The sequence below is a fragment of the Lampetra planeri genome, chromosome 43 (assembly GCF_965212315.1).
Source record: "Lampetra planeri chromosome 43, kcLamPlan1.2.h2, whole genome shotgun sequence".
Lineage (NCBI taxonomy): Eukaryota > Metazoa > Chordata > Hyperoartia > Petromyzontiformes > Petromyzontidae > Lampetra > Lampetra planeri.
The window spans coordinates 7967389-8036384 of NC_136149.1; the positions used below are offsets into that span (position 1 = coordinate 7967389).

General features: G+C 48.4%; 2 protein-coding genes across 2 annotated transcripts; both read right to left on the minus strand.

Annotated features, from left to right (window-relative positions):
* Window positions 1–34352: 34352 nt before the first annotated feature.
* On the minus strand, window positions 34353–38794 carry LOC144732719 (uncharacterized). Its single transcript, XM_078614306.1, has 3 exons — window positions 38678–38794; window positions 34891–35059; window positions 34353–34602 (listed from the first exon to the last, which is right to left on the minus strand). Exons 2-3 carry the CDS (start codon window positions 35047–35049, stop codon window positions 34408–34410), a joined length of 354 nt encoding a protein of 117 aa, XP_078470432.1. The 5' UTR covers window positions 35050–35059; window positions 38678–38794; the 3' UTR covers window positions 34353–34407.
* A 12485-nt stretch (window positions 38795–51279) lies between these two features.
* Window positions 51280–54058, minus strand: LOC144732694 (uncharacterized). Its single transcript, XM_078614267.1, has 3 exons — window positions 53928–54058; window positions 52033–52198; window positions 51280–51527 (listed from the first exon to the last, which is right to left on the minus strand). Exons 2-3 carry the CDS (start codon window positions 52186–52188, stop codon window positions 51333–51335), a joined length of 351 nt encoding a protein of 116 aa, XP_078470393.1. The 5' UTR covers window positions 52189–52198; window positions 53928–54058; the 3' UTR covers window positions 51280–51332.
* Between the last annotated feature and the right edge of the window lie 14938 nt (window positions 54059–68996).

Consider the following 68996-nt stretch of genomic DNA (forward strand, 5'->3'; position numbering starts at 1 on the left):
CGACCTCTTGCACCCCTGGGCCGTCACTCGTTCCCGCGTCGATTTCTCCCTCCATCGTTGGCAGCGCCACTGCCTGAGGAAGGTCGTCGTCGTCGGAAGATGTAGCAGACGGTGCGGGGATATTATTTCTTCTCAGCTGTTTTGACATGCCGTTTCACTTCTGACACCAGTGTAATAAAGGACTCTTGCACTGGGTCTGTCTCCGTTGTCCTTTATTGGTTCGTACAACTTTGCCCGCACGGCGTCTCGCTCAAAGTCTCCTCCGTCTCCCGCTCGGCAGCCCCACTGCTGCCGTCGCTCCTGCAGACTTGTTGCTGGCTCACTATGCAGCCCCGCTGCTGGCTCGTTACTCAGCCTCTCTGCCTCCGACCTGCAGCCCCACGGCTGCTCACTATGCAGCCCCGCTGCTGGCTCTCCGTCGCCTCCGTGCCCGGACACCGCTGGCCAATGGTGCCGAGTCCCAACCCTGTGGCGATCACGCCAATTTCCTTCTCCTGCCCTGCGTGGCCTCCTGTCTTTATTCTCACACTCTCCCCCAGCCCTTCCGGTTCCTGTCCTTAAAAGCTTTCTCTCTCCCCACGTGACCCTAACTCCTCCCACCTGTTATGTCACATCCCGCGAGCCCGTTTACGCTCGCATTACACGTATATATCTAGACCATTATTTGTTCATCGATTGTTGTTAATAAATAAGAGGACTCAACAGAACGTTGCAATTGTGTTTGTTGTGGCGAGTTGCTGCTGCCTGGGGTCTCAGTGGACTTGGGTCCAGATGTTGACTACCTCACCTGGTACGAAGGGGGTCGTGGATTTGATCCCGACCCTGATGAGATGTTAACTACCTCGCCTGGTCTCAGGAGGTCGTGGGTTTCATCCCGACTGCTGCTGTATATTTGGAGTCTGCCCAACCCAGGTCCGTGTCTCATCAGCAGAAGCAGACAGGCTCTGCTTGAACCAATGGTGGTGAACTGCCCAGATGTTTGTCGTCAGATGCACCTAGCCTGGCACAGCAGTCAACCCATGGTACCTGCTGGTTGTGTCCCTTGACCTCGTCCTGTACCTAGCTTGGCACAGCAGTCAACCCATGGCACCTGCTGAGTCTGTCTCGTGACCTCTTCCTGTACCTAGCCTGGCACAGCACTCAACCCATGGCACCTGCTGGGTCTGTAACGTAACCTCCTCCTGCACCTAGCCTGGCACAGCAGTCAGCCCATAGCACCTGCTGGGTCTGACCCGTGACCTCCTCATGCACCAAGCCTGTGGTGACGTCACAAGGGGGGTGAGGCATGTGTTTGAGTTACAATTAATGAGTTCTGCACGAGTCATCATGGACAGCATACCTAACCTATCCACACTACAAATTGCAATCACGTTCACTGGCTAATCCCATAGGATGCTATAGGCTTTACATCAAACCTTCCACCAAATTTCCTACATAACAAAATCACCTTACTTATCCACGCTACAAATTGCAATCACCTTCACCGGCTACTCCAATAGGATCCCACGTTACCCTTCACCACATTCCCCAGTTCGCTGAATAAACCACGCTTATCCGCACTACGCATTACAATCGCACTCGCCGGCCAATCCCATAGAGCTCCCATCGTATCCCATGTTATGCGCCCACCACATTTCCCAGTTCGCTTAAGAAACCACGCTTATCCATAGAGACACACAGAGACCCATCGTGATACATAAAGACCCATAGAGATACACAGAGACTCAGAGTGATACACAGAGACCCATAGAGATACACAGAGACCCATAGATACCCATAGAGAACCACAGAGATACAGAGGCCGAATGAGACACACAGAGATCCAGAGATACACAGAGACCCATAGTGATAAATAGAAACTCATAGAGACACACAGAGACCCATAGTGATACGTAGAGACCCATAGATATACATAGAAACCCATGGAGATACATAGAGATCCATAGAGTCCGACAGGGACACACAGAGATCCAGGGATACACAGAGACCCATAGAGATACAGAGAGACCCATAATGATACATAGAGACCAATTGAGATACATAGAGATACATAGAGACTGACAGGGACACATTGAGACCCATCGAGATACATGGAAACGGAGAGAGACACACAGAGATCCAGGGAAACACAGAGACCCATAGATACCCAGAGACACACAGAGACCCACATAGATACATAGAGACCCAAATACTAAACTAAAACATTTCAAATTTTACTAGGTAAGGAGCTATGTAGCTCAACCAAGTGGCTGATAACATCATCATCGTGTGGAAATGTATAGACACCCACGGAGACTCAGATGCACCACACAGAGACCCACAGACTCACTACACAGAGACCCTCAGACTCACCACACAGAGACCCACACACTCACCACGCAGAGACCCACACTCACCACACAGAGACCCACACACTCACCACACAAAGACCCACAGACTTACCACGCAAAGACCCACAGACTCACCACACAGAGACCCACACACTCACCATAAATAGACGCACACACTCACCACACAGAGACCCACACACTCACCACACAGAGACCCACACACTCACCACACAGAGACCCACGCACTCACCACACAGAGACCCGCAGACTCATCACACAGAGACCCACACACTCACCACACACACACACTCACAGACTCACCTCACACAGACACACACACTCAACACACACAGACACACACACACTAACCACACACAGACACCCACAGACACACCTCACACAGACACACATACTAACCACACACAGACACCCACAGACTCACCTCACATAGACACACACACTCACCACACACAGACACACACAGAGACCCACAGACTCACCTCACACAGAGACCCACAGACTCACCTCACACAGACACACACAGAGACCCGCAGAGACCCACAGACTCCCTACACAATGACCCACAGATTCCCTACACAATGACCCACACACTCACCACACAGAGACCCACACACTCACCACACAGAGACCCACACACTCCCTACACAGAGACCCACACACTAACCACACAGTGACCCACACACTCACCACACAGAGACTCAGACTCACCACACAGAGACCCACACACTCACCATACAGAGACGCACACACCACACAGAGACCCACACACTCAGCACACAGAGACCCACACACTCCCTACACAGAGACCCACACACTCCCTACACAGAGACCCACACACTAACCACACAGAGACCCACACACTCCCTACACAGAGACCCACACACTCACCATACAGAGACGCACACAACACACAGAGACCCACACACTCAGCACACAGAGACCCACACACTCCCTACACAGAGACCCACACACTAACCACACAGAGACCCACACACTCACCACACAGAGACTCAGATTCACCACACAGAGACCCGCAGAGTCATCACACAGAGACCCACGCACTCACCACACAGAGACCCGCAAACTCATCACACAGAGACCCACACACTCACCACACACAGACACCCACAGACTCACCTCACACAGACACCCACAGACACACCTCACACAGACACACATACTAACCACACACAGACACCCACAGACTCACCTCACATAGACACACACACTCACCACACACAGACACACACAGAGACCCACATACTCACCTCACACAGACACACACAGAGACTCACACACTCACCACACAGAGACCCACACACTCCCTACACAGAGACCCACACACTAACCACACAGAGACCCACACACTCCCTACACAGAGACCCACACACTCACCATACAGAGACGCACACAACACACAGAGACCCACACACTCAGCACACAGAGACCCACACACTCCCTACACAGAGACCCACACACTAACCACACAGAGACCCACACACTCACCACACAGAGACTCAGATTCACCACACAGAGACCCGCAGAGTCATCACACAGAGACCCACGCACTCACCACACAGAGACCCGCAAACTCATCACACAGAGACCCACACACTCACCACACACAGACACCCACAGACTCACCTCACACAGACACCCACAGACACACCTCACACAGACACACATACTAACCACACACAGACACCCACAGACTCACCTCACATAGACACACACACTCACCACACACAGACACACACAGAGACCCACAGACTCACCTCACACAGAAACCCACAGACTCACCTCACACAGACACACAAAGAGACACGCAGAGACCCACAGACTCCCTACACAATGACCCATACACTCACCACACAGAGACCCACACACTCACCACACAGAGACCCACACACTCACCACACAGAGACTCAGACTCACCACACAGACACCCACACACTCACCATACAGAGACGCACACACCACACAGAGACCCACACACTCAGCACACAGAGACCCACACACTCCCTACACAGAGACCCACACACTAACCACACAGAGACCCACGCACTCACCACACAGAGACTCAGATTCACCACAAAGAGACCCGCAGAGTCATCACACATAGACCCACGGACTCACCACACAGAGACCCGCAAACTCATCACACAGAGACCCACACACTCACCACACACAGACACCCACAGACTCACCTCACACAGACACACACACTCACCACACACAGACACCCACAGACTCACCTCACACAGACACCCACAGACTCACCTCACACAGACACACACAGACTCACCTCACAAAGACACACACACTCACCACACACAGACACACACAGAGACCCACAGAGACCCACAGACTCCCTACACATTGACCCACATATTCACCACACAGAGACCCACACACTCACCACACACAGACACCCACAGACACACCTCACACAGACACACATACTAACCACACACAGACACCCACAGACTCACCTCACATAGACACACACACTCACCACACACAGACACACACAGAGACCCACAGACCCACCTCACACAGAAACCCACAGACTCACCTCACACAGACACACACAGAGACCCACAGAGACCCACAGACTCCCTACACATTGACCCACATATTCACCACACAGAGACCCACACACTCACCACACAGAGACCCACATACTCACCACACAGAGACCCACACATTTACCACACAGAGACCCACACACTCACCACACAGAGACTCAGACTCACCACACAGACACCCACACACTCACCATACAGAGACGCACACACCACACAGAGACCCACACACTCAGCACACAGAGACCCACACACTCCCTACACAGAGACCCACACACTAACCACACAGAGACCCACACACTCACCACACAGAGACTCAGATTCACCACACAGAGACCCGCAGAGTCATCACACATAGACCCACGCACTCACCACACAGAGACCCGCAAACTCATCACACAGAGACCCACACACTCACCACACACAGACACCCACAGACTCACCTCACACAGACACACACACTCACCACACACAGACACCCACAGACTCACCTCACACAGACACCCACAGACTCACCTCACACAGACACACACAGACTCACCTCACAAAGACACACACACTCACCACACACAGACACACACAGAGACCCACAGACTCACCTCACACAGAGACCCACAGACTCACCTCACACAGACACACACAGAGACCCACAGAGACCCACAGACTCCCTACACATTGACCCACATATTCACCACACAGAGACCCACACACTCACCACACAGAGACCCACATGCTCACCACACAGAGACCCACACACTCACCATACAGAGACCCACACACTCACCATACAGAGACCCACACACTCACCACACAGAGACCCACAAGACTTATCACACAGACACCCACAGACTCACCTCACACAGACACACAATGACTCACCTCACAAAGACACACACACTAACCACACAAAGACACCCACAGACACACCTCACAAAGACACACACACTAACCACACACAGACACCCACAGACTCACCTCACACAGAGACCCACAGACTCACCTCACACAGATACACACAAAGACCCACAGAGACCCACACACTCACCACACAGAGACCCACACACTCACCACACAGAGACTCAGACTCACCACACAGACACCCACACACTCACCATACAGAGACGCACACACCACACAGAGACCCACACACTCAGCACACAGAGACCCACACACTCCCTACACAGAGACCCACACACTAACCACACAGAGACCCACGCACTCACCACACAGAGACTCAGATTCACCACACAGAGACCCGCAGAGTCATCACACATAGACCCACGGACTCACCACACAGAGACCCGCAAACTCATCACACAGAGACCCACACACTCACCACACACAGACACCCACAGACTCACCTCACACAGACACACACACTCACCACACACAGACACCCACAGACTCACCTCACACAGACACCCACAGACTCACCTCACACAGACACACACAGACTCACCTCACAAAGACACACACACTCACCACACACAGACACACACAGAGACCCACAGAGACCCACAGACTCCCTACACATTGACCCACATATTCACCACACAGAGACCCACACACTCACCACACACAGACACCCACAGACACACCTCACACAGACACACATACTAACCACACACAGACACCCACAGACTCACCTCACATAGACACACACACTCACCACACACAGACACACACAGAGACCCACAGACTCACCTCACACAGAAACCCACAGACTCACCTCACACAGACACACACAGAGACCCACAGAGACCCACAGACTCCCTACACATTGACCCACATATTCACCACACAGAGACCCACACACTCACCACACAGAGACCCACATACTCACCACACAGAGACCCACACATTTACCACACAGAGACCCACACACTCACCACACAGAGACTCAGACTCACCACACAGACACCCACACACTCACCATACAGAGACGCACACACCACACAGAGACCCACACACTCAGCACACAGAGACCCACACACTCCCTACACAGAGACCCACACACTAACCACACAGAGACCCACACACTCACCACACAGAGACTCAGATTCACCACACAGAGACCCGCAGAGTCATCACACATAGACCCACGCACTCACCACACAGAGACCCGCAAACTCATCACACAGAGACCCACACACTCACCACACACAGACACCCACAGACTCACTTCACACAGACACACACACTCACCACACACAGACACCCACAGACTCACCTCACACAGACACCCACAGACTCACCTCACACAGACACACACAGACTCACCTCACAAAGACACAAACACTCACCACACACAGACACACACAGAGACCCACAGACTCACCTCACACAGAGACCCACAGACTCACCTCACACAGACACACACAGAGACCGACAGAGACCCACAGACTCCCTACACATTGACTCACATATTCACCACACAGAGACCCACACACTCACCACACAGAGACCCACATGCTCACCACACAGAGACCCACACACTCACCATACAGAGACCCACACACTCACCATACAGAGACCCACACACTCACCACACAGAGACCCACAAGACTTATCACACAGACACCCACAGACTCACCTCACACAGACACACAATGACTCACCTCACAAAGACACACACACTAACCACACAAAGACACCCACAGACACACCTCACAAAGACACACACACTAACCACACACAGACACCCACAGACTCACCTCACACAGAGACCCACAGACTCACCTCACACAGATACACACAAAGACCCACAGAGACCCACACACTCACCACACAGAGACGCACACACTCACCACACAGAGACTCAAATTCACCACACAGACACCCACATACTCACCACACAGAGTAACACAGACCAACACACTTCCCACACAGAGACCCACACACTCACCACACAGAGACCCACACACTCACCACACAGAGACCCACACACTCACCACACAGAGACCCACACATTTACCACACAGAGACCCACACACTCACCACACCGAGACCCACAGATTTCCCACACAGAGACTTATCATTGTCCAGGTCGACGTAGTCCTTAAGGGTTTGGGACACATTCCTGCAGACGTGGCAAGATCGGAAATCGCTGCAATCCTCAAAAACGCTAAGACACCTATTGGCAACATCAGTAAGGATGAGCGCTTTGAGTTTGTCTCAACTAAAAAAGAGAGATGACATAGTCATCCTCTCAGCCAACAAGGGCAATGCTACTGTCATCCTGGACAAACCCACATACAACAACAAAATTCAGGACCTACTTAGTGATGGAAGCTATACCAAAATCAAGAGATCCCACCAACCGCCTGGTTACGAAAACCAACAATATCATCACTGATTCGACATCTTTAATCGAAACATCGAAGCGGCTAGCCTTAAAACCCTCTGCTGCTAGACCACCCAGATTTTATGGTTTATCAAAAATCCACGAAGAAGGGACACCCCTTCGGCCTATCGTCTCCACCATTGACTCACCCACCTACAAAGTAGCCCTCACTGGTAAGACCACCTCAGCTGTACTTAACTCGGCTCACTTGGTATCGTTAGATACGGACATCTCACTATCTCCAGGTGATTTGCTTGTCAGTTTCAATGTAAAATTTTGACTTAAAACTTTCGTGACTGCAGGCTTTCATATTCTATGGTTCTTTCGGTAAAGTCACGTAGATAGAAAAAAAAATAACAATAAAATAATAAAAATAAAATTAAGTTAATAAAAAATGATAAAAATATCACAACGTTTCGATCACAACACAAGCAATTGGCATCAGGGAAAAAAGAGGGGGAAAGCTGCTGAAGCAGGCTGTTTATAAAGGTTTAGAGATGGGCGGGGCAGCTAATGATAATGTAGGAGAGGTCTCCGACACTAGCAGTAGGTCTACACCAATCAAAGTGCTGTTAATAAAGGTTTAGAGATGGGCAGGGCAGCTAGTGTTAATGTACGAGAGGTCTCTGACACCGGCAGTAGGTCTACACCAATCAAATGCATTGCACATCGTTCCACACACCCACACTGCTGACGGTTGAGGTGGACAAGAAAACAAATCAAGTCATGACCAAAAGTGGTTGATGACATTTTTCCAATGATTGCTAAGTTTAAAACCCTCGTCTCGGTTGAAATTGTGTCTGTGTCTGTAGAAATGGATGGTTTCGTGAACGAATGTTTGTTGATAGCCAGCCGGCTTGCAAAGTACCAACGTCTAAGAAAAATCTATTTCACGTGAGCCAGCCGCATTAAAGTAATGATCAGCCACGGCAGAAGTATTGGTCCTGCCGTGTTTCAGATCTGCCTTATGTTCATGAACACGTTCCGAGATATGTCTTTTGGTTTCCCGAATGTCATTGCTGCCACAGATACAGCTTAGTTTGTAAACGCCAGGATATTGCATGTCAGGAATCTTGTCCTTCACAGATGGAATCAGGTCACGAATTTTATGCACTGCGTTAAATCGGACTTGGATCTTGTGTTTGTTCAAGATTTTGGAAATTTTTTGGCTATCTCTGCTATATAAGGGAAAGTGATGGTTTTGATTGATTCTTCAGATGGCTTCTTTCTCGCGGTTGGGGTGATGGCTTTGCGGATTGTGTAGTCAGAATATCCATTCGCCTTGAGAGCCTGGTGTACGTGTTAGAGTTTACTGGTCAGGTGTTCATGGTCGGAGATACATTGAGCTCTATATTGTAGCGTTTTGATGAATGAATTATTCTGGCATGGATGGTGGTGGGAATCAGGTTTTAGGTAGGCATCCATATGGGTGGCTTTCCTGTAGACAGAGCGTTCCATTGAGCCATCTGGTCTCTTTTCGATTAAAACATCCAAGAATGGTAACTTGCCATCCTTTCCACCTCCATGGTGAATTTGATGGCTGGGTGTATGGAATTGATGTGGTTGAATAATTGGTCCAGAGCAGGTAGGCCATGTGGCCAGATGATGAACGTGTCATCTACGTACCTCTTCCAAAAGAAAGGACGTAGGGTGGATGCCTGCATGGCATCTGTCTCAAAATGTTCCATTAAACATTGGCTACAACTGGAGATAAGGGAGAACCAATTGGGGTACCGTCAACTTGTTTGTAGAATGTTCCATTCCAGGTGAAGTAAGTGTTGGTGAGGCAGTGTCTAACCAGGGCCGGTACATGAGCATTCAGTGATTGTTGGACCAAATCTTCAATGATTGCAATGGTGTCAGGAACGGGAACTTTGGTGAACAAAAAAATTATATAGAAACTGATATTCTATGTTTTTTTCGGTAAAGTCACGTAAATAGAAACAATTATAACAATTAAATAATGAAAATAAAAATGAAAATAAAGTGAATAAAAATTGCTAAAATATCGCGACTGAGCAATCATTGGAAGGACGTTATTAACCAGGTTAAGTCATAATTGTCTGTGATATTTAGTATTTATTTTCGACTCTCTGGTGTTACATTAACAGATTAAATATATTTACGTTAACAGGTTTAAATATCTAACTAACACAACCATTATAATAGGGGTTTCCCCTTTTTTTGGCAACAAAACTGAAACCATTTTACAAGGAATCATGTCTGCATTAACCACAATACTTGCAGTCAAAATGCAAACAAAAACACACTCTGATAATATATGCATTGTCCTTGAAACTGATTGGTCCACACCAGAAACAGCTTTCTTTTGAGCCTCGTCTCAATTGGTGCTCGACCAGATGACGCCGAAAGGCGGACCTAATAAATAACACTCCGTCTTTGAGGCATCTGCTTTCATGGCTGGATCCTGGTTTGTTAAGCCAGGACATCTCGCGGTTCTCGAGTCCTCTCTCATGAACGCAATATGTGTATTTGCGTAGGGTTACTGCGCCAAGTTAACCCGTGTGGATTGTACACGCTTGTGGTGTGGATCTGAGCGGTTTGTGCGCTGCGATTTTTAACTCTGCGACCCGAGTTTGATTCTAAATTGGGGCCAACACCAGACGAGGCTTTTTCTTAACGAGTCCTGGACCTTCTTTAGGTCGACGTGGCCGCAAATGAGCACTTGGTGTGTACACCTCTCAACGTGGGAAGCAATTGTCGCGAGGTGCTGGCGATCTACCCCCTCGTGTGCTATACTTGTTGCTAACAGTCGAAAGGTTATATAGGTGATCGAGCTTCATCTTGTGTAAAATTAATGTACACTGTGTTCACTGATAATGTCGTGATGCCTTCATCTGCCGCCGCCATGGAGGATCTGAGCGCTGTGGTGGACATCTTCTTGCACAAGTTCTGAGCCAACTGTGAAGGAGTGCCCTCTCCCCTTTTTCATGAACGATGTATAGGCATATGTCGGAAAGAATCGGAAATTTAAAGCGGCCAAGTTCACACCTGAGCTTTCGGATTTGGAAAGTGTTCTACCAGCGTGCCCGTTCACACTATACAAAGTTACTCGAGCGATGCATAACTATAGACTAATCTAGTACAAAGCTCTGTGCTACGAGAAGGCCGTTGAATGTCTAAATGGAGGAGCTTCAACTTCGATGGGAACGGGGTGATGCCGAGGATATGCAGATGAAGACTTGCTATTCGAGGGGGTATCTCACTTTAACAAACGTTGGTCACCGGGTATTAGCATTTGTTTTCCAACGATGTTATTGGTGGAAACAAAGGCACGGGCAAATGAAGAGGGTATTGCCTCTGATTTTCTGATGAAACTCCAACGTGGGATATGAATGAATGTGAAACTGCAAGAGATAATCAACAAGCCCAAAAGTTGGGCTCTTAAATGAGCCGAACAAAGGTCGCGAGCAACCTGCTGGGAAACATCGCAGACTGTTTTGAAGGCCCGAGCGAGGTTTAAGTTGTATACAATTGTGAAAGGGGTGCTCCGGTGGCGAGACGTTAACGACCTTGCCTGATATACAGGAGGTCATGGGTTCGATCCCAACCCTGACGCCTGCTGTATGTGTAGAGTTTGCGTTTCTGTCTTCCCCATGATTTTTTCCGGGTTTTCGGTTTTCTCCTAGACATGTTGATACATGCGCTTGAGTATTTGGCAGCTATAAATTTCCGCTTGATAAGCCACTTCATTGAGCTACCATTTGTGCTTCTGAAAAAGAACACAATAGCTCAGTGGGCCTTACCTATTAAAATAAACTGTTTTATAATTTAAATAGAGGAAGTGAGGTCAACGTGGAGAAGTAAGGCAGATCTGGCACGTAAATTGCCGTGGGGTTCCCCGGTGTTTGACCTCGAGGACGCCTTCAGAAGTTTTTCTGCTGAAGGTGGAATGCGGAGAGGTTACGCTTGGGTTGTGATGTTTCCCGCAGCTCCGGTTACTCCAATACTCGGTGCCACTCCGTTTCCAATCAACGTGCAGCTGCAGGCAACGATAAACCCCGTGTGGTGTCCATGAGAGGGACTAGAAAGTGCGAAATCTGTGCTGGTATTGAAGGGGTATGACGCGACAACTGAAAAGGTCCTGCCTCCCCCCCTCGCACATCCCATTCACCACCGACTTACCACATTGGTGAAGTATGGTCAATCAACACGGCACATCCAGAGATTCGTTGAAAAAGCATTCGAGTCGAGTGTAATTTGTGTAACCAGGTGAGAAATCAAGAGACCATGGAGGGCCTGATTAGAAAACATAACCCAGGTAACGAAAATTTCAGCCACAAAACAATGAACAGCTATTAAGCAAAGGGCAATCAGTACAATAACAACACGAAACATCTAAAATATTTCACAACTCCCTGCAACAGAAGTCGGCTCGGGTAGATCAGTTTTAGACTGATCACATTAAACATATAAAAGATGGCTTTACATTAATCTGAAAACAGGTGAAGATATTCGAGCCAAGTGCAATTGCAAGTGAAGTTACCGTAGAGAATTGACAGCTCAGCATCAAGTTGCGATGTAGATGGGAGGGGATCCAAGGACTTTGCAAAGCGATAGAATTTTAGGCGTTTGGGGCATTCGCAGATACCACTGTGTAACACTTTTTTTTGTTTCTAGGTAGTAAGTGTTATTTCCTAATTGCTTATGCCTCAAAAGTAGAGAAAATGGCTATTATTCCCCACAAACTTTGCTTTTGTGACCAGGACAGTTATATTTTGAAATTTACCTATTTTCCAAAACATTCCAGATAAATTCAGTGCTGAGTAAACTTGGAGTAACTTCTAGAACATTCTAGAACTTTCCAGTAATATTAATAGTAGTATAAATACAGGGGCCTTAAGCCGATCAGTTCAGTTTAATTCCAGCTGGGTAAGTGGATACATATCTGCATTTTTCTGAGATGGCATCAAGATACTGCAAGCATCTGGTAGATGCATTTTGCTATGATAGACGTCTTTGTGCGCGAGTTCTGCGCCAACTGTGAAGGAGGCGCGGGGAGCGTCTCCATGAGGAAGCACGCGCTACAGAATCTGCTCGTGAAGCACATGCGGCCCTACCTGGCGGTGGGTTTCCTGTGCCCTCCACGGCGACAGCACTGCAAGCAAACGTTTCCCGAGCAATGTGGTGCCATGACGTGTCTCCGCTTGCACTGGGAGCCGCTGGGGCTCGAGGCAGTGCCATTTGCCTTGGCACTGGGTTTTGCAAGAACGACTGAGCGCGCATAGTCACTGTTAGAGGTTGATTAAGACTGGGCTCGTCATGGCCACATAGCATTTTGATTCCTATTTATGTTGCTGCAACACTGAGCAGTGATTGGTGCATTGCTGTAGCAGAAAGTGTTCCTGTTTCACGAATGCAGGGTGCGTGTGACCCGCATGAAGTGCGCAAGATCATGGGGGATCTTCACGAGAACCAAGGCGCCAGCGTGGACTTCCAAGCATCTTATTTGACAGACAACTCTTCTTTAGTTACTGTACAGTTTACTGATAGACGGCCAGTTTTGTTTCATGTTTAGCTTCTTTTTTCACACGCTGGTTTCCTGCTTTAATTTTTACCCACACATATTCTCGCGAATTTCTGCTCGCCATCGGCAGAACCACACTCATGGAGAGCTACGCGACTGCGGTCTGCTCCAGAGGCCTGCTCTACCACCGACCCCCACTACTGCAACCAGCCTACAGTGGAAGCGCCACAGGCGGTGTATGAGGAAGCAGAAGAGGGGAAAGCGCGGAGGTATCGAGGCTAGGCGAGCGGCTAGCCCTCACCGGCCGGCTATCCCTACCATCACACTGGCCAACGTACGCTCGCTGGAAAACAAACTGGACTATATCCGCCTTCTTCGTACAACTTCCAGGACTGTGAGTGAGTGCTGTGTCCTTGTGTTTGTGGAAACATGGCTTAACGATAACGTCCCGGACCATGCCATTCAGCTAGCCTGGCTAACATGTTACCGGGCAGACAGAGCGCTCGTCGAGGGGGGGAAGACTCGCGGCGGGGGACTCTGTGTTTACATCACCGATGCCTGGTGCCGCGACGCTGTTGTGGTCTGCCAACACTGCTCATCATTGGTGGAGTTTATGGTAATTAAATGCCGGCCATTCTACCTGCCGAGGGAATTTAGTGCCATATTGCTGGTGGCACTATACATCCCAGAGGTGGGACAAAGTCATTGTTATGCAAGTCCAAGTCGAGTCGCAAGTCATCAAATTCATGACTCGAGTCTGACTCGAGTCCAAGTCACATGACTCGAGTCCACACCTCTGATACATCCCCCCTGGCTCCGAAAACAACAGGAACGAGGCACTGTATGAACTCCATCAGCACATCGGTGACCAGCAGACAGCCCACCCAGATGCCTTCCTCATTCTGGCTTGGGATTTCAACCATGCCAACCCCAAGAGCGTGTTTCCACAACTCCAGGGACACATCAACTTTCCCACACGAGGAAACAATATCCTGGACAATGTCTACACTACACACAAAGGTGCCTACAAAGCCCGTCCCCTCCCCCACCTTGGGGCCTCAGATCACACCACTGTTCTGCTAACGTCAGCATACAGGCCGCTGGTTAAAGTCACAAAACCAGTTATAAAGCGGATCTGCGTGTGGCCTGAGGGGTCTTCAGAGGCACTCCAGGACTGCTTCTCCACCACCGACTGGAACATGTTCAGAAAGGCAGCCACCTACAACAACACCGTAGACCTCCAGGAGTACACGGAGACCGTCACTTCCTACATGAGGAAGTGCATGGAGGATGTCACGGTCACCAGAACCATCTCCATTCGGGCCAACCAGAAGCCATGGCTGACAGGGGAAGTCCATAGGCTCCTGAGGGCTCGGAACGCCGCCTTCAAAGCTGGCGAGGAGATGGGCCTGAAGACAGCCAGGGCCAACCTGTCGCGAGGCATCAGATTGGCCAAGAGGCAGTACTCCAGGAGGATCGCCGACCGCTTCAATGACAGCAGAGACACCCGGAACCTGTGGCGAGGGATGCAGACCATCACGGACTATAAACCCTCTCCGCAGACCTGTGACAGCTCCACCTCTCTGCTGAACCAGCTGGAGGATTTCTTCGCTCGCTTTGAGGCAGACAACAGCACCCCAGCACAGAAGACTCCACCACCTCCCGACGACCAGGTGCTGACGCTATCCCCAGATAGCCTGAGGGGATCCCTCAGTAGGACGAACCCAAGGAAAGCCCAGGGCCCTGACAACATTCCGGGTCGTGTCCTGAGAGACTGTGCGGAGGAGCTCACAGATGTCTTCACCGACATCTTTAACACCTCGCTGAGACAGGCTGTTGTACCTACGTGCCTCAAAGCTACCACCATCATCCCGGTCCCGAAGAAGTCATCACCCTCCTGCAACAATGACTACCGCCCGGTCACACTCACTCCAATCCTTATGAAGTGCTTCGAGTGGCTAGTCCTACAACACATCAAGTCTGTCCTTCCCCCTGCCCTGGACCCTTTCCAGTTTGCGTATCGGTCTAACCGCTCGACTGATGACGCCATCTCCGCTACCCTCCACTCAGCTCTCACCCATCTGGAGACTAAAGACTCCTACGTCAGAATGCTGTTCATCGACTTTAGCTCAGCATTCAACACAATCATCCCCCAGCAGCTCATCCACAAACTAGACCACCTGGGGCTCAACACCTCTCTGTGCAACTGGCTGTTGGACTTCCTGACAGGGAGACCACAGGCAGTTCGAGTTGGCAGCAACACCTCCGGCACCATCACACTGAACACAGGGGTTCCCCAAGGATGTGTGCTGAGCCCCCTCCTCTTCACTTTGCTGACCCACGACTGCACACCATCATTCAGCTCCAACCTCTTCATTAAGTTTGCGGATGACACAACTGTGGTGGGTGCCATCAAAAACGGGGATGAGACAAACTACAGGAGTGAGGTGAGCAGGCTGGCCACGTGGTGCAAGGACAACAATCTCCACTTGAATGTTGAGAAGACGAAGGAGATTGTTGTGGACTTCAGGAGAGTGCACACCCAGCATACTCCGCTAACCATCAACGGTGCTGCAGTGGAGAGGGTGAGATGCACCAAGTTCCTGGGTGTACACATCTCTGAAGACCTGTCGTGGAGTCACAACACTGCATCACTGGCCAAAAAAGCCCAACAGTGCCTGTACTTTCTCCGCAAACTGAGAAGAGCAGGAGCCCCGCCCCCCATCATGCACACCTTCTACAGAGGCACCGTTGAGAGCATCTTGACGAGCTGCATCACTGTGTGGTACGGCACCTGCACCGTGTCCTGCCGCAAGACTCTGCAGCGCATAGTGAGAGCAGCTGAGAGGATCATTGGTGTCTCTCTTCCCCCTCTTCTGGACATTTATAACACCCGCATCACCAGCAAAGCAATCAAGATTGCAGGTGATCCCACCCACCCATCTCACAGCCTCTTCAGCCTGCTGCCGTCAGGGAGGAGATTGCGGAGTCTTCGGGCCAAGACCAGCAGGCTCAAAGACAGTTTCTTTCACCAGGCTGTCAGGAGACTCAACTCCCTCCCTGCTCTACCATCACTCCCCCCCTCTGCCCACCCTCCCCCCTTTGTCCCCTGACCCCAACCCCCACACACACATTCACTCGTACATCCTGATCTCTGGACTGCACATTGCACTACATCGCACTGCCACACCGGTTTAAATATCTTATTTCTTTAAATATTTTATTTAAATCATATTTTATATTTTATAATTCTTGACTGTTGTTTATTTTAAGTCTATTACATTTTTGATTATTTATCTTGTGTTGATCGCCGATTGTTTATTGTTTATTTAAGTCTGTTAATTTTGATTCATTTTTGAATTGCTTGGTTGCACCGTGGGATCAAGAGAGAGGACTGTAATTTCATCTGTGTTGTATGTCATGCATGTAACACACTTGACAATAAAGTGACTTTTGACTTTTTGAACGTAGCAAGAGGCTGTTTCTTCCTGACCTGCTTTTTTGCTTTTACATCCACATGGCAGGGGATCGGTACCATTTAGCAGCAGCTGCACTTTAACAACTCTGGCACCCCCCCGCCTCTCAGCCAGTCTACATAACAAAGGACTCAGTCCTTTGTTATGTAGACTAGCCGTAGCTTCAGCCGCACCAACCTTGCCATAATAATAAAAAACTCCTATCCAGGGGCCTGCCCTGGCTCTCCCCCTCTCAACCAGTATATATACGGGGTCGGATCTCTTGGAATTTCTCATTTACTTGATGCAGCGAGCGTGCTGTGACTGTTCCACCTGAGGACGGAGGCTTGTGTTGCCTCTGAAACGTCGTGATTTTTTATTTTATTTTAATTTTACTTTTAATAATTTTAATTTTTTACCTATGTGACTTTACCGAAAAAACCCAAGAATATAGACTTCCAAGCTTTCGTGGACGCGGATCCTCGTGGCCGGCCATGCCCCATTCCAGGAGCGCGTGTTCCTCACCAAGGGGCCCTGTGGCCAGCCCATTTCTGCTGATAAGCCCAAATAAATCTCCTTATATATTGGCTGCAAACTGGTCCTGGGCTTGGTGACTCGTGTGTTTTTTCAAGTTGAACCGGCAAGCAGTGGATGATGCTATTCCCTTCTCGTGATGCAGATTTGGTTTCGGGCAATGGCGGTGGTCTTGATGGAAGAGCCTCAATAGTTTTGTTTTGCCCAAAAGGAGCCACGAGCGCCCCACTGACCTCGGATGTCAGGAGGATCGGGCTTTGTACTGTTTAAAAACGGATCTGATGGTAACACTTGACACCCAGTTAATAGCACCCTAAAGAATGGTTAACATCCCTAAATATATTTCTGTAGAAACAGGGCTGATGCTTCCTTCACCCTCAAATGGTTAGGCCAGGGGTGGGCAAACTTTTTGACTCGCGGGCCACAATGGGTTCTAAAATTTGACAGAGGGGCCGGGCCAGGAACAGGTGGATGGAGTGTTTGTGTGAACTAATATAAATGACATGTGAAAATCATTGCATGAAAGTATTTGGCCTTTAACAGGTAGCAAAGCATTTATTTGCAAGGCAATTTAACAAATTGCACGAACATGAACATGTCAACATCATGAAAACATCTGAGGCCTGCGCCAAACCAATTACCGCACTTGAACTTCTTTATCTACATTAACAGGTTGGAGCAGCCACGCAGGCTGTCGGAGATTTGGCTCTAACCTCGCTGCAGCAACACATCAGTTTCAGTGGGAACAGTGATCTCCCATTTTTGCCAGTGCATCCAAGTCTGGAGTTATTTTGGTTGTGGCAATTATCAGGATAGATCTGAGGTGCTGATCCGTTAACTTTGATCTGTGACGGGCTTTGTTGGCGTTCATGACGCTGAATATCTGCTCACAAGTCGAGCCAAACAGAGTCGGTATCTTCTGTGCAGTCTTCCGGAGGTTTGGAAACGTGGCTCTTAAGTGAAGCATAAAAGTAATTCAGTTTAACAGAGTTGAACTTCTCCTTTAGGACGGAGACTGAAGATCTATCAGTTCCAACTGCAGCTCCTGTGGTGCTGTTTCAGGGTCTTGTGACAGGGGACAGGACACCAGCTGAAGTGACTGTTCAATGTTTTCGAAATCGGAGAACATACGGAAGGTTCTCCGTGCAGGTCCTCAAGCGATTTGCTGTATTTTTTTGCGTTTCGCGGTGCCTCTTTCTGCATGGCAAGTGTGGGGAAATGAGCAAAAGATTTGTTCGCAATTTGTCCGGAGAACAAAGTGAGCTTGGATTTGAAGGCTTTCACATGTTTGTACATGTCGTGAACAAACTGATCTTTCCCCTGCAGTTTCACATTCAGCTCATGTGTGAAAATGTGTCCGCAGCAAACGCAAAGTCACTAAGCCAGTTCTTGTCGCTTAGCTCGGGGAATTCGTCAGATTTCCCCATCAACTCCAAAAATGCGATGATGTCCTCTTTCAACTCCCACACTCGTAACACTTTCCTCAAACTTAACCAGCGGACACGAGAGTGGTACAGCAAGTCCTGATGATCCGCATCAATTTCCTCCAGGAAGGTAATAAACTGACGGTGCTGAAGTCCCCTTGCTCGTATAAAGTTCAAGTTTTACGACTGGATTCACGACATGATTAAGCTGCAATACAGACTTACACAGGGATTCCTGATGGATGATGCAGTGAAGGAAAATAATACCCTGGACAGGGTTTTCCTCTCACTTTATCCTGGATTCTTTTCAGCAGCCCAACATTTTTTCCAATTAAATTTGGCGATCCATCCGTTGTGACATTGACAAGTTTACTCCAAGGTAGCGTCATTCTTTCGATGACAGCAGATACCTGGTTATACAAGTCCTCTCCCCGCATTGTTCCTTTCAGGGACTCCATGGTCAAAAACTCCTCTGTTATCGCAAAACTGTCGACAATGCCTCGGATAAAAATGAGGAGCTGAGCAGTGTCTTTTACGTCCGTACTTTCATCCAGTGCTAGTGAAAATAATTCAAAGGAATCTGACTTTTTGTTTAATTGATTGGCTATATTTTTATCAATCCGTTCCACACGGCCAGTCACAGTCCTGCGTGATACACTGACTTTTCAAATTTGCTTTTTATCTCCGGACACAAGATGTCTGCTGTCTGTACCATGCATTCTTTTACAAACTTTCCTTCGGAGAAAGTGGTATTGAGTGGTAATGTTGGTGAGAAGAAAGTTTTAAAGAAAATTTAAATCGAAGTGAAGAAGGAAATTATTGAAAAGTTTGTATAATTAATGATTTTTCAAACTTTCATTATGTTTTCTGTGCTTAAAACTCTATAAAAAAAACTGTGGGGTCTAGAACGGACTCGTGAAATTCGGAGAGAACTCGGAGTTAGGTTTTGTTTGTTTTGTTGAATTACACAAAGCGTAACAGTTATGTATATAACTTTTGTTATATAAAATTCCTAGTAAGATATAAATTTTGTGTGTAGTCATACCCCTCCCCCTCATTCAAGCCGTAATTTAGAGAGCGAAAGCGCCGAGTACGTAAATCGCTAACATAAGAACCCGTTAATCTCTTTTCGCATCATTCATACGATGATGCGGTGAAGTAAACGTTCATACGATATTATGGTGAATGCTTCCAAAAACAATACTGTACCCAAATATTACTGTTAAGTTACTTTCAATAGAAATATGAATTGCTCATACGAATATTCTCTCTCTCTCAGAATCGACCGACTGATGTAGCAGACGAAACAATCATCTTGTTGAACGATTCTAAACCTTGATTTGGCAATGTTAGTTTTCTCTGTTCAAGGTTTCTCAGTGTTATTCAATGTTTTTACATTTAGTTTACTATTACACTGCATTTTATGGCGTAATTAACTATTTTTGTGCTTAATAATCTTTAAAAAAACAATATTTATATACAGTTCGTAGGAGTCTGGAACGGATTAATCGTATTTACATACAATCCAATGGGGAACTTAGGTTCGAGTCACGACCAAATCGGGTTGCGGCCAAAGTTATGGAACAAATTATGGTCGTGACCAGATGTTCTACTGTACACCACACTCCCGGTCAAAGTGCGCCATCTATTGGGGAAATGGGGGCATTAGAGGAGGAAGGTAAAATTTAATTTAATAATAATAATTGGACAAGTTCGGCGGGCCGGATTAAAAAGCCCAACGGGCCGTATACGCCCCACGGGCCGCATTTTCCCCATATCTGGTTTAGGCAGATCTTGGGAAAAAATCGTCGTGCCAGCGGCCAAGCACCTGATCCGTGGTATTGCAGATTTCTCGCAGTGTGGCCGTTGACTAGAAATTGAGTTCCTGGAGTGACGCATAACTCCAAACTAACCTTATCCCAAGCCCTTGCGAACTATACACCGAGAATATGCAGATGACTCCATTGATATTTGTGTGTGTGTGGGGGGGGGGGGGGGGAATTGAACTTAAATCAACGTTTCTCAAAGCTCTTATTGGTGGAAGTGTAAAGATGTGGACGACCTTGCAGACTTGTTTTTATTACACAGCAACTCGGCCCCACTTGCTTGATTCTTGAAGTTCCTCTTCCCCTGACGTGTTTTTTGTGCTCTCCTCTTAGCTCTTTGGAGCCCCCTTCTCTCACGTCGATCGTCTCAAACTTTGCTTCCTGCCTTTTTCAGTTTGAATCCCTTAAAACCTGGCCTCCTGATCAATCACCTAATGGAGGCCTCTGCACCAATAGGAGGCCTTGGTACTATACCTGGTTGTCTTTGGCTGCACGTTTGATTTGGATGTCTAGAATTAAGATCATTACGGCAACGGTGTGGACAGATAGTGGTGACCATCTAGTTTGCTGGTGGTTTAGTCCAACGTGCGATGTGAAATTGCAAAATATCAACATTTATAAACAAGCCCCTCCGAGTATTTGGCCGTTGCCAATTTCCAAAAGCCACTGAGCTATCATTTGTGGCCAAGTCCCTTCTGAAAAATATTCGTATAGCTCTGTTTTTTTACCTCAACGTGGAGTGACTTTTGGGCTCAACGTGGAGTGACTTTTGGAAAACCAAATTTTAACAAAGCATTGTGGCAGTGTAAATGAGTCCTGCATGAAAATTGTGCCAAGGCTTCTCATTGCACTATTGTTGGTTCAAGTTAATTTATTAGGTATAGCCCTGTGAGCCATTCGGCTCTTGAATCGGGTGCAACCGCAACAAACAAAAAACAAGTGCAAACAGAAAATCCAAGAAAAGACAGCAAAATATGGCAGAAAAAACACCGTACACCAATGCTGTGTGCAAAAATCCCAGTGGGAGGCAAGTCAAACAACAACAACCACAAGACAACTTAGATTAAGGCCATCAGTCTTACTCCGTACTACAACAAACATGGCCAAACCAGTAAACTTTTCGAAATCACCAAAATAAAGCAATGAAACAGTGATCATAGGAACTGACGGAATTTTCACAATAAACGCAAACAACATGGACTACCAAAACCCTGCAGCCATAGCTGGCTACATGAGTCACTCCACAACAGCAGGAGCATCAATCGGAGTATTATAATTTTTCAATGCACCTTAAAGATCAGCACACTAAATCAAAACACAGGTCATACTTTGCAGCAATCATCCGGAGCGAAACATTTTATTTTAGGCCACTGAGCAGTTTTGAGTGGTGAGGCCTAAGATGTGGGTTGGTCAACGCACATCTGGTGCGTGAATTGGCATGGGTTGTCCAGTCTGACCTCGGGAAGGCTTCAAAAATGTTGCTGGTGGTTGAACATGGAGAGGCGGTGATGTTCCCCACAGCTCTGCCAGCACCACTGCTCAAAGTGCAGCTACAACGTCCGTCCCAGTGTGGTGTCTGAGGGGCGAGAGTGCAAGATCTGTATTCCAATTGCAGGAACATGACGCGACAACTGAAACAGTCTTGCTTTTTTTTTGTTCATCCCATTCACCACCACTGACTTGAAGTATGGTCAATCAACACCACATAAATAAACCGTTCAAAAGGTAAAGTGTGTTTTGTTTAACCAGATGAGATAAAAACACGAGGCCAGGATGGTCTAATTTGCAAGTGACTCGGGTCACCAAAATGACAAAGTACAGAATGAAGCTAATAGCAATCTGACTCAAAAGCAACTTACGAAATCCAAAATATTGCACGAAAATAAATATTTAATAATGAGTTGTTGACAACGTTGACTCGTGTATTATGAATTTTACCTGAAATTTAATATTAAGTTACATAGATGCAAAAATGAGTGGCTACTGCACTAATCTGTAAAACAAGTGAGGATATTAGTCAATTGCAGGTGAAGTGATTGTAGAAAATGTACAGCTAAGCATCAAATTGCGATATAGATGGGAGAGGAACCGTGGACATTTGTGAAGCGATGGAATTCCAATCGTTTGGGGCATTCATAGATGAGTGGGAACCTCGCAAGCCATGCGAAACTGGCCAAACATCGTGCCGCAGGACCCTCCTGGGAGAGTCGTGAAACTGGGTGACACTGCAGGATGATTGGCACTGTGGTGATCGGAGTCGTTAACGTGAGAGCTGCATCTGTGCGTGGTAGTGAGAGGCAAGAGTTGATACGAATCTAAGTTGAGTAAAGAAACTGGCATTGGATTTGTGATCCAGTTCCCCCTGCACAATTGTGGAGAGTGGCACTTTAAAGATAATAGTCCACATCAGAGAAAAACAAACTCGGCTAACCTTCTCGTCATAGTTGTGGCAGGTTTGGATCGGGGTCTATCAGCACTTCTCTCCAAAACCGCTCACAACAATCAATCCCACCCGAGCTTTTTTTTTTCAAAAAGTATTTTATTAAAACAATTCAGGTACAAGCAGAAAACCTGGAAACCTGTCTAAACTGCACGTTTCAATAAACTTTCAATAAAATCTGCAACCCTGGTGTCTTCCTAAGCTATGATACCCTTGTAGGAGAAAAAAGGGAAGGGGTGGTGGGGAAGAGTGACTAAATGCCCTCATGAATGTTCCTACGAATCATTGCCTACTGGAGGGTAGGTAGTGAAGGGGTTCCATGTTTTGTGGTAAGCTTCCTCCCTGCCGCTTAGTTGTGCACTTAGATCCTCTAAAGCGGCATTTTTTGATAAGGTATTGGCCCATTCCTGCAGTGTTGGGGGGAGCATGTTCTCTCCAGTTGGCTATAATAGTGCGTTTTGCCATAACACTGAACATTTGGAATAATATATTTGCCTCTATGGAAAGGCCTTGAGGATTCAACCCCAATAAGGACATTTCCGGTGAGGGTGAGATGCTTGTTTTGTGAACGTGGTTAAAGTAGCAAGTGATCTTTTGAAAACAATTGTTAATGTCTGGACATTCCCAACACGTTCCTTCGGAGTGGGCAGGTAGGAACTTGGTTGGACAGTGCATTCCTGCACGACAGACAGACAAATAATCCCTGGTGGGCAGTGTGGAAGCTGTTGTTCCTACCTGTATAAGTGTAGTGTATCGTGTCGTGTATAGTGTAGTGTGTAGGTTAAACGTTGAGTTTTATAAGGGCACCACGGGGTAGCCAGCCCCACCCCTCCCACCCCCACCCTCCCCACCCTTCCCACCCTCCCCTCCCCACCCAGCCCCACCCTCCACACCCAGCCCCTCCCCACCCTCCCCACCCAGCCCCTCCCTCCACACCCAGCCCCTCCCCACCCTCCCCTCCCCACCCAGCCCCTCCCTCCCACCCCCAACTGAATCACCTTAAGGCTGGGAATGTTGAAAGAAACATGAGGCAAGAAGATCCGCTTTTTTCTTTTCAAGGCTTCCATTTTATGAATGGAGCCACTCTCCCCCATTTTGTGAATGAAACATCGCCCGTCTCCTCATTGGCCCGAGTCGAGGCGGTGCCCCCCCCCCCACCACTAACCCCCCCCTCTACCAACCCCAACCCATCGCTCCCATTGGTCGGCGCCCCCGAGCCAATGGGAGGGCTCTGGTGGGGCTAGGGCCATGCACAACAGACAGGCAGACAAATAATCCCTGGTGGGCAGTGTGGAACTGTTGTTCCTACCTGTAAAAGGCATGCCTATGTTTGAGGGGTGTCCAGGGGGCATCGATGGAGTTGGGGGGATTTTGTTTCGTCAAATTCGGCTTTTCTTTGGTTAGTTAATAGCCATAGAAAAAATATTGGGGTACTCTGATGGGGGCTGAGTGAAGATTTTGGAAGTAGCCGAGTTGAGTATTTGCAGAAAGGGTGTTGGGATAGTGACAGGGAGCACTCAAATTAGGAATATAAATTTGGGCAAAGTCATCATCTTAATTATTTGTATTCTGATTTAGAGAAGGAGCGTGCATTCCAAACATGCAAGTGAGTGCAAGTCGACTGTGGCAACGGAGGGAAGTTAGCAGCGAAAAAAGAAGGTAGGTTATGGTATTTTCACCCCGAAATGCTTTATACTGTTTTGTGACCAGACACACTGGCATAATCTCTGATTTTCTGATTTTGATATATTTAACTTTTATCCTGCTGCTGTGCTGTAAATATTGATAGTGTAATGACATGATGACACCTGCTGGTTGGAAAAGGGAAGCACGGGTATGTGCACCACTAAAACATCATCCAATCCCAAAGGGAGAGGTATCTGGGAAAAAGGTGGCTGGCTGAGATACTCCGGGAAAATGCGGGAAGTTTCCACGATAGGGCGTGGCTGGAGGCGGAGCCTCGGTGTGGGAGTCTTGGGTATGGACTGCGTCGCTGCTCGTCGTCTTCTCTCTCCGTCGTCCGGCCACGTGGCAGATCTCCTGCCGAGTTCCACCACCTTTACCGGCACGCCGTCAGCCAGCAGTGAAGCCGGGAGGGGATGGGTAGAACCACGCCGGATGATCAACCATGTGTCGCCTGTAGGGACGCTAACATTTAAGTGTTGTACTTGGAAAAGGAAGAAGATAGAGTTGGCCTGTGTTGTGCCCGTATGTGAAATAAAGACGATTACCCTCTACACCAGGGGTCCCCAACCCCCGGGCCATGGCCTGTTAGGAACCGGGCCGCACAGCAGGAGGTGAGCTGGGAGTCCGCGCGTGGCTCGCCCATTCTTTTATTTACCACTTCCATCTGCGCCTCTTTCCCGCACTGTGCACTTGTCCCAGTCACAGTTTTGGTAAGCCCACAAGCTAACCCTAGCCAAAATGAGTAAAAAACAAACGTCGCTGGAGAGCTTCTTTGAAAAGAGGGAAAGACCCAATGATGAACCCCCCCCGCCCCGCCCCCCCCCGGTCCGTGAAAAAAAATGTCTTTCATGAAACCGGTCCCTGGTGCAAAACAAAGTTGGGGATCACTGCTCTACACGAAGTTTCGCGGAAGTCGCTGATTACAATAGTATAAGGCATCTTCTTGGTTCTTTCGGTAAAGTCACGTAAAAGGGAAATAATAAAATAATAAAAATAAAACATAATAAAATAATTCTCATGATGTTTCGGCCACAACGCAAGCAGCCGTGTCTTTCCGACAGGTCTGTCGGAAAGAAACGCTGTCTTTCCGACAGACCTGTTTTTCACCTGAGGACGGCTGCTTGCGTTGTGGCCGAAACGTCGTGAGAATTATTTTATCATGTTTTATTTTTATCATTTTATTATTTCCCTTCTACGTGACTTTACCGAAAGAACCAAGAAGATGAATCCCTGCAGTCACGAAAGCTTTAAATCGAAGTATAAGGCATGTTTGGAATAGATTCAAAGGGGTTATTGTTATAAGAATGTTGTCAGCATATAAAAGTAATTTCATACTTTCTCTCCAGGGCCTTGTACCCCCTTTATTTTATTTTATGTCCTAAGGGTTATTGCCAGTGGTTCTATGGCTATTGCAAAAAGGAGTGGAGATAGAAGGTATCCCTATTCTTGTGCCTCTACTTAGAAGGAATTCCCTTGATATCCACCCATTCTCTTTGATAGAGGACGTAAGGAGAGTGTTTGGTAGTTTGCAGAATGCTAGGAATTTTTGTAGGAAGTTAATATGTTGAATTGTTTGGAAGAGGATATCCCACTTGACTTTGTCCAATGCCTTTTCTCCATCCAACGTAATTGCGTTGGCTTGTTTTTTTTATGACCATGCAATTACATCTATTAATTATTGTTCCAGTATGATAGGTGATGTCCCTCCCTTTTATGAAGCCAGTCTGGGAGGGGTAAATTATTTCTGGAAGAACAGCTTCCAGACGAGTGGCCAACGCTTTCGTATATAATACAGTTTTTTTGGGTTAGGTCGCATACATATGTAGAGATGTAATTAGAGTCTCGATGGCATCTACGCCATCTAGATTCACGAGCAGGTAACTGCATATGTCTCGTACTTCTCTTTGGAACCGGCGGAGGAATGGCAGGGAAGCGGGCCCTCAAGGGCATGGTCCCGTTGAAGGGAGAGAGAGGGCACGTAAATTGCACGGGGTAGCAAGAGGGCCCGAAAAGGGGGCTTGAGGGACACATGACGCTGGCCCCAGTTTCTTTGGGAGAGATCGAGAAGGGGGCTTGGCTGGAGGCGGACCGAGGCCACGCTCAACAGAATAAGAGGGATGGGGAGGATCGATCGTGGCTGTCTCTAGGAGTGAACTCACTGTGCTATGTCTCTTCGGTCATTGGTCTTAGATTGCACTTTCAGGCTCCGTGGGTCAGGAAGAAGTTACCCTCCTGACCCAGTTACATAGTGACCCGGTTGGGGTCTAGTTAACCCTTTGTAATGTTAAATTAGTAGCCCTGTTGGGGCCGTATCATAAACGTGGTGCCTCCAGATTAAAGTGTGTGTCTCCATGGAACCCACTACACATATGTATTGACACAGCGCCGACTGCTGTACAGCAGCAGCAATTGCGGTGGACATTTCGCGCACGCGCCGTTGAGCATATACACGGGTGTGCAAGCAGGATAGAGGAACTGGGGCAAGGGTCACAGTAGACCTTATAGGGAGGCCCTTGGAACCCTCTGGTGGGTTCGAGAAGGGAGGCGTGGCTAGGGTGGAACCAAGCCGAGCCTAGCGGAATATAAGCAGCGGAGAGTGAGAACTCCAGGCTGCTGATACTGGGAGTTGACTTGTCTTGTCGTCGCTGTCGTCGTTGCTGCCTTTGTCGCTGCCGCCTTCGCCCGATCATTGCGCGGCCGGATAGTAGTTGGCCGTCTCGGTCGACGCCATTGCTGCAACGCGGGTTGGGCCGGGCCGTACGGCAGCGTGGTCGTTAGAGAGGAGGCCGGAGATGACGGTGTGAACTTAATAAAAGAGAGACAGTGCCTCCTACGACGACCTCGTCTTTGACTGAGTGTGTGCACCACATGGCACCCGCAAACACACACCTCGAGAAGGGAGAAGAAGAGACCTAAGACACTACAAATATATAAATGCATCGGTAAACCCACCACCACCCGACATAGTTAATTAATCAGGTTTGTCACGTAAATAGAACATGTAAATTCATGACTAGTATAGTGGGTATAAATGGAGAAAGAGAGACACTTCTCTGGAGGCAACACATTTATTATACAATAACAGTAACAGCCCTAACACGAAGGGGTTATGGCCCCTTCCATCCGATACCCTTAGGAGGTATGTCCTCCACACTGGCATGCCCTACACACTGGGGGAATAGCTCACTAAGGGTCCTCTGGCTAGCGGGACCATAGGGAGAATATTCTGACCCGACCCAGCCAAGGTCCTCAGGTCCTACCCACGGGGCTGCTCGGTTCTGACCCAGCCAAGGTCCTCGGGTCCAGCCCCGGCTCCAGGTCTCTAGGGTGGCTTCTTCGAGTCTACGAGTGGAAAACAACTGCTGGACCCGTTTAGGGGTCCAGCTTTTATACACGGTCCAAGCTCACTCCGCCCCTAGCCATGCCTTCCTTCTGGAACCTTCCAGAGGGACCTGGAGTGTGACGTCATCCGCCAGCCCCCTCTTGGGGGTCTGGAGTATGCACCTCCGGTCACGATGCTCCCTGGGGGTTACCTCGGCCCAACGACCTCACTTCATCAAAACTATCCTGCTCAGCCTCTCTTCCGCCCCCTGTTGACACGGGGCCTGTACTACCGGCTAAGAGTAGTGGTGATCGTGCATCGCGCCCAACAATGCCACTACATCACCCCCCCCCCCCCCCCCTGGTAACACCCAGCCGTCCCGGCTGCCAACTCACCCCACAAGAACATTGCATTAAACATAACGAAAGTGATGTCTCATTCGTATTTGTGGATCGGGCATTGCCTTGTCATATCTTGCACAGTCCTATTTTGGATGACCACCTTCGCACACTGGAGAATTTTTAATTTTCCATATTTTGTGCATCAAGTGTCCACATCTGCCATGGTTTGTGCTGTGGATGCGATTTAGGGTGGACCATGAGCTTTGTGGAAGATGAAACCCAGGGATCTTCTGTGTTTGGTCCTTCACAACGAGGTGTTCGTGAGTTTGAACTCCATTGAGCTCTCCAGACTCCATCGGGGTTGAATTCGCATTGTTTGAGGTTAAGCGCATGGATCCAACATTGCATTGTGAGAGATAGCATGTCAATGTAAGATTGCAGAGCCACTGCCACATCAAGGTCAACGAGCATCAGTGGCTTTGTTAGTGAGACATTTAACCTGTTAATGTCAAGACATTTAACCTGTTAATGTAACACCAGAGTCGTAAATAATTACTAAACATCTTAGACATTTACGACTTAACCTGGTTAATAACGTCCTTCCAATGATTGCTCAGTCGTGATATTTTGTTATTTTCTGGCCACATTGCCTACCAGCTCTGGACCAATTCTTCAACCACATCAATTCCATACACCCAGCCATCAAATTCACCATGGAGGTGGATAAGGATGGCAAGTTATCATTCTTGGATGTTTTAATCGAAAAGAGACCAGATGGCTCAATGAGACACTCTGTCTACAAGAAAGCCACCCATATGGATGCCTACCTAAAACCTGATTCCCACCACCATCCATCCCAGAAGAATTCCCTCATCAAAACTCTACACCATAGAGCTCAATGTATATCTGACCATGAACACCTGACCAGTGAACTCAAACACATACACCAGGCTCTCAAGGGGAATGGATATTCTGACTACACAATCTGCAAAGCCATCACCCCAACCGCGCGGAAGGAGCCATCTGAAGATCCAATCAAAACCATCACCTTACCTTACATAGCAGGGATAACCAAAAACATTTGCAAAATCTTGAGCAAACACAAGATCCAGGTCCGATTTAACACAGTGTATAAAATTCGTGACCTGATCCCATCTGCGAAGGACAAGATTCCTGACATGCAATATCTCGGCGTCTACAAACGAAGCTGCATATGTGGCAGCAGTTACATTGGGGAAACCAAACGACATGTCTTGGACCGTGTTCATGAACATAAGGCAGATCTGAAGAACGGCAGGACCAGTACTTCTGCCATGGCTGATCATTACTTTAATGCGGCTGGCTCACGTGAAATTTATTTCTCTTAGACGATGGTACTTTGCAAGCCGGCTGGCTATCAACAAAAATTTGTTCACGAAACTATCCATTTCTACAGACACAATTTCAACCGAGACGAGGGTTTTAAACTCAGCAATCATTGGAAAAATGTCATCAACCACTTTGGGTCATGACTTGATTTGTGTTTTCTTGTCCACCTGAACCGTCAACATTGTGGGTGTGTGGAACGAGGTGCATAGCATTGATTGGTGTAGACCTCCTGACGGTGTCGGAGACCTCTCCTACATTAACATTAGCTGCCCTGTCCATCTCTAAACCTTTCATAAACAGCCTGCCTCAGCAGCTTTCCCCTTCTTTTTTCTCCGGATGACGATTGCTTGTGTTGTAATCGAAACGTTGTGATATTTTATTATTATTATGTTTTATTCACTTTATTTTCATTTTTATTGTTATTATTTGTTCTATCTACGTGACTTTCCCAAAATAACCATAGAATATTAATTCATGCAGTCACGAAAGTTAAGTAAATATGTTACCTTGAAACTGACAAGCAAATGTCCTGGATATAGTGAGATGTCCCTAATTAACGATACCAAGTGAGCTGAGTTAAATACAGCTGAGGTGGTCTTACCAGTGAATGGATGTAAGGTCTCAGACAGAAATCTGGCCAGTTTGCAGGTGGGTGAGTCAATAGTGGAGACGATAGGCCGAAGTGGTGTACCTTCTTTATGGATTTTTGGTAAGCCATAAAATGTAAGTGGTCTAGCAGCAGAGGGTTTTAAGGAAAGCCACTTATTTGATTCGATTAAAGATGTCGAATCAGTGATGATATTGTTGGTTTTCATAACCAGGCGGTTGGTGGGATCTCCATTGATTTTGGTATAGCTACCATCATTAACTAGGTCCTGAATGTTGTTGTTGTATGTGGTTTTGTCCATGATGACAGGAGCATTGTCCTTGTTGGCTGAGAGGATGACTGTGTCATCTCTCTTTTTTAGTTGAGAAAGATTTCAGCAATTTACTATCTTGCCACGTCTGCAGGGATGTGTCCCAACCCCTTAAGGGCTACGTCGACCTGGGCAATGATATCATCAACCGGGCTGTGTTTCGGGGTGACTGCGAAATTCAATCCTTTAGCTAGAACCGATTTTAGGCTGTCGGAAATTGGGCTGTTACTCTGATTGATAACAATCTTGGCACCGTCTAACTTTTTAAACCTGTGGATCTGGTTTCTTCTTGGACAGGAGGTTGAACTTGGCAATCAGGTTATCTTCGCATTTTAGCTGACATTGAGGTCGCTGACGAGGCAGTCATGTTACCTACATGTTCCCAATCAGATGTAGACATTTTTTCTGTCAATGTTAAGTGTGATTGCAAGAGAGTCTTGTCTAAATTGTCTAGTTCAAATCGGAGCAATATTATTCACTCTGAGATCAGGTCTAGGCCAGTCCTGAACAAGATCCGTTTAGCATTAGCAGAAGTGACAGCAGCAGATGTCAGTGTAAAAGCAATCGGTATTACCTTAGTGTCGCGGCATCTCTTCAGAAAAGTGAGCGACTTGATCAGATGAACCTTCTTGTCTCGAAGTTGTTAAAATATCTAATAGTTGAGTGGAAACCCTCCCCGTAGAGGCGGTTAAATCTTGACTTAATGCTTCCGTGAGTGCAGGAATTCATATTGTTTGGGTCTTTCGGTAAAGGCTTATTATAGATAGAAAAAAGTAATAACAATAAAATAATAAAAATTGAAATTAAAATAAAGTGAATAAAAAATTATCACGACGTTTCGATCGCAACACAAGCAATCGTCATCAGGTGAAAATATAGCGAGAGCTGCTGAAGCAGGATGTTATAAAGGTTTGAGATGGGTGGAGCCCAAGGGTCACAATGGGGTGATTGCGAAATTCAACCCTTGAGCTCGAACCGATTTTAGGCTGTCCGAAAATTTACCTGTTACTCTGATAACAATCTTGTCACGGTCTAACTTTTTAACGTGTGAATCTGGCTTCTTCTTGGACAGAAGGTTGAACTTAGCAATCAGGTTATCTTTGCTTTTAGCTGACATTGAGGCAGCTGACGAGGCAATCATGTTATCTCCATGTTCCCAATCAGATGAAAAAAAAATAAACGTGCAGTTTAGACAGGTTTACATTGTACTGTAATCTGTAATGTTTTTGGGCTTGTGCCAACCCCCTTTCACATCTCTGCTTGTATCTGAATCGTTTAGTTAATAAAATATTTTTGGAAAAAGTCTCGCAATAGTTGGTGGTTCTTCGTTTTTGGCCGACTATGCTGAGTAACTGCGTGCTGAGAGGTCGGGTGGGCTCCACTGCTTCGAGTGGTTTTGGAGAGAAGTGCTGATAGACCCTGTTCCAAACCTGCCACAACTATGACGCGAAGGCTAGCTGAGATTGTTTTTCTCTGATGTGGACTTTTGTCTTTAATGTGCCACTCCGCTATTTTGCCTGGGAACTGGATCACAAATCCAATGCCAATTTCTTTACTCAACGTAGATTCGCATAAACTCTTGCCTCTCACTACCACGCACAGATGCAGCTCACGTTGACTCCGATCACCAGTGCCAATCATCCTGCAGTGTCACCCACTTCCACGACTCTCCCAGGAGGGTCCTGCGGCAGGATGTTTGGCCAGTTTCGCATGGCTTGCGAGGTTCCCACTCATCTATGAATGCCCCAAACGACTGGAATTCCATCGCTTCACAAATATCCACGGTTCCCCTCCCATCTTTGTCGCTGTACATTCTCTACAATCACTTCACCTGCAATTGACTAATATCCTCACTTGTTTTACAAATTAGTGTAACAGCCACCTAATTTTTGCATCTATGTAACTTAATTTAAAATTATTTCACTTTAAATTCATAATACACAAGTCAACATAGCTCATTATTGAATATTTATTTTTGTGCACCGTTTTGGATTTCGTAAGTTGCTTTTTTTGGTCAGATTGCTATTAGCTTCATTCTGTACTTTGTCATTTTGGTGACCCAAGTCAGTTGCACATTAGACCGTCCTGGCCTCGTGTTTTCATCTCATCTGGTTAAATAAAACAAACTTTACTTTTTGAATGGTTTATTTGTGCAGTGTTGATTGACCATACTTCACTGGTAGGTCAGTGGTGGTGAATGGGATGAAGATAAAAAAGCAAAACGGTTTCGGTTGTCGCGTCATTTTCCTGCAATAGGAATACAATTATTGCACTCGCCCCTCAGACACCACACTGAGATTGGTGCTGTGTAGCTGCACGTTGAGCAGTGGAGCTGGCAGAGTTGTGGGGAACATCACCACCTCTCCACGTTCCACCTTGAACATTTGAGGTCAGACTGGGGAACCCGTGCTAATTCATGCACCAGATGTGCATTGACCAACCTACATCTTAGACCTCATCACCAACATTACTGCAATGAGAAGCCTGTGTACATTAGACACTTACCACAATTTTCCTGCAGGACTCGTTTACACTGCCACATGGCTTTGTTACAAAATTTGGTTTTCCAAGTCACTCCACGTTGAGCTCACCGCCTCTAAACTATTGTTTCTTTTATCAGGTAAAAACCAGAGCTATAGAGATTTTTCAGAAGGGACCTGGCCACAAATGATCGCCAACTGGCTTGTGGAAATTTGCAACGGCCAAATATTTGAAGGGGCATGTTTAAATGTTGATATTTTTGCATTTTACATCAATTTGCATCGCACGTTGGACTAGACCACCAGCAAATGAGATGGTCACCCCTATCGGTCCACATGTTTGCTGTAATGACCTTAATTCTAGACATCCAAAGCAAACGTGCAGCCAAAGACCAGGTAGTTAAGGCCTCCAATTGGTGCAGAGGCCTCCATCGGCGATTGATCAGGAGGCAAGGTTTGAAGGGATTCAAACTGAAAAGGCAGGAAAGCAAAGGATGAGCTATGAAGTGACAGTTGCACACCGTTGAGACGATCGACGTGAGAGAAGGGTCTCCAAAGAGCTAAGGGGAGAGCCAAAACATTTCGGGGAAAGACATTTCAAGAGTCAAGCAAGTGGGGCCTACCGTTGCTGTGTAATACGGACAAGGCTCCAAGTTTGTCCAATTCTTTACACTTCCACCAACACGAGCTTTGAGAAACGTTGATTTAAGTTCCAAATCTGCATCACAAACGGGAACAGCAGCGACTGCTTGCCGGTTAAACTTGAAAAAACACACGAGTCACCAAGCCCAGGACCAGTTTGCCAGAAATTGTATTAGTCATCTCATTTTATATATTTTAAAGAGATTTATTTGGGCTTATCTGCAGAAATGGGCGGGCCACAGGGCCCCTTGGTGAGGAACACGCACTCCTGGAACGGGGCATGGCCGGCCACGAGGATCCGTGTCCACGTGGCCATGAACGTTTGGAAGTCCACGCTGGCGCCTTGGTTCTCGTGAAGATCCCCCATGAGCTTGCGCACTTCATCCGGGTCACACGCACCCTGCATTCGTGATACAGGAACTCTGCTACAGCCAATGCAATCACTTTGCTCAGTGTTGCAGCAACAGGAATGCGAATCAACATGCTATGGTGGCCAATACGAACCCAGTCTCAATCAACCTCAAACAGTGACTATTGCACGCTCAGCGATTCTTGCAAAACCCAGTGCCACGGCGCATGGCACTGCCTCGAGCCACAGCGGCTCCCAGTGCACGGGGAGACGTCATGGCACCACATTGCTCGAAACGTTTGCGGTACTGCTGCCGCACCGAGCCCACAGGAAACCCACCGCCAGGTAGGGCCGCATGTGCTTCACGAGCAGATTCTGCAGCACGTGCTTCCTCATGCAGACACTCCCCACGCCTCCTTCACAGTTTGCGCAAAACTCGCGCACAAAGATGTCCATCACAGCGCTCAGATCCTCCACGGCAGCAGCAGACGAAGGCATCACCAGATTCCTTCACCCAACACACGTGTACATTACATACCAAGATAAAGCTCGGCCATATAGCCTTTTGGGTGCCCAGACTTATAGGACAGCTCGACTGCAACACCGCCCCCCCCCCCCCGCATGACTTTCTTATAATAATTAACACCCTCGATAGCAACCAAACTACCGAGGAAGGCGACGAGTCTGAGCAAGTCATATGCAGACACAGCGCCATTAGGCGACGCGTGCATGTTATGCAGACGTCGCCAGATGACGGCGCTTTGCTCTTCTGACGCATGTACAATTTAGCCGAACTGTGCAGCTGCACAGAGTGAACACTGCAGCACTTTCCCAACGCTCTTCACCTTTGTAAATTTTCCTTCTGCTACGTCTGAGAAGAGGAAACGTGACACACATACATAAAATTAAATGATTTCCAAATGTAAGTTAGGTTTCACACATTTTGGTAAAGGTCAAGTTAAAATAAATGGTTGTAAGGGTTATTTTCAATATATTTTTGGTATTTAAAAACAAATGCAATAGGTTTTCCAGGAACGGAACCAATGGCTAATATTTTGCCAATGGAAATTAAGAGTTCGACTTGTAACAGCTCGACCTTTCGACGTGGTCCGGGAACAAAATAGGTCGTAGTTGCGGCGTGGGGGGGGGGGGGTCGCCTGTAATACATCGTTTCCATTTGCAAGGCGTCCGCCAACCGTCTCAAGGCATCTTTTTGGAAAAGGCCAAAGAAAGGCCAAGAAAATGAGAATAAGTGGACTTCAGAAGTAATCTTTTCAAAAGAAGAGACTTAAAAGTATCCAAATTATAGGATAAACGAATGTACAAAAGGTAGGGCATTCCAGCCGTGCAGCACAGGCACAGCAAATGCCCGCTCACCCCAGGAAGGCAGTTGGGATCGAAATACTCGCAGAAGGGTGGGGGATTGCAGATCTTTACAACCTTGGCAAGGGGTGTAGGGATTAAAATCAATCTAATGAAAGCGTAACCAGCCATTGCAAGGCTCTTAAAAACCGCCGCTTCAGGACAGGAAACCAGTGTGATGAGAACCAGAGAAATATGGTCACAATGGGGTTAGGGCGAGCAGCACAACTGCCACATTCTGAACAATGTTATCTACCAAGAAACTTATTTAGAAACATCTACCAGCAAGGCATTGTAATAATCGAGTCGCTAGAGAACAAGTGCATGTGTGAGGGTCGCTAGCCCCCGAGATCCCTCCCTCGGTACCCCTAACGGCCGGGTTAACCTCATTACTCGCCCCCTCGCTGCTAGGCGAACCGCTGCTGCGTTCTTCACCCATGGGGTGAGAGCCGTCGCTCCAGGATTCCCCTCCCCCGCGGGTCCGCGTAGTAGGCATGGTTAATTACGTACGCGCACACCCACACACAGCTCTGCGCGGCACTCACTCAACCCTGACCACTCACGCTAGGATCGCGCACCTGTATTATACCCGTCGTGAACGAGCGCGCACACACACACACACATACAGCTCCACACGCGATACCCACTCTTGCGCCGCTCTGCGCCGCGCTCGCCGCTCACGTTATGATCGCGCACCTGGGGTACGCTGATTACGCACGCCGCGAGCTTACGCATACACAGTACCACACGCGTTCACACTTATAACACGAGATCACACGAGGCCACGATCAGCTATTAATGATTTATTGTCTGCTACGTGGGACTGGCTGTTGAGTCAGTATGAATCGACGAGGCTGCCTACTCTACTAGCCCGGAACCTATTCCCTATTTATCGTTCACGAAACACTTTTACCTCCTTACTCACGGTTTGAGGCACTCGACGTTCCGTGGGTTTTCCTCGCTGCTTGCCTCGACACGTCGCACGGACGTCCGGAGGGCAGAGCTGGGGCAGTCCTGGACGTTGGCTTCTCGGAGCAAGAGAGCGATTTCCCCTTTGCGCTCCCCATTTATCCTCCCTACCTCAAAGGGAATGCGACTCTGGACAATAGGCTCGCGACCCTCTCGCATGCGCACCGCCGTTCCGGGCGCTTTTGAGATGCTAATTAATGCTCAACCTGCGCGGCGCAAATTCCAATCAATCCCTTTCTCACGCAGGCCCCCCCCCCCCCCATTATCGCAGTTTATGCGGCGGCGTCCGTCACAAAGGTGCGCCGTGGGAATTTGTGCACGGCTCCCCGCGTGACCCCGCTCTCCCGATTACTCATACTAACAGCCTTATCCTTTAACTCCCCTAACAATGGTGCCTGCGTGTTTTCTAATGATGCTCCTCCATCACAATGCTCATTCCCTCTGCCTGCCCCGTCGATACTTGCGTGTGTGGGGTGTGTGAGATGCGTTTCCCCCGCGGTGGCCGAGTGGCCCCTCGCTGCGACCTTGCAACCTTAAGGCCGGTCGCAGCGCCGCGGTGCAAAGTAGCGTCGGGGGAGGTCGTCCAATTCCCTGGTCGCCGGAAACCGTGAAAGTTTAATCCCGATAAGGGCTTCTCGGATAAAAACCGGTCGGCCAGGTGACCTCCCCACGGAGCTCTATGGGGGGGGGGGGGGAAGGCGTGCGGGTGTGTTCATGTGAGGTGAGGTGAGGGGGACGCGGGGTCGGCTCGGTCGCTTGGTGGTGGCGAGGTCTTAGATGGGGCGCCTGCTGAACGGCTTCGTGGCGGCGGCATGACACATGGACGAGCCTCACAATCAGCAAGTACATGTTGTTCAGTTGAGCACTGTTGGGAGGGGAAAGGATTTCACAACCCTAACAGGAGCAGTGAATGGAAAGGGATCAAATAACACCAAGATGACTAATCATGCTTCGGGCAGACGTTCTGGCCATCAACAACTAGGCTCAAAAGTCCATTTTGTTGCTGGGAGAGCCGAATAAGATAATTAAATCTTATTTCTATTTAGGTCCGAAAACATTTTTCCTGCAACCACGATTTTACAGTTTAAAGAAAAGATTTCCGATGTAGAATATGGCGTTAGCTAGAGGCAAACGTGGGCGTCATCTGTGTAGCAATGGTAGCGCAGCCCTAGAAAGTGCTCCAAAGTGTCATGTTAAATGCTAAACAGAAGGACCAAGCACCGATGCTTGGAAATACCTCAGACTGCACCAAAACTGAGGGGACTAAAAGCCACCTAGTGAAATACAGCTTGGGGTTTTGCAGACAAGAGCAGAACCACCACACGCTCCCATAATATTTTCCAGCCGTTAAATTAAAATCATTGTTAGCAAGCACCTATTAAGGCCAACACTACGCTCAGATGCCTTTTTATCCTAAGCAGTGATGTTTATACACCACGTCCTCGTTTTCGAAGTCGATGTAGGGAAGGCCCAGGACTGGTCAAGACTATCCTCAGCAGGCGTTGACCGATGGGGAATCCATCTCTGGTCGCTGGGTTCACAAATCGCAGCACGCAAGCCGCTACAATACCCTTCAGATCTCAAACATAGGCCGCGTGGATTGTACACGCCTAACTGCACAGACCCTACACACCACTAGTATTGCATTCAGAGGAAGACAAACCATGAGACAATTTAAAGTAGATTCCTCAATGCCGCCCAATGCTCGAGAACAGGCAGCGCAGAGAGGATTCACAGCGAGGAAGCCACGGGTGTCTGCACCGCACTCGAGCCGCCGAGAGGAGACGGAACTCACCGGAATGCAGAGGAAAAAGAGCGACGAGCAGCAACCACTGAATCCGCCTCCCGCAGGGTTTAAATCCTCACCCATGCTGGTGACGTCGCCAATTACGCCTTCACGTGTGCTCGTGACGTCACGCATAATTGTTTACACCTGTGCTGTTGACAATCATTACATCGACATGTTTTATTGACGTCACATGACCCATCGAGTCTCCGCGTGTGAATCTGACCAATTCCGTGCGTCAGCTCATTCAGACGAATCCTTTGCGTGTGCGGGGAAATGGTGATGACGGGAGCAGTGACGATGATGATTGATCGATGATGATTTTAGCGACCCTTGCGAGCCCCCCTCCCCCCTCCCCCCTCATTCTGCCCCTCCCTCGGTTAGGCGTTGAATGTTGGAGGAGCTGTTTCGTGGGCAGAACGGGAAGATGCCATCTTGAAGACCTGGAGCCGGGGCAGGACCCGAGGACCTTAGCTGGGTCGGGACCGAGCAGCCCCATGCGTAGGACCCGAGGACCTTGGCTGGGTCGGGTCAGAATATTCTCCCTTGGTCTCGCTAGCCGGAGAACCCTTAGTGAGCTACTCCCCCAGTGTGTAGGGCACGCCAGTGTGGAGGACATACCTCCTTAGGGTATCGGGTGGAAGGGGCCGTAACCCCTTCGAGTTAGGGCCGTTACTGTTATTCTTATCATTAAAAGTCTCCGCGCGCTCGCACTTGCGGGGGATTTGGTTCTCGGACGGTGGGCTTCACCGAGAAAAAAAATTGACAGGCGGCATGCCCTAAGCCCCGCGGTGGGAATAGGCTATTCCGTTTTCCCATCCGTAAACTTTAAAGTAGTTTTATTAACACATTTGTGCCGTTTCTATTATTAATTATTTACCTATTGCGCGCCATCGACCATTCCAAGTGACGCCAATTGCGTGGGGGGGGGACGGACCCTGCCAAGTGATGCGCATTCGCTCAAGCTCACGGGGGGCATTTCATTTTACGCGTTTTACAGCCAACACATACACACATAACGCTGCAGATATTTCTTCACAGTGTCATGTCCTCTTCGCCCGCCCTAACACGATGCGTCCACTTTATAGTACAGACTCCGTAGATAATAATATTTTAGTGCTTACATACCATTATTCTTCCACGCGAGGGGGATGCTGGGGGGGGGGGTAGCGGCCCAGCCCCTAGTCTGGCAATGTGCCAAATCCGCCGCCAATGTAGGCCAGGATGGGGGCTACGCATGGCACAAGGCCTCAACACGCCTATGGTAAGTACAAAGTTCCTTGCTTCTTACGCTAACAACTCAAGTCCATTGTTTACTATTGTTAAACACATTAGTTCACAAACATTACTATAATAATGTTTGTGTGCAGATAAAAACTCACCTTCATTGCTTACTATTATTAAACCAAAAAGTTGCCACATATTATAATAATAATGTTTGCGTGCACAAAACTCTTTATTTTTAGGTTGCTACATTTTCCCTTTTTTTGCAGCGCTTTTATGATGCTGCGACGGTCTGCCAGTCTGTGATGTGGTCATGTACGTCCATGTGTATGTGTGTGTCAGTCCATATGTGTGATGTTTGTTAGTCCACGTGTGTGTAAAGTCCATACATGTGTGTGCGTGTCACTCGATGTGTGTGTAACTCAGTGCGTATATGTGAGTCGATATGTGTGTGTTAATCCATGTGTGTATCTAAAGTAGATGTCTGTGTGTCACAGTCCATATGTGTATGTGTGTGTAGAACAATGTGTGTGTCAGTCCATGTATGTGTGTGTAAGTCCATGTGTGTGTGTCTTCGTCGATATGTGTGTGTGTAAGTACATATGTGTGTTTACGTCAATGTGTGTGTGAGTCCATGTATGTCTGTGTGTGAGTCGATGTGTGTGTGTCAGTCGCTGTATGTGTGTACGTCGATATGTGTGTGTAACTCCATGTGTGTGTGTATCTAAAGTGCATGTCTATCCGTGTGTGAGTCCATATGTGTGTGTGTGTGTAAGTCCATGTGTTTGTGTGTGTGAGTCGATATGTCTGTGTGTGTCAGTCCATGGGCGTCTGTGTTAGTCGCTTTGTGTGCATGACTCCATGTCAGTCAGTGGACGTCCATTTCTTTGCGTGTCTGTAGGTCCATGTGTGCGTGTGAGTGGATGTGTAATAACAGCCATGGAGGGTTCACGTGGGGATTGGCTTGCCGGTCCTGCTTGTAGCCAATAAGGGTTGAGATAGGGACCATGGCCCAGGCGTGATCACGACATGTCATCAGGAGTGATTGGCCTAGCCATTCGGGGCCCCAGCTAATGGGGAGCCGGATGAGGGGCTTGGTCCCGGGATTGACAGGGAACCATCAAGAATGGTCGAAGCTGTCCATGAACGATTGGCTGGGGGAACCACGTGACGAAGGTATTAAGAGAGAGTGAGAGAGAACGATCGAGAGCAGACTGGAAACTGACAAGAGCAGGGTCACGCGCGGACGGGGGCTCTGGGTGCCACGTGCGCGGTGGGGACTTAGTGCGAAGTCTGTCCTCTCTCCGTTGTCTGCCAGCAACGGAGAGTGAGTGAGCAAAGTGTATTGTGGAGTGGAAATAAAAGGACTGATTCCGAAGCCGTCTCCAGAAGGATTATTACACTGGTGTCAGAAGTAATTCTGCGACTGTTTGGACGATCGTCAAGATGTCTAAGCACCCCAGAAAAAAGAACCTGCCCGTGCCTCTATCGGAGGAAGAGATCGAGACGGATGAAGATGAGCTGTTGGGAGCTACAGCCCTTGTGCCGCCTGCTGATGACACTCGCCTCGACGCCTCTCAGCATCGACCGGGGGAGGATGCGACCACCGCAGGACCGAGAGACGAATGGCGGCTGATGGCGGAGCAGATTGAGTCGTTGCGCGCCATTCTGCTAAGCCTGGTGACCGCGGTGGCGTCCTCACCAGCCGTGGGTCGCCAGATCGCCGATCAGCTGGACGCCGCGGGAAGGGGTCCTGCTATGGAAGCGGGACCCGCCATTGCTCCTGCCACGCGGGAGGACGCCGTCGTCTTGGGTGGAGCGGCTGCGCCGGGGTCGTCGGCCGCCATTTTGGGCGCGCCTACCACCATGCGGCCGCTGGACGCCATTTTGTCTGTACCGAGTGGAGAGCGGGAACGGCAGTCGGAGACGCCCGCGGCACGCGCCTGCCACCGCGGACATCGCCTTCCACAAATAAAAGAATTTATCGCCGGGGGCGATTGGAGTGCTTTCACGTGGCGCTTCGAGTCAGCTTTTAGATCTGTCAACTGGACGGAGGAAGAAGCGCTGGGAGCGCTACCTACGCTGCTCGATGATGTGTCTCTGGGAGACTTCCGCTCCATCCCGGCGTCCAAGAAGAAGACACTGCGGGATGCGTTCACAGAGATGGTGGAATTTTATGACCCGTCGACATCGGCCACCAGAAAATGTATGTCGCGTCGCCGAGCACCGGAGGAATCGCCGTTGGCCTATCGGGGGGCGTTGATGGCGATGGCCATGGCCGCCTACCCCGACGCAACAGCCGAGCATTTGGATCCGCTCATCCTATCCCGCATGCTGGAGTTGTCTCAGGAGCTCAACATCTCTCTACCAGTGTGCGGCCACGAACCGCTTTCATCGCGGTGGGTGGCGCTGCCTGGACGCTAAGTTTAATATCAAGCGTTGGGACCAGATGGCGGCATGGACGGGGAAACCCGAGATCGACGGGCCGCCTCTGGGGTGGTCTCCGCGAATGGTTGTCCCCTGCTCCGACGACTCGGGCGACAACGACATGCTGGCTGCTGCTGTCCCACATAGGATTCCGGGACGGCGGCTGCGCAACCAGCAGGGCGACTACACGGGCCGGCCGCGTGCGAGGGCCGGGTCGTCCGACCACCGGCCGACGTCGGCCGCGTGTTTCAAGTGCGGCAGACGGGGCCACTTCGCCCGTGACTGCCGCTGCCGACCTCTGCTGTCGCCTCCTCCGCAAAGGGGACCTCCATCTCCTCTACCTGCTGCGGAGCTGCAACAACCTCGGATGAACAGGTTCTGAGGGCTGAGGAAGCCCCCGCTGCCTCCCCTCCAACGGGGCCCGCCCTGGACGTGACCAAGCACCAACAACCTACTTCTTCTTCGAGCCTGCCACCTCCTGTCCATCCGGAAGCAAAGCGACCTTGCGCTGGGAGCGGAGAGGGTCCCGCGTCGCGTACGCGGTCGAAATCTCTTCCGTTTCGTTAATGTTTGATCGTTTCACTGATTTCCCTGTCGTTACTGCACTGCAGGGGCGCCCTAATGTATGTTGTGATTTTTCTTATTATGGGTGACTGTTTTAAATGTTGTTAGGCGCGGGAACGCCGGTTCACCCTCGAATTGTTAAACGCACCTTGGTGCCCTAATAAGATGTTGCGGAATTGGTTCTTCACCCTTTTTTCACCGGGGGGGGGGGGGGGGGGGGGGTGATGTAATAACAGCCATAGAGGGTTCACGTGGGGATTGGCTTGCCGGTCCTGCTTGTAGCCAATAAGGGTTGAGATAGGGACCATGGCCCAGGCGTGATCACGACATGTCATCAGGAGTGATTGGCCTAGCCATTCGGGGCCCCAGCTAATGGGGAGCCGGATGAGGGGTGTGGTCCCGGGATTGACAGGGAACCATCGAGAATGGTCGAAGCTGTCCATGAACGATTGGCTGGGGGAACCACGTGACGAAGGTATTAAGAGAGAGTGAGAGAGAACGATCGAGAGCAGACTGGAAACTGACAAGAGCAGGGTCACGCGCGGACGGGGCTCTGGGTGCCACGTGCGTGGTGGGGACTTAGTGCGAAGTCTGTCCTCTCTCCGTTGTCTGCCAGCAACGGAGAGTGAGTGAGCAAAGTGTATTGTGGAGTGGAAATAAAAGGACTGATTCCGAAGCCGTCTCCAGAAGGATTATTACAGATGTATGTGCTTTATTGACCCGCTCAAGGCCTATCATACCATCAGTAGGCCTGGCCTCTGGGTTGTTCTTCATGCTTTCGGAGTCCCTCAAACTTTGCTCACAATCCTTAAGGACCTTCATGATGGTGAGCGGCCCCGCGTCAAACTATGTGGCCGTCAGTCCGAGTCATTCTCTCTACACCTTGGGGTGTGACAGGGATGTCCTCTGGCTCCACATTATTTAACATATTTTGACCACGTAGTTCGTGAAGCCTTCAATGGCTGTACCCGAGGAATTACCATATGGTACAGATACAATGGGAGGCTGATCGATGCCCGGGTGTGTTCAAGGGATGCCTCCCTACTGCTCAACCATGTTATGTATGCCAATGGTCTGCTGATTGCTGCTCACTGCTGCTGAACCTGGAGCTTGCCACTAAGAGGTGGGGCCTTACCATCAACCCACCAAAACTAAGCACCTGCCTGGGTATTTTGTACCATCGGACAATCCACCCCCACAACTCACGATTGGTGATGCGCCAGTTGTGGAGTGATTGGAGAGATTCCCATACCTGGCCAGTGTGCTCATGACCGGCTCCGGTTTAACAGCAGAGGTCTCACTCCAAATCAGTCGAGCGCCATTCTCTTTCATCGGCTGCGTTACACTGTGTGGAAGCTACCTGGTGTCTCGCTCCGCATGAAGCTCCAGGTCTTCTCGGCCATGGTAATTCCCTCCCTTCTCTACGCTTGCGAAACGTGCACCCTCCTAATGGAACATCTTCGCCGGTTAGAAACATTTAGGCTGGCCCGCTAACGATCCATCCTGGGTTTAACCATATATGTGTGTGTGTGCATCTAAGTTGATGTGTTTCTATGTGTGTGGGTCGATGTCTGTGTGTAAGTCCATGTGTGTGTCTGCCTTTTTCGCCCGAGAAACGCCGGTTACTTACCGCTAGTTGTATAATAAATGTGTTGCCTCCAGAGAAGTCTCTTTTTCTCCACTTATACCCACTACACTAGTAATGAATTGACATGTTCTGTTTACGTGACAAACCTGATTAATTGACCATGTCGGGTGGTGGTGGGTTTACAGATACATTTATATATTTGTAGTGTCTTAGGTCTCTTTTTCTTCTCCCTTCTCGAGGTGTGTGTGTGCGGGTGCCGTGTGGTGCACACTCTCAGTCAGAGACGAGGTCGTCGCGGGAGGCACTATCTCTCTTTTATTAAGATCACACCATCATCTCCGGCCTCCTCTCTCACGACCACGCTGCCGTACGGCCCGGCCCAGCCCGCGTTGCAGCAATGGCGTTGACCGAGAGGACCAACTACTGTCCGGCTGTGCAATGATCGGGCGAAGGCGGCAGAGACGAAGTCGGCAACGAGGACAGCGACGACAAGACAAGTCCACTCCCAGAACCAGCAGCCTGGAGTTTTCACTCTCCGCTGCTTATATTCCCCGAGGCCCCGGCTTGGTTCCACTCTAGCCACGCCTCCCTTCTAGAACCCACCAGAGGATTGCAAGGGCCTCCCTATAAGGTCTACCGTGACCCTTGCCCCAGTTCCTCCGCACTGCCGGTGTATATGCTCAACGGCGCATGCGCGAAGTGTCCACCGCAATTGGTGCTGGTGTACATCAGTCGGCACTGTGTCAATACATATGTGTAGTGGGTTCCATGGAGACACACACTTCAATCTGGAGGCACCACGTTTATGATACGGCCCCTTCAACGGGACCATGCCGTCTAGGGCACGCTTCCCTGCCATACCTCCGCCGGTGCCAGAGAGAGATACGAGACGTATGCAGTTACCTGCTCGTGAATCTAGATGGCGTAGACGCCATAGAGACTCTAATTACATCTCTACATATGTATGCGATCTAACCCAAAAAAAAACTGTATTATATATGAAACCGATGGCCACTCGTCTGGAAGCTGTTCTTCCAGAAATAATTCACCCCTCCCAGACTTGCTTCGTAAAAGGGAGGGACATCACCCAGAATACCGGAACAATAATTAATAGATGTAATTGCATGGTTACAAAAAAAACACGCCTAAGCAATTACGTTGGATGGAGAAAAGGCATTTGACAGAGTCAAGTGGGATGACCTCTTCCAAACAATTCAACATATGAACTTCCTGGAAAAATTCCTAGCATTCTGCAGACTACCATACACTCTCCTTACGTCCTCTATCAGAAAGAATGGGTGGATCTCAAGGGGATTCCTTCTAAGTAGAGGCACAAGAATAGGGATACCTTCTATCTCCACTCCTTTTTGCAATAGCCATAGAGCCACTGGCAATAGCCCTTAGGACATCAAAACAAATAAAGGGGGTACAAGGCCCTGGTGAGAAAGTATGAAAATACTTTTATATGCTGACAACATTCTTCTAACAATAACCAACCCCTCTGAATTTATTCCAAACATGCTTGATACTATTGTAATCAGCGACTTCCGCGACACTTCGTGTAGAGCAGCGGTCTCCAACCTTTTTGGCACCAGGGACCAGTTTCATGGAAGACAATTTTTTCACAGACCGGGGGGAGGGGGGGGGGTCATCATTGGGTCTTTCCCTCTTTTCAAAGAAGCTCTCCAGCGACGTTAGTTATTTACTCATTTTGGCTAGGGTTAGCTTGTGGGCTTACCAAAACTGCGACTGAGACAAGTGCGCAGTGTGGGAAATAGGCGCAGACGGAAGTGGTAAATCAAATAATGGGTGGGCCCCACGCGGACTCACCGCTCACCTCCTGCTGTGCGGACCAGTTCCTAACAGGCCACGGACCAGTACCAGTCTGTGGCCCGGGGGTTGGGGACCCCTGGTGTAGAGGGTACTCTTCTTTATTTCACATACGGGCACAACACAGGCCAACTCTATCTTCTTCCTTTTCTGAGTACAACACTTAGATGTTAGCGTCCCTACAGGCTACACACATGGTCGCTCATCCGGCGTGGTTCTACCCGTCCACTCCCGGCCTCGCCGCTGGCTGACGGTGTGCCGGCAAGGGTGGTGGAACTCGACGATGGAGAGAGATGACGGCGAGCAGCGACGCAGTCCGGACCCAAGACTCCCCACACCGACCATGAGTCCTCCTACGCTCCCACTTATATTGCTGCAGGCGCGGCTAGGCTCCGCCTCCTGCCACACCCTCTTGTGGAAACTTCCCGCAGGTTCCCGGAGTATATCGGCCAGCCCCGGCCCCTTACCTTTGGCCCAGATACCTCTCCCTTTGGGATTGGATGATGTTTTAGTGGTGCCCATACCCGTGCTTCCCTTTTCCAACCAGCAGGTGTCATCATGTCATTACACTATCAATGTTTACAGCACAGCAGCAGGATAAATGTTAAATATTAAAAAAATCTGAAAATCAAAGATTATTCCAGTTTATCTGGTCACAAAACAGTATAAAGCATTTCGGGGTGAAAATACCATAACCTACCTTCTTTTTTCGCTGCTAATTTCCCTCCGTTGCCACAGTCGACTTGCACTCACTTGAATGTTTGGAATGCACGCTGCTTCTCTCAATCAGAATACAAATAATTAAGATGATGACTTTGCCCAAATTTATATTCCTAATTTGAGCGCTCCCTTTCACTATCTTAACACCCTTTCTGCATACTCTTTGGTTCTTTCGGTAAAGTAACGTAGGTACAAAATGAATTAAATCACGACGTTTCGGGCGCAACACAAGTGCCTGTCATCAGGTGGAAACAACCACAACAATTAACAATCGCTGAAGTGGGCAAAAGGAAGCTGCTTGAGGCTATATATACGTAAGAGGGGGGGGGGGGGGCTGAGGAGCCAGGGAGGAGAGATAGAGAGAGTGGGGGTGTGGGGTACGGGGAGTGGCGAAGTGCAAGCTCCAACCCGAGCCCGAGTACATGAGCAGGGCTGGAGGGTAGGAGGCTGAAGAAACTGGAGATGCGGATACGAAGGCAAACTATAAAGCAGTTAAGGTTTTACCTCGTTCATAACATCCTTCCAATGATTGCTCAATTTGTATCCATCTTATCTTTCTGCAAATACTCAACTCGGCCACTTTCAAAATCTTCACTCAGCCCCCATGAGAGAACGCCAATTTTTTTTTCCATGGCTATTAACTAACCAAAGAAAATCTGAATTTGACAAAACAAACTCCCCCCAACTCCCTTGATGCCCCCTGGACACTCCTCAAACATAGGCATGCCTTTTGGGAATGTCCAGACATTAACAATGTTTTTCAAAGGATCACTTGCTACTTTTACCACGTTCACAAAACAAGCATCTCACACTCACCAGAAATGTCCCTATTGGGATTGAAACCCCAAGGCCTTTCCATAGAGGCAAATACATTATTCCAAATGTTCAGCGTTATGGCAAAACGCACCATTATAACCAACAGGAGAGAGCATGCTCCCCCCAACACTGCAGGAATGGGCCAATACATTATCAAAAAATGCCGCCTTCGAGCATCTAAGTGCACAACTAAGGGGCATGGAGGAAGCTTACCACAAAACATGGAACCCCTTCACTACCTCCCCTCCAGTGGGCAATGATTCGTAGGAACATTCATGAGGGCATTTAGCCACGCCTCCCCACCCCCTCCCTTTTTTTCTCCTACAAGGGTATCAGAGCTTATGAAGACACCAGGGTTGCAGATTTTATTGAAAGTTTATTGAAACGTGCAGTTTAGACAGGTTTCCAGGTTTTCTGCTTGTACCTGAATCTTTTGTTAATAAAATACTTTTGGAAAAAGTCTTGCAAGAGTCCGTGGTTCTTCGTTTTTGGCTGACTATGCCGAGTAACTGTGTGCTGAGAGCTCGGGTGGGCTCGACTGTTTCGAGTAGTTTTGGAGAGAAGTGCTGAGAGACCCCGATCCAAAACTGCCACAACTATGACAAGGGTAGCTGAGTTTTTTTTCTTTGATGTGGACTATTGTCGTTAAGGTACCACTCTCTGCAATTTTGCAGGGGGAACTGGATCACAAATCCAATGCCAGTTTCTTTACTCAACGTAGATTCGCAGAAACTCTCGCCTCTCACTACCACAATCAGTTCTCACGTTAACGACTCAGATTACCACAGTGCCAATCATCCTGCAGTGTCACCCACTTTCACGCCTCTCCCAGGAGGGTCCTGCTGCAGGATGTTTGGCCAGTTTCGCATTTCTTGCGAGGTTCCAACTCATCTATGAATGTGTAATACCGTTGAGGACTCTTGGACACCCGGGGTTGAGGCACACGTATTTATTCCGCAACAGTTGTCACAACCGCGGACATACAATACTGGAGGGGGTATCGGCCCCCTCACCCGGCTAGCTGGGAATACACTGCTAGCTATCTCTGACCTACCTCCTAGTCCTCCACTAACGGGCTAGGGGAGGCTGTCTGGCCCGACACTGGTAAGTCGGGCTACGGTACCCGGAGTCCCAGAGCACTAGCTCTGGTTCTCTGGACCACGCCGCTGGCTCGGTCCTGCGCGGCCCTGACAAGGGCGGTGTCCCAGGGGAGTCCAGGGCTCTAGCTAGACGATCTTCGGTCTTCACTGGTTTAGCTTTAACATTCTGCCCCGAGCCCTCTGACACATCCCCCTTTATACTCAACCCCCGCTGAGGGGTGGGGCCCCGGGCTGCCTGGTGCGGACGTCGTTGAGAGCACCCCCCCCCCGTGCACTCACGTAGCCCCGCCCACTGTTTGTTTCCCATAAGCTGCCATGCATAACGGCTCTCTCTCTAACACCCCTACAAATGCCCCAAACGCTTGGAATTCCATCGCTTCATAAATGTCCACGGTTCCTCTCCTATCTATATCGTAATTTGATGCTTAGCTGTACATTTTCTACAATCACTTCATCCCCAATTGACTAAAATATCCTCACTTGTTTCAGATTCGTGCAATAGCCACCTAATTTTTGCATCTATGTAACTTAACTCAACATAACTCATTACATTTCTTTTCGTACGATATTTTGGATTTCGTAAGTTGCCTTTGGGTTAGATTGCTATTAGCTTCATTCTGTTCTTTGTCATTTTGGTGACCCAAGTCACTTGCAAATTAGACCATCCTGGCCTCTTGTGTTTTCATCTCATCTGGTTAAATAAAACCAACTTTACTTTTTGAATGGTTTATTTGTGCGGTGTTGATTGACCATACTTCACTACTGGCAAGTCAGTGGTGGTGAATGGGATGAGGTACAGAAAAAAGCAAGACAGTTTCAGTTGCCCCGTCATTTTCCTGCAATATGAATAGAGACCTTGCACTTTCACCCCTCAGACACCACACTGGGATTGGCGCTGCGTAGCTGCACTTTGAGCAGTTGAGCTAGTAGAGCTGTGGGGAACATCACCCCGCCTAGCCACGTTCCTCCTTCAGCAACTTTTGAGGTCAGACTGGGAACCCATGCTAATTGACGCACCAGATGTGCATTGACCAACCTACATCTTAGACCTCATCACCAACATTACTGCAATGAGAAGCCTGTGTACATTAGACACCACAATTTTCCTGCAGGACTCATTTACACTGCCACATGGCTTTGTTACAAAGTATGGTTTTCAAAGTCACTCCACGTTGAGCTCACCGCCTCTAAACTATTGTTTCTTTTATCAGGTAAAAACCAGAGCTATACGGAGATTTTTCAGAAGGGACCTGACCACAAATGATAGCCGACTGGCTTGTGGAAATTTGCAACGGCCAAATTCTCTTTAGGGGCATGTTTAAATGTTGACATTTTGGCATTTTACATCAATTTGCATCGCAAGTTGGACTAGACCACCACCAATGACCTTAATTCTAGACATCCGAAGCAAACGTGCAGCCAAAGACAACCAGGTAGTACCAAGGTCTCCTATTGGCGCAGAGGCCTCCATAGGTGATTGATCAGGAGGCAAGGTTTGAAGGGATTCAAACTGAAAAGGCAGGAAGCAAAGGTTAAGCTTTGAGGTGACGGTTGCACACCCTTGAGGCGATCTACGTGAGAGAAGGGGCTCCAAAGAGCTTAGAGGAGAACACAAAAAAACATGTCAGGGGAAGAGGCACTTCAAGTGTCAAGCAAGTGGGGCCAAGTGTTCGTGTAATAAAAACAAGGTTCCAAGTTTGTCCATATCTTTACACTTCCACCAATACGAGCTTTGAGAAATGTTGATTTAAGTGCAACCCCCCCCCCCCACCCCAAAATATCAATAGAGTCTTCATCTGCATATTCTTGGTGTAGTCACTCAGCATCTCAGAAGTTTAAGCTAAATTTTCCAGTCAAATGTCTTATCATCGTTCGCAAAGGCTTGGGGGCAAGGTTAGTTTGTAGTAATGCGTCACTCCAGGAACTCAACTTCTAGTCTCAACGGCCACGTTGGTAGAAATAGTCAATACCACTGATCAGGTGCGTGGGTGGCCGCTGGAACAACGATTTTATTTCTACGAACTGCCTAGACACCGAGGGTGAAGGGATTGTCACCACCGTGTCTAACGAATTATATTCCAGGGATGTTACCCATTTCGGGGGCTAATAACTGGGTGAAGTGCCACCCATCAGACCTGTTTTTAAACAGTAAAGCCCGATCCCTCCTTACATGTGCGAGGTCAGTGGGGCACTCGTGGCTCCTTTTGGGCAAAGACACAAGGAGAGGTTCTTCCATTAAGACCACTGCCCGAAAACAATTCTGCAACATGAGAAGGGAAATGCATCAGACATTGCTTGCCGGTTCAACTTGAAAAAACCCATACGATTCACCAAACCCAGGACCAGTTTGCCAGCAATTTTATTAGCAATCTCCTTTTATATATTTTAAAGAGATTTATTTGGGCTTATCAGCAGAAATGGGCAGGCCACAGGGCCCCTTGGTGAGGAACACGCGCTCCTGGAACGGGGCATGGCCAGCCACGAGGATTCGCGTCCACGTGGCCATGAATGCTTGGAAGTCCACGCTGGCGCCTTGGTTCTCGTGAAGATCCCCCATGATCTTGCGCACGTCATGCGGGTCACACGCACCCTGCATTCGTGAAACAGGAACACTTTCTGCTACAGCCAATGCACCAATCACTCTGCTCAGTGTTGCAGCAACAGGAATAGGAATCAACATGCTATGTGGCTATTAAACAGGACCCTGCGGGGTGGGCTGGTAGGAACGAATAACCAAAGAATATAAACATAATGTATTATGACACTTGTTTAGCCAGGAAAGCCCCACTGAGTCGAAAGGTTTTTGTAGGGTCCTGCCAAGTGTTTGCAGTAGGGGGCGATGTTGCAACACGGACGGACGATATAATCTATTGTAGGCTGGTTCACTTCGTTCCTACCAGTATGAGCCAGCCTCAATCAACCCCCAACTGTGACGAAGCACGCTCAGTCGTTCTTGCAAAACCCAGTGCCACAGCACATGGCACCACCTCGAGCCGCAGCGGCTCCCAGTGCACGCGGAGACGCGTCATGGCACCACATTGCTCGAGAAAAGTTTACTTGCAGTGCTGTCGCCGTGGAGGGCACAGGAAACCCACCGCCAGGTAGGGCCGCATGTGCTTCACGAGCAGATTCTGCAGCGCGTGCTTCCTCATGGAGACGCTCCCCGCGCCTCCACAGTTGGCGCAGAACTCGCGCACAAAGATGTCCATCACAGCGCTCAGATCCTCCATGGCAGCAGCAGACGAAGGCATCACGAGATCCCTTCACCCAACACGTGTACATTATATACCAAGATAAAGCTCGTTCATAGCCTTTTTGGGTGCCCAGACTTAAAGGACAGCTCGACATGCAACACCGCCCCCCCCCCCCCCTGCGAGACTCATAATTTACACCCTCGCTAACAACCAAACTACCGACGGAGGCGACGAGTCTGAACAAGTCGTGTGCAGACGCAGCGCCATTAGGCGACGCGTGCAGGTTACGCAGACGTCGCCAGATGACGGCGCTTTGCTCTGACGCATGTACAATTTAGCCCAACTGTGCAGCTGTGCTGAGAGAACAATGCGGCACTTTCTCAACGCTATTCACCTTTGTAAATTTGCCTTTTGCTACGTCCGAGGAAGTGATGCACATGCAGACAATTAAATTATTTAAAAGAAAAGACTTAAAAGTATCCAAATTATAGGATAAACGAATGTACAAAGGTAGAGCATTCCAGCCGTGCAGCACAGGCACAGCAAATGCCCGCTCACCCCAGGAAGGCAGCTGGGATCGAAAGAGTCGCAGAAGGGTGGGGGATTGCAGAATGTTGTACCAGCCATTGCAAGACCTTAAAAACCAACTAGTACAAGGTTCTTCAAAAAACGCTGCTTCAGGACAGGAAACCAGTGTAATGAGTACCAGAGAAATAAGGTCACAATGGGGTTAGGGCGAGTAGCCAAACTGCCACATTCTGAACAATGTAATCTACCAAGAACCTTATTTGAAACCTCTACCAGCAAGGCGTTGCAATAATCGATTCGCTAGAGAACAGGTGCATGGACGAGCCTCACAATCAGCAAGCATGTTGTGCAGTCGAGCACGGTTGGGAGGCAAAAGGTTTTCACAACCATAACATGAGCATTGCATGGAAATGGACGGATCAAATATCACCAAGATGACCAATCATGCTTCGGGCAGACGTTCTGGCCATCAATAATTAGGCTTAAGTGTCAGTTTAGTTGTTGGCGAGAGCCGACCAAGATATTGAAATTTTATTTAACTCTGAAAATATTTTTCCTGCAACCGTGATTTCAGTTGAAAGAAAAAAATTTCGATGTAGAATATGGTGTTAGCCGAGGCAAACGTGGGCGTCATCTGTGTAGCAATGGTAGCGCAGCCCTAGAAATTCAGTGCTCCAAAGTGTCATGTTAAATGCTAGACAGAGCGGGACCAAGCACCCATCCACCGAAGTACCCCAGACAGGACTTAGAGCCACCCAGTGAAATACGGCTTGGGGTTTTGCAGCCAAGAGCGGAACCACCACCCATAATATTGTTCAGCCGTTAAATTAACATATCATTGTTAGTAAGCACCGATTAAGGCCAACACTACGCCCAGATGTCTTTTTATCCCAAGCAGTAATATTTAGACACGTCCTCCTTTTCGAAGTCGATGTAGGGAAGGCCCAGGACTGATCAAGACCATCCTCAGCAGGCGTTGACCAATGGGGAATCCAACTTTGGTCGCCGGGTTCACAAATCGCAGCACGCAAGCCGCCACAATACCCTTCAGATCTCAAACAGGCGTGTACAAGCCACGCGGCCTAACTGCACCGACCCTACATAACACTAGTATTGCGTTCAGAGGAAGACAAACCAGGAGACAATTTAAAGTAGATGCCTCAATGCCGCCCCAATGCTCGAGAACAGGCAGCGCAGAGAAGATTCACAGAGAGGAAGCCACGGATGTCTTCACCGCACTCGAGACGCCGAGAGGAGACTGAACTCACCGGAATGTAGAGAGAAAAGAGCGACGAGCAGCAACCACTGAATACGCCTCCCGCAGGGTTTAAATCCTCACCTATGCTGGTGACGTCACCAATTACGCCTTCACGTGTGCTGGTGACGTCACGAATAATTGTTTGCACCTGTGCTGTTGACAATCATTATATCGACATGTTTTATTGACGGCACATGACCCATCGAGTCTCCGCGTGTGAATCTGACCAATTCCGTGCGTCAGCTCATTCAGACCTCGCCACGTGATATGCCAGCAGCTCGCCTCTCTCACTGCCACGCACAGACGCAGTTCTCGCGTTAACGACTCCGATCACCACAGCGCCATTCATCCTGCAGTGCCACCGAGTCTTACCAATCTCTCCCAGGATCCTGCGCCGAGATGTTTGGCCAGTTTCACATGGCACACGTGGTTCCCACTCATCTGCTAATGCCCCAAACGCCTGGAATTCGAACGCTTCACAAATGTCCGTGGTTTCCCTCCCATCTGTATCGCAATTCGATGCTGAGCTGTCGATTCTTGACGATAACTGCACCTGCAATTGCTCGTGACTCGAATATCCTCGCGTGTTTACAGTTGAGTGCAATAGCCACCTTATATCTGTTTAATGTTTATGTTACTTTTAATTATACCACGATCAGTCGAAAATAATCGAATCGACTCAGGCTACAGGGAATTTATGAACCATGACTTATGAAAATGCAATATTTGCGGCTTTTCATGGGACGTAGTTGTTTTTCCTTCAATCACTTTTTTGCTTCATTGCAGTACAGTATATTATTTATGTTGCTTAGATCACTCTTAAAATCCCATAACTTAACTGCGTCATCGTGTCATCACCAACGTCATCATCATAATAACAGCGCGATAAGAAGGACGTGCATTAGACACTGCTGGCACGATTTTGCGTTTCCATTGACACTGCCACGTTACTTTATATCACGAAGTTCGGTTTTCCAAAAGCCACTCTACGTTGATCTCCATTAATTAAAAATGTCAATGACATGAAAAATTGTAAAACATTTTTTCATTTAAAACAAATTTTAGAATGTAAAATTCCGAGCAACAATTGTCCATCTTACCTTCCAGAGTTTTTTTGCATTGCTCGCAGGTGAAATCAGGTGCCCAGGGTTTGTCTTGATCCCCGACAGGCATGCCGAAATATGGCTTGTCGGCCTCACACATTTTCGCAGATGCTTTCACAGAGTACTTTTTTGCTCTTGTCTTGATAAATTGGCCGCAGACATAGGAAAATGCGTCTGCCAGATGCTTGCAGCCTCTTGATGCCATCTCAGAAAAATGCAGAAAGGTATCCACTTACCCAGCTGGAACTAAACTGAACTGGTCGGCTTAAGGCCCCCGTATTATTACTACTATTAATATTACTGGAAAGTTCTAAAATGTTCTAGAAGTTACTCCAAGTTTACTCAGCACTGAATCTATCTGGAATGTTCTGGAAAATAGGTACATTTCAAAATATAACTGTCCTGGTCACAAAAGCAAAGTTTGTGGGGAATAGCCATTTTCTCTACTTTTGAGGCATAAGCAATTAGGAAATAACACTTACTACCCAGAAATAAAAACATTTCACAGAAACGACCCCTCTCTTTGTGCCGATTTGTGTCCTCTCTCTGTGTGCCGTTGTGATGTCTGTCTGCTTGTATGTCTGTCTATAGTTTTCTAGTTAGATTTTTGTTGCTATTTCTTTTATACCTGAGGATGATTGCTTGTGTTGCAATCGAAACGTCGTAATATATTATTTTAATTTATTATTTTATTTTTAGACGTGACTTAACCGAAAAGAACCAAAGAATAATTCCTGCAGTCACGAAAGCTCCTAAATTAAGACAAAACATGTGTTACACTGTTATCTGCGAATGCCTCAAACGCCTAAAATTCCATCGCTTTGCAAATGTCCTTGGTTCCCCTCCCATCGACATCGCAATTCGATGCTGAGTTGTCGATTCTCTACGGTAACTTCACTTGCAATTGCACTTGGCTCGAATATCCTCACCTGTTTTCAGATTAATGTGATAGCCATCTTTTATATGTTTAATGTGATCGGTCTAAAAATGATCTACCCGAGCCGACTTCTGCTACAGGGAATTTATAATAAAACATAATTATTATTGCGAAATATTTTAGATGTTTCGTGACGCAGTTGTTATTGCTCTGATTGCCCTTTGCTTAATAGCTGTTGATTGTTTTGTGGCTGAAATTCTCATTACCTGGGTTATGTTTTCTAATCAGGCCCTCCGTGGTCTCTTGAGTTGTCACCTGGTTACACAAATTGCACTCGACTCGAATGATTTTTCAACGAATCTCTGGATGTGCCGTGTTGATTGACCATACTTCACCAATGTGGTAAGTCGGTGGTGAATGGGATGTGCGAGGGGGGGGGAGGCGGGACCTTTTCCGTTGTCGCGTCATACCCCTTCAATACCAGCACAGATCTCGCACTTTCTGGCCCCTCTCATGGACACAACACGGGGTTTATCGTTGACTGCAGCTGCACGTTGATTGGAAACGGAGTGGCACCGAGTATTGGAGTAACCGGAGCTGCGGGGAACATCACAACCCGAGCGGAGACTCTCCCCATTCTACTTCAGCAGCAAAACTTCTGAGGGCATCCCCGAGGTCAAACACCGGGGAACCCCACGGCAATTCACGTGCCAGATCCGCACGTTGACCTCACTGCCTCAATTTAAACTATTGAACAGTTTATTTTAACAGGTAAGGCCCACTGAGCTATAGTGTTCTCTTTCAGAAGTGATCTGGCCACAAATGGTAGCTGAATGAATTGGCCTATCAAGCGGAAATTTATAGCCGCCAAATACTCAAGCGCATGTATCAAAATGTGCAAGGGGAAAACCGAAAACCCGGAAAAAATCGACGCAACCATGGCGAAGACAGAAACGCAAACTCCACATATACAGCAGGCGTCACGGTTGGGATCGAACCCATGAACTCTTGTATATCAGGCAAGGTCGTTAACGTCTCGCCACCGGAGCACCCCTTTCACAATTGGTTACAACTTAAACCTTGATCGTGCCTTTAAATCAGTCTGCAATGTTTCCCAGCAGGTTGCTCGCGACCATTGTTCGGCTCATTTAAGAGCCCAACTTTTGCGCTTGTTGATTATCTCTTGCAGTTTCACATTAATTAATATCCCACGTTGGAGTTTCATCAGAAAATCAGAGGCAATACCCTCTCTATTTGCCCGTGCATTTGTTTCCACCAATAACATCATTGGAAAACAAATGCTAATGCCCGGTGAATAATGTTTGTTAAAGTGAGATACCCCCTCGAATAGCAAGTCTTCATCTGCATATCCTCGGCATCACCCCGTTCCCACCGAAGTTGAAGCTCCTCCATTTAGACATTCAACGGCCTTCTCGTAGCACAGAGCTTTGGACAAGATCAGTTTATAGTTATGCATCGCTCGAGAAACTTTGCATAGTGTGAACGGGTACGCTGGTAGAACACTTTCCAAATCCGAAAGCTCAGGTGTGAGCTTGGCCGCTTTAAAATTCCGATTCTTTCCGATATATGCCTATACATTGTTAATGAAAAAACGGGAGGGGGCACTGATCATTGGGCGTCGTGTCGCCTATCACGGAGCTGTTTTGAAAAATTTCAAGCCCGTTCATCGTAACACCCGCGAGGTCAAACGCATGATTCACGAAGACCAGGACCAATTTCCCAGCGATTTTATTTTTCAAATCGTTCCATTTAAAGGGATTTATTTCGGTTCATCTGAAGAAATGGGCGGGCCACATGGCCCCTTGGTGAGGAACACACACTCCTGGAACGGGGCATGACCAGCCACGAGGATCCGCATCCACGTGGCCATGAATGCTTGGAAGTCCACGCTGGTGCCTTGGTTCTCATGCAGATCTCCCATGATCTTGCGCACTTCATCCAGGTCACACGCACCCTGCAGGCGTGATAACGGGAACAGTTTCTGCAAAAAGGCAGTGTACAAATACCTCTGCTCAGTGCTGCATCGAGAGTAAACATGTTATGGTGGCCATAAGACCAGTCGTAATCAACCCCTTAGCAACGGCTACTCCCGCTCAGTCGTTCCTGCAAAACCCAGCGCCACGGATCCTGGCGCCACCTCGAGGTGTCGCAGCTCCAGGCCATTAGAATCCCACAATGTGCATTCTTCGAGCCGAGTGGAGAGGCTGCGCGAAGAGGTGCGGTCACAGCGACACGCACGGCTCGAGAAATGCTTGCGGTGCCGTCGCCGTGGAGGGCACAGGAAACCCACCACCAGGTAGGGCCGCATGTGCTTTATGAGCAGATTCTATCGCGTGTGGTTCGTCATGGAGACGCTCCCCGCGCCTCCTTCACAGTTGCTGCAGAACTCGTGCACGAAGATGTCCATCACAGCGCTCAGATCCTCCATGGCGGCGGCAGATGAAGGCATCACGAGATTATCACTAAACACAGTGTACATTAATTTTACACAAGATGAAGCTCGATTTCCGATATAACCTTTCGACTGTTAGCAAGCAGTATAGCACACGAGGGGGTAGATCGCCAGCACCACGCTACGCGACATTTGCTTCCCACGTTGAGGGGTGCACACACCAAGTGCTCATTTGCGGTCACGTCGACCTAGAGAAGGTCCAGGACTCGTTAAGAAAAAGCCTCATCTGGTGTTGGCCCCAATTGGGAATCAAACTCGGGTCGCATAGTTCAAAATCGCAGCGCACAAACCGCTCAGATCCACACCACAAGCGTGTACAATCCACACGGGTTAACTTGGCGCAGTGACCCTACGCAAAAACACGTATTGCGTTCATGAGAGATGACTCGAGAACCGCGAGATGACCTGGCTTAACAAACCAGGAGCCAGCCATGAGAGCAAATGCCTCAAAGGTGGAGTCTTTTTTTAGGTCCGCCTTTTGGCGTCATCTAGTCGAGTGCCAATTGAGACGAGGCTCAGAAGAAAGCTGTCTCTGGTGTGGACCAATCAGTTTCAAGGACAATGCATATATTTTCAGAGTGTGTTTTTTCGTTTGCATTTTGACTGAAAGTATTGTTGTTAATGCAGACATGAATCCTTGTAAAAAGGTTTCAGTTTTGTTGCCAGAAAGAAGGGGAAAACCCCTATTATTATAATGACTGTGTTAGTTGGATATTTAACCTGTTAATGTTAAGACATTTAACCGGTTAATGTAACACTAGAGAGTCGAAAATAACTACTAAACATCATAGCCAGTTATAACTTAACCTGGTTAATAACGTCCTTCCAATGATTGCTCAGTCGTGATATTTTTGTAATTTTTTTATTCACTTTATTTACATATTTATTATTGTATTGTTATCATTGTTTATATCGACGTGACTTTACCGAAAGAACCATAGAATATGAGTTTCGATGTAGTATCTTTGTTTACCAAAGTTCCTGTTCCTGACACCATTGCAATAATTTAAGATTTGGTCCAACAAGGACTGAATGCTGATGTACCGGCCCTGGTTAGACACTGCCTCACCAACAATTACTTCACCTGGAATGTAACATTCTATAAACAAGTTTAAGGTACCCCAATGGGTTCTCACTTATCTCCAGTTGTAGCCAATGTTTTCATACAAACTTTTTAGACAGATGTCATCCAGGCATACACCCTACGTCCTTCCTTTTGGAAGAGGTACGTAGATGACACATTCGTCATCTGGCCACATGGCCTACCAGCTCTGGACAAATTCTTCAACCACATCAATTTCATACACCCAACCATCAAATTCACCATGGAAGTGGAAAAGGATGGCAAGTTACCATTCTTGGATGTTTTAATCGAAAAGAGACCAGATGGCTCAATGGGATGCTCTGTCTACAGGAAAGCCACCAATATGGATGCCTACCTAAAACCTGATTTTCACCACCATCGATCCCAGAAAAAATCCCTCATCAAAACGCTATACCATAGAGCTCAATGTATCTCCGACCATGAACACCTGATCAGTAAACTCTAACACGTACACCAGGCTCTCAAGGCGAATGGATATTCTGACTACACAATCCGCAAAGCCATCACCCCAACCGTGAGGAAGGAGCCATCTGAAGATTCAATCAAAACCATCACCTTATCTTTCATAGCAGGGATAACCAAAATATTTCCACAATCTTGAACAAACACAAGATCCAGGTCCGACTTAACGCAGTGCATAAAATTAGTGACCTGATCCCATCTGAGAAGGACAAGATCCTTGACATCTACAAATTAAGCTGTATCTGCGGCAGCAGTTGCATTGGGGAAACCAAACGACATGTCTCGGACCGTGTTCGTGAACATAAGGCAGATCTGAAACATGGCAGGACCAATACTTCTGCCGTGGCTGATCATTACTTTAATGCGGCTGGCATCACGTGAAATTGATTTCTCTTAGATGATGGTACTCTGCAAGCCGACTGGCTATCAACAAAGATTCGTTCACGAAGCAATCCATTTCTACAGACAAAGACACAATTTCAACCGAGACGAGGGTTTTAAACTCAGCAATCATTTGAAGCATGTCATCAACCACTTTGGGTCATGACTTGATTTGTTTTCTTGTCCACCTCAACCGTCAGCAGTGTGGGTGTGTGGAACGAGGTGCAATGCATTGATTGGTATAGACCTACTGCCGGTGTAGGAGACCTCTCGTACATTAACACTAGCTGCCCTGCCGATCTCAAAACCTTTATAAACAGCTCTTTAATTGGTGTAGACCTATTGCCAGTGTCAGAGACCTCTCCTACATTAACATTTGCTGCCCCGCCCATCTCTAAACTTTCATAAACAGTCTGCTTCAGCAGCTTTCCCCCTCTCTTTTTCTCCTGATGACGATTGCTTGTGTAATTATCGAAACGTTGTGATATTTTAATTATTTTTATTGACTTTATTTTAATTTTTATAATTTTATTGCTATAACTTTTTTCCATCTACGTGACTTTACCAAAAGAACCATAGAATATGAATTCCTGCAGTCACAAAAGTTAAGTAAAATCTTTACATTGAAACTGGCAAGCAAATCACCTGGAGATAGTGAGATGTCCTTAATTAACGATACCAAGTGAGCCCAGTTAAGTACAGCTGAGGTGTTCTTACCAGTGAATGGTTGTAAGGTCTCAGACAGAAATCGGGCCAGTTTGTAGGTGGGTGAGTCAATGGTGGAGACAATAGGCCGAAGGGTTGTCCCTTTTTTATGGATTTTTGGTAAATCATAAAATCTGGGTGGTCTAGCAGCAGATGGTTTTAAGGATAGCCGCTTGGTTGGTTCGATTAAAGATATCGAATCAGTGATGATATTGTTGGTTTTCGCAACCAGGCACACATACATTTTCGGTACTTGCATTAAGCACCTGCAGAAACTGCTGCTGGTCATGCCGGACAATAGTTTGCGCCCCAACGAGCGCCGCTCCGTTCGTTATAGTGGCGGACGGCGACAACAAAATCCCAATTGCACCCTGACGACCAGGTACAGGCTTCCGATATTGCAAGGGGATAAGCATCTGTGAGCCAGGTGGAATATCAACAGATACCTCGGACAGCGCCTGTACCTGGGCGACCGGAGCAGGTCGCCCCCAGGGCGACGGTTGAAATGTAATTTTTCGCCCACCCGGTAATTCAATGCAGTTTTGATTAATTCGAATTAGAATGGGCATCTTGGCCAGGAAGTCAGTTCCCAACAAGCAAGGAACCGCGAGGGACCTCGAAATTAACACAATTCCCGAGGCCGACACTCCCCCGATAGATATTGTAGCGTCCACCTGGCCCACAATGCCCATGCTACCCCCGTTGGCAGCGACGCAGGAATCGTAAACCGGACGCACGGCCTCAGGTGGGATGTTCAACAGATGGAAAATGACATCCGATATAATGGTCGCGGACGCCCCGGAATCCACTAGCACACGTACGTCCACCCCTTGTATAGAACCAGGTACAGTGGACGAACCAGTAGCGGCCGCGACGACCCGCCGTGCCAATTTACGCCACTGCGTTACCGAGCGACGTGGCCCAGTCGATGGCCTCCCCCCGTTATTAACAACACCCGGATCGCACGACAACGGTGATGAGTGAGGTGTCAAGCCTTGCCGGGTGTCTGGTGCGCACCGACTTGCCTGTCCTGGAGGATCCTTCCGTGGCACGTCCGCTGACGAGGCCTCCTGCTGGGGCGGACCCGGGACGCGGGCCCAGCAGTCCTTAGCGTAATGGCCTTTACGGCCGCAGCGGAAGCAGTCGATGTTGTTGCGCCGCGCCGCAGGCACCCCATCCCGACGCTCCCGTGGCGGCGGCGCAGATCGCGGCCCCGGCGTACTGCGGGCTGTTGTATCCTAAGCCTTCTTCCAAACTTGATATTTTTATATATTATCTTTTTACTTGATATATAATGAATGAAAACACCCCAAAAAGCAGCAAACTGCAAAACACCAGGTGTTGTTAAGTGATGAACTGGAGGAGGGCTGGGATGACAGAATTTGCAACCTTGCCTCAAGGAAAGATAAATCCAGGGTGAGTGGTCAAACGAAGTGGGTCAGCTCAAGGTTGTGTACACAGGGGAGGGAGCTGATTAACAACCTGCGCGTCTGAACGTGAGGGGGCCTTTGACCTGAAATTAAGAATAACACTCCCAGAGCAGAAGGTTGGATGGCCACAGTGAGACGAATAAGAGCGTTGTATATCTCAAGGATGCAGACTCAGCTGAATAGCAAGGCTGCAGGGGTCACCAGAAGTTCGCGTTCGCCTAGTTAAGACGAAAAGCTCAATTATTCTGTATTGCTATTAAAGTAACGTTAAAGTCGGAATTTAACAACAGGATAGGCTAAAGTTATCGATATTCACACCCACTCCAATTAAACCAGGCCACAAGTTACGCCTACTGAACCATCACCATCATTAAGTCAATATGAAATGTTATTTCCATACTTTAATACTTAATATACAACTCGACCCAAAGCATATGACAATCAGAACCTTCCTAAGTCAAAATTGAATCGCACCCAGACAGGAGCGAATAGTCGATATAAGGTTGAAGAGGGAAGGAAATTAAGAGCACGGCGAACTGCAAACGTAAGCAAAAAAAGCCGGGAACACACCAACCCAGCGACCCACCAGCCCAGCAACAGCGAGTCGGGCTTCGACAGGCCATAAAAGTAGAAATAATAACTCCCGGGGTCAGGGGACATCAGAAAAAGCAAGCAGACAAAAACCAGAACTGACTCCAAGGTTCAACCGCCCTCACCTACAAGGAGTGACGGAAATTAACGAGGCCTTGAGTTAACGGCGTCAGCTGGACAGCAACAACAACGGCGAGCAGAGACAGAGTGAGGCAAAGACTGCGAGGCTATGAAATGCAACTTCATGTCAGTAAAGCCGACCAACAAGTTAAGTTAAAGACATCACAATACATAATATCGTACATAACATCAATGTTAACGCTATTCACCGTCAACTATATTCCGCTTATATTACCATGCAGACACCAAGGAATACGAATTCCTAGGATCAAGAAACTTACCCCTTAACCTAAGATATCGGAAATAAATTAATAATAATAAGCCTATGCATGAAAAGACAAAAGTAAAACTTATGAAAAGCCAGGATAGCGGGATAAATCACCACCAGGTCGAAATAAAATACATAATAAAAGAGCGATGTTAAACCCAGGGTCGGAGAGAAAGGGAGATCCCGGCCGTCTTTGTATCCCCGCAGCGCGGGATGGGAGTGTGTATGTGCTCGGGGAGGCACCTCCACTTGGGTCAAGCACCACGATGGGAAACGACACACCTTAGGTTACATACAGAATCATAACTGGGAAATGGTAAGGGACAAATGTTAATTTAAAACTTTTTAACCATGTCTTTGTGTGCTGTGAGGATCGGAGGGAGTGTGCCCCTCCCTCCAGGTCGTGCAACACGGACAGAGACGCCTGTGAGACGATTTGTAACGTCTGTGTTTTGGTTCATGAAGAAGGCCAGACAAGAGATAATATTGCACCCAGACAGAGAGACGACTTCGAGGCAATTTGTAACATCTGATTGTTTGCTCATGGATTTTATGGAGGGAGTATGACAACGGAATATACCGTGGGTGATGCACACAAGGACACGGACGTACGGACACACACATGGACACACCTACCTACGGACAGATCCTGACACAGCAAAAATCGAAAGAAACCCCGCCTTGTGGGCAGGACCCAAAGGGATTTTTCGGCATAAAAGAAAGGACCCTGAGCATTGGAAACCAGTTCGACCAGTAGTGTCAACTCATCAGCCGAGTTCGACCAGTGGGTCGGCTCAGGAGTTCGACCAGCGGGTCGACTCAGGAGCGAGCTGCGACCATCGGGTCGGCTCGACTCATCTTCAGCTCGACCGAGCGGGTCGACTCAGGAGCGAGCTGCGACCAACGGGTCGGCTCGACTCTTCAGCGTCTGGGACTCAGCCGAGTTCAGCCGGCTCTCGGGGCTCGACTCAAGCGGCTCCCCATCTCCTCTGCAGGCGGGCAAGACCCGCTTGACAGCTCAACTCGGCCTGCGTGGGCCAACCTCTGCCGAGTCGGAGGTCTCTGCTGCAGCTGATAATCGCGGTTTGGCGACGAGGCGACGACCCAGCACTGCGCGCTGCGAGTGAGCTGTGGGCGCCACCTACCGACCGGGTTCCGAACTACGACAGCGTATCAACAGGCATCCAAACCAATTCACCACGGTGACAGAGGAGCGACTAATACGTATGACGCGCACCGCTCCCTCACCACACGACCACCAGGCGTCTGTTTGACATAAAGAACCGACTCCGAACATTGACTATTCAAGACCACTCTTACCACTCAAACACACTCGAACCCATAAGCCATCCGTGGCTGTGAAGAAAACACTCGAGACCGAGTGATGGCCATCCGTCGTTTATAAGAGTATTCGTAATTTTATCTTTAATATTTAGTGGGCTGTACTCTTAATCGCATAAATTCCCAACAGATCCATCAATACGAATTGATTCTTGGCACCTCCTTCCGCCAAGCCACGCTCACGTGGGGAGTGGTGGCCCACCAGATCCTTATTAGGTGATCTGGTCCCCAATTAGAAAATTTGATATAAGATAACGATCTTCGGAAAAGGAGCACCGTCGCAGGCCCTTACTCAGAGCCATTCTGTTGTCAGATAACCTGCCGATGTATCTGTTGAGATTGGTGCCTTTAAGAATAATAACTGTTTTGATTGTGTTTTTTTATCGCCGTATAATCTTTCAAGTATCTTTCAGTCATAATCGCCGCACGTACTCGCATCCTCTACAGAATATTCAACTGTCCCGTGACCCAAGGTGCTAACAACGTGATAAGGGTTGCGTATGATCAATAAGGAGGGCGGTACTGCGTGAACAATATTGAGTATAATCATTCATTAAAGTTAAGGTTTTTCTTAGCATAGTATTTGCATGTTTTAACGACTCTCTCTCTCACTAACAACCATCGCGTTATGCGGGATCCATGTGCCGTTGTCAAAGTGAAATCAGACAATCATTGATGATACTGTATTGATGCCGTGTTGACGTTCCGGGATTGAGAGTTCGCATACTATATCATAGTTGAGGTTGAATTAGTAATAAATTGATTAATACAGAAGTGGTTGTGTGATTCTTTCCTGAAGTCTATGCATAAGATCTGCTTCTGCGTTGAGATCTGAACTTGGTGACCTTAATAAACACACATACATACTCAGTAAATGTTAAAGCGATAACGGGGTGAACCGGGGACCTAAAGATAAGCGAGAATGAGACGAACCTAGACAACGATGCCGAGTTAATCTAAGTTAATCTTGCATACTTACACCACACCTGCATAACTGCATACGATTAATTGCCTTATTCCGATCGATAACCCACCCTCGTCACCGAGGCGGGGTCTGGTTATCATAACGACTTGCATTATCATAATTACACCCACTCGCATAATTACTACGATTACCTCTCGAATTGGCATAATTAAATGTGCATAATTACCTCAATTAACATATTTCCGGATAATTACACATTTGGCCAAATTTCATTTGATTATTATTATTTTCACTGAATATTCATAACCCACATATACAACATAATAATTTCACCCACGCACGCATACAACACATCAAAATTTTGATACCCAACATATACAACAGGGCCGACCACTGAGCAGAGGCGGCTGTCAGCTCCTGCGGGCCCCCCCCGTCAGGAACGTACACCGCCTTCTTGGGATCCCAACCCGCGGCACCTCCTTCGACGATGGGCCCCCCCGTCCACGCCGTGACTTGCTTCCAACGGCGCAGGTTGAACTGGGCATCAAGACATTTAGCGGCCTCCCGGGATGTGAGCTTTTCATGGCCACACACCGGCATAGGAATCCCCAAATCCCGGGACAGCTCGAGCATCTTACCCAAAATGAGAGGTTCGAGCAGATCAGGCTCCGTCTCCGGGTATGCAGCCATGGCCAACTCCAATACTGCACCCCTGTATGCCACCGGCGACTCCTCAGGTGCTCGCTGACGTTGAACAAACCGGCGATGAGCATCATCCGGTGGCTCATATGCATCTGCCATCTCGTCGAAAACTCCTCTCAATGTTTTCTTCTTCTCGGCCTTTAAAGAGCAGAAGAATCTCACAGACTCGTCATCGAGAAGAGTCGGTAAAACCTCCAATGCCTCAGCGTCCGTCCATCTTGCTGAGCGTACCGCCGCCAGAAATCTGCAGGCGAAAGCACTCCAATCGCCCCCGATGGAGAATTCTTTGACGGTCGTGAGATGACGACTGCGACTCCTTGTTGCACCGTCCACAGCTGATGAGTCACCAGGCGGCATATTCAAAATGGCGTCGCATCGCAACGTGTTCAAGATGGCGGCCTCTCGCCACGGAGAGCGCAAGATGGCGGCTTCCCGCCATTCTTCTCCTGCCACGCCCAAGATGGCGTCTTCTTGCCGCGTGGCCAATGGCGCCGACAGCGGAGGCAAGGCATCGGACCTGCATCGGCTCTCCCCAACGCAGTCCTCGGCGTGACGAGCTCGCACAATTGTGCAAGCACGATTTTCAGTGTCTCCAGCTGCGCCGCCATCTGCGTCCATCGCCAATCCGCGTCCTCTGGTGCAGACGGGTCCACCGACGCGGCGACATCTTGGACTCCCGGACCCGCACGGATCTCCTCCTCCATCGCAGGCAGGTCGACCGCCCAAGGAAGGTCGTCGTCGGATGATGTAGCAGATGATGGCGCAGGAATATTCTTTCTTCCGAGCTGTTTTGACATGCCGTTTCACTTCTGACACCAGTGTAATAAAGGACTCGATCCTGGGTTCGTCTCTGTTGTCCTTTATTCGGGTTCTTACACTTTTCTCACACGGCCCTCGCTCAGAGCTCTCCCCTTGGCAGCTCCATAGCTGCCCTCGCTCCCGTATCCTCCACACCTCTGCAGCTCCGCTGCAGATCCCCTGTGCAGTCCTCCGGCTGCCCTCACTGCAGCTCCACCGCTGCCCTCACTGCAGCTCCACCGCTGCCCGTCCTTCCTCCGTGCTTGGTCACCGCTGGCCGACGGTGCCAAGTCTTATTCTCCGTGTGTGTGGCGATCTCGCCACTCCTCGACCTCCGCCCTGCGTGGCCTCACTCTAACTCTATCTCCCACACTCCCCGTTCTCTTCCGGTATCTCTCCCTTAAGACCTCACCCCTCTCTCACACGTGACCTAACTCCTCCCCCCCATGACGTCATATCCGCGAAGCCGTTTACACCCGCATTACAATAGGAATACAGATCTCACACTCTCGCCCCTCAGGCATCACACTGGGATTGGCGTTGTTTCTGCACTTTGAGCAGCGGAGCTGGCAGAGCTGTGGGGAGCATCACCACCTCTCCATGTTCCACATTCAGGAAGATTTTTGAAACCTTCGAGGTCAGACTGGGAACCCCATGCCAATTCACGCACCAGATGTGCATTGACCAACCCACATCACCAGCATTAGTGCAATAAGAAGCATGTGTACATTAGACACTTGGCACAATTTTCCTGGGGGGACTCATTTACACTGCCACAATGCTTTGTTACCAAGTTTGGTTTTCCAAAAGTCACACCACGTCGAGCTCATCGCCTCTAAACTATTGTTTCTTTTACCAGGGAAAATCCAGAGCTATACGGATATTTTACTGGTAAGAACTTCCTGGTTCCACCAGCCCACAGGGGATTATTGTGTCCGTCGTGCATCCAAAAATGGGAGGGGTGGGGAGGGGCTGGTCAATACTCAACCCAATTAGTCTCTATGGTCAAGGACATGGTACTATCTCCCGATGATATCCTCGTCAGTTTTGATGTAGTATCTCTGTTTACCAAAGTCCCAGTACCTGGCACCCTAACAATAATTGAGGACTTGGTCCAACATGGATTGAATTCAGATGTACCTGCGCTGGTTAGGCATTGCCTCGCCAACACTTATTTTACCTGGAATGGCACCTTCTACAAACAAAATTAGGGTACCCATATGGGCTCCCCCTTGTCACCAGTAATAGCCAACATGTTCATGGAAAAGTTTGAATCAGACGACATCCAGACATCCACCCTGCGCCCTTCCCTGTGGAAGAGGTATGTGGATGACACTTTCGTCATTTGGCCACATGGCCTCCCAGCATTGAACCACTTCTTGGACCACATCAATTCCAGACACCCATCCATCAGATTCACCATGGAAGTGGAGAAAGATAGTAAACTACCATTCTTAGATATTCTGTTTGAGGAGACCTGACGGATCCTTGGGACATTATGTCTACAGGAAAGCCACCCACACAGATTCCTACTTGAAACCGGATTCCCACCACCACCCATCTCAAAATAATTCTCTCATCAAAACGCTATACCACAGAGCTCATGGCATTTCTGACCAACACCACCTGGCCGGTGAATTAAGACATGTACATCGGGCCCTCAGGATGAACGGATACTCTGACTGCACCATCCGCCAAGCTGTTTCTACCATCATACAGAAACAGCCACATGAAACTCTGATCAAAACGATCACGTTGCCATACATAGCAGGCATGACCAAAACCATCTCCAAAATTC

Bases quoted from the DNA above. Each gene is read 5' to 3' on its own strand.
- LOC144732694 (XM_078614267.1), bottom strand. From the start codon at position 52,188: ATGCCTTCGTCTGCTGCTGCCATGGAGGATCTGAGCGCTGTGATGGAC. The intron at 51,528-52,032 runs GTGGGTTTCCTG...TCACGAATGCAG, and splicing joins ACATGCGGCCCTACCTGGCG to GGTGCGTGTGACCCGCATGA.
- LOC144732719 (XM_078614306.1), bottom strand. From the start codon at position 35,049: ATGCCTTCGTCTGCTGCTGCCGTGGAGGATCTGAGCGCTGTGATGGAC. The intron at 34,603-34,890 runs GTGGGTTTCCTG...TCACGAATGCAG, and splicing joins ACATGCGGCCCTACCTGGCG to GGTGCGTGTGACCCGGATGA.